Here is a 72,089-nt window from a genome sequence, read left to right on the forward strand (position 1 = left end):
ACTTTTTAACTTTGCTCTAGAATATGCCATTAGGAAAGTTCAGGATAACAGAGAGGGTTTGGAATTGAACGGGTTACATCAGCTGCTTGTCTATGCGGATGACGTAAATATGTTAGGAAAAACTCCACAAACGATTAGGGAAAACACGGAAATTTTACTTGAAGCAAATAAAGAGATAGGTTTGGTAGTAAATCCCGAAAAGACAAAGTATATGATTATGTCTCGTGACCAGAATATTGTACGAAATGGAAATATAATCTGTTATATATATGGAAATATATATGTAGATGGAAATATGTTAATTCTTATTCAATAGATAGGACTGAGTTTTACGAAATGCGAAGATTAAGGGATGGAAAATGGGAAGCAGTAATGATCAAAATAATTATACCGATTTATTTTTTTTTAACCAGCAGACGTGCAGCCTTTAAATTTAAAACAAAGATTCACTCATAAAATTGGGTTAGACTATTCATCTCATCTCTCAGAATTGTTTCTAAAATGTATAAGGAAAGTAAAAAAAATTGAATTTCATGTAGGCTACTCCCTTGAAATAAGTTCAGTTTTTTTACTTCCGAGCAGAGAGGAGAGAGAAAGAAGTCGACGATTTTAAAAATTCACTAAACTATATTTAACTAGAGACGTCAAATTTAAAATAAAGGTTACTCTCTACAACATTGGTTAAACATTCTTAGATTTTTTAAATACCATATCCAAAGGTACGGTACTAATGAAAAGGCAGAAGGGAGTGAGAAATCTCATGTCATCCGATCTCGATGAAAGTCGATATCTGGGGATCTTTGCAATCACAGAATACGAATAAGGTATTATTTAGTCCGACTTTGTCCCTAAAGTGGTGGAGTGGGACAAAAATGGGTGAAAAATTAAATTAGATATCTTAGGGGTTTTCGAGACGAAAATTACGAATAATACAATTTGTGCGAATTCAATATGGCAGTTTCAGTACTATGAATTATATTTAAAAAAATTAAACATCGGATATCGCACAGGTAACACATGTACAGTATTTAAGGGGGTATGTAACACCTTTTGATGGTAGGCCTATACATTTAGTAAAATCCAAAGTGTAATTTCTACATATTCTGAAATTATGTTGTGCTGGAATTGAGTATAGTCATCAGCCAATACTTCTGGATTAATAAATAACTTTTTAGAATCCATAAAATACAGTATTTATTGTGAATGGTAATTATATTTTTGAATTGGTGCAATTTGTGCAGGGAAAATTGGTTTCTCCGATATTTCGTACGATTTCGAATATTTTAAAATGCTTTCTTCTCTGTTCTATTCACAATGTGCGTGTGAAGAAATTATTGCCCTTGTAATATCCATTACAATCCTATTTATTATACTCTTATATAAATCTAACTTCCGCAGCATGCAATTTTACCCAATTAACCAAATTATATTTTGATTATTAAGAAGAATCGTAATTTTATTAACTTGAATTGTCGTACCACCAGTAGAAGATCACTAGATTATTACTGGACAAATCTTGTATATTGATCTGGTAAGGGTAGGATTATATAGGGGAGAGTCGGGTAGTATCGGACATCGGGTAGTATCGGACAGAGCGTTTCTTTCATCTACCACCATATGGTAGTACCTGAATGACATGGTTACGTTTCTCTATGCGACATCACAGAAACGTAACCATGTCAATCAGGTACTATCATCGTGTGGTAGATGAAAGAAACTCACTGTCCGATATTACCCGATGTCCGATACTACCCGTCTCTCCCCTATATATATGCGCAATGCAGTGCTTTTTCCTTTTAATTAAGAATTATTTTAATTTAGAAAATGTAGGAGACGTATTGTAAAATCATTGCGAACGGAAGTCATTTACATTTATTAAAGGTATTCTTTGAGTAGGACTGTACCGTGGTGTGTTTCATAATAAGGATAATTGATATGAGCTGCTGTTATGAAAATATGAACGACTCAGAATGTTATCGCATCACATTCTCGCAGCTTACACAAACAATATTGGCTCGCCTACTGGAAATGTCATGGAGGTCATCTGCCAAAATCGGTGCCTCCGACTATAACAGCCGTTCTTGCAGCGGTGAGGACTCGCTCTCCAGATCACATTAAGAAAATCCATCTGCCAAAATCCCTGGCGCGACCTATAACGCACAATAATTTTTTTTGCGTTGGTATTGCGCCTGGGACAAGCGAGATGCAAGTGTTCGCTGATAGTACCTGAGTCGAGCGTCAAATATGATGTCACGCCAATATAGTTTATGAACAACTATCCTTATACCCGGACGCCCTGAGACAGAATACGGTCCCTACTGATGACTATACACTTCAGCAAACGTCACAGAATATGGTGCATCGGGTACAATTCTTTTTGGATGATGATATAAGACTCCCTCAGTATTTGCTATGACATGGAGATAGAGAAATCTGATTTCCACCCAAATATTGAATGGTGAGAATTGAATTCACTGATATTGTTTTCTTATTCAAGACTCGTAATGTCCATTTTTCTGCCCGGTACAATTCCACGCTCCAAACAAAGCACTTCACTAGTCTTTTCCTTAATTCTTTTGCCAGAGGTCCGCAGATGCTCCGTTTTATATTCAAATCTTCCTTTTCCATTGCTATCTTCCTCTTGAATTCCTGGCAGCAACTCATGTTACTGCTTATACTGGGTGTTCATTTCAAAGTGTGTCATGACGTCACTGTTGTTGGGTCACCGATTTGAAGCGAGTTTCAGCTTATATGTTAGAGAAGTTGCCTATTATTTAAGGCGTTCTTCAATCTGAACTTGAGAACATGTACGGTATAACTTGAACGTCGTAGCAACAGATGGCGGTCTGTACGGTCTGTGTGCTACCATAACCTCTTTCGAACTGTGTTTTGCGCCGGCAAGTCGTACGCAGGATATTTGTTATCATCGGTTGCGTACGGCAACATTCCACAACACAAATCAAATGCCCCGTGTCCATGTTGACCGTCGAAATTAATGTCAACAAATACGTAAGTAACCGTCTTAACCCTCTCCCCATATCCCGACAGTACGTATTTCCAAACAGTTCACATTCCTGCCACTACCGGCGTTACCGTACGTATCGGTACGTACTCTTCAGAATGAACGCCGTACTTGCTAGGCAACTTCTCTGCCTCTTAGGTTATACACCTCTGCAGAAATGTAGGAAGATTGAATTCTCTAGGCTCATCGGCTAGCCACATGACGGAATACAACGAGCCATGACACATTTTGAACTGAACACCCAGTAGTACACCCGAAGTAGGCTATTTGAAACTGTCCACTTGTAGATTAGCTTACTGTTAAGAAATGTTTGTTATTTAATTTAAAGACGACAGTTATTGCTGATTTACAATCACTCTTTTCCCCTACTCGGTCGATATTTTTTTCACATTTCCCAGTAAGATATTTTGATTCATTCGCTCACGGTAACAAGAATGGGGCGTAACCTCCCGATACCGGGGAATCCCTTCCCTCAATTTGCATGTGTAACAGTAGCGTTATCTGAAAGTGTGTATTTTTGATAGCGTGGTTATATATGTATGATTTCGGTGACTTATACCTAGTAGTGCATTTAATGGCTCTTTTGTAGTGATCATATCCTGCTATAACATGTTGAATTATTTCTGATGTTCCTTTGCATCGCCTACATCAATCACTGTGGGTGTTTTCATCCTACATTATGAACCCCAAATAATTTATGTGCACAATCTGATTTTGTACTGCCACCATGCAGCTATCAGTTTCGGCCAATAAATCTGTATGAGAGCACCATTTGTTGGATTCTGTTGTATAGATATGTCATTGATTCAGATCATGCGGTTGGATGCCGTGAAATGTTACTTTCATTATGGTTTCTTTTATGATTATTTAACATCAATTTCTATACAGCGTGAACCGACAATCTATCGACAAAATCCTAGTGATTATGGAGTACTCGTACACAATATGTGGTATGCAACTAATGTTCAGTTACCAAAATTGTTCGCGAGGTAACAGGTTTTATTATTCTAATTTGAAAGCTATTTGTACTATACAGAGTGTTTCATAATTGTAAGAGTGACTAGAGAACAATGAAACGAGATAAAAAGTCCTAATGAACATAGGTCCGGAAACGAACCGGTTCCGAGATATGGTGTCATCGCTGAATACAGTCCCGTATATTTGCAACCGTTACAACTTTCGAACCTCGTGTCTTACATGGCAGACTTAATGGTAGTGCATACCTACATTTTTTGTAACAATACCTACGTGGCCTTCTGAATGATGTGTCTGCAACTGCTGTGGTACTTGCATGACGGGCATTGTCTCGCTTTCATTTCAAGTTCGTGAGTTCCACAATAAGTGTCTGGATTGTGGCTTACCAACATCATGGCCTCCTAGGTCCCCCGACTTCAATTCTCTGGATTTGACTTTTTGTTTGGGGATATTTGAAAATAATATTTTCTCCATTCCAGCTCTTTTGATATTGTAAACGAAGTCCGGGAACGCATTGTCAACGCTTTAGAAGGCATTACACACATTCTATGAATATTCAAACATGTAACATTTTCGGTGAGGAAACGTCCTGATGCCTGCCTTATCATGAACGGTGGTCATATTAAGCACATGTTATAACACTCTCTTCTTTCAGTGCATATCGAATGTTGTGTTGCCCCTGAGCAACTGTACTGAGGAGACATAATGAAACCCCGTATATGTCGAAAACGACTGGTTTTCGAATCTACGTTTATTAGGACTTTTGCCTTGCTTTAATGTTCTCTACTCATTCTCCAGTTTGCAACTATAATAATTATGAAATATCCTTTATCTCTTCAGGGTACCTTAAGGATTTAACATAAGCACAATTATTCACAAGAATCGAACTTGGATCCCGTGAATATATGATTATTCGTTGGCACCAAGGCAGTGGAGAGCCCACGATGACTGGTGTTCAGTTTTTAATGAAATTAGTGGAATAATATACAGGGCTACTACCAGTAGCGGCTGGTGGTCAAAATAATGAGTGTGCTACAATTTCTATATTTTCCTACTGTATACACTTATATGTATTTATCTTAACTTGAGACTCGCCTAGTGACGAAAAATGAAATCCATACGACGTTCCTTCCTACTGCAGAACCTGTCAATTACCCTGGTGTTAAACCCTTCAACTTGGATATCATACTCTTTTCTATTGACAGTGTTACTTCACAGAATGGATCCTGTGAATTGTTGGAGGTTATGTATCGTAACAATTGAACAGCTCTATCTATATTCCGGAAGGCAGGTGTTCCGTATAGAACTCAAAGTTGTGTCTTTAACACTCTTTTGTTCAGTACAGTATAGCTGTTGACAGCAACTTCAAGTTCGCGTTCAGGAAAATTAGGCTATCCAAAAATTGCCAGAAAATTTGCTGTTTAACAATTTTGTTGCATCTAGATAGCTTAAAGACTGGAAACGGTGAGTAGTTTTCCGAATTATACGGTCACATACTTCCTTGGCTTCAGTTTTCTGGGATTCCATTCTCCGTCGCTTGCTGACTGATTCAGGAGGAACCTTAAAAAGCGGGTAGACGGCAGCAGCAGTCGGACACTTGAATTACCAAATAGGCCTACATTGTAAATAGTTCCGAGTTCTTCCACAAACAAGCATTCTCTCGTTACGCTTTACTTTTGCAATCTCCAAGCTGTGTTGTGCTGAAGCTGACTACAGCACTTCCCCGCGTAAAAATAGCCAATCAGAGCAGTGATTTCAGCTTCGCACATGCGCATTAATTGTCTACATTCTCATTTAGAGTTTTGAGTAGCACATTGTACCCCCTGAGGCACCAAAGAGCTAAGAGCGAAGACTAAACACTCTATAACGCGTCATGAACATAACCACGGAAAATTGTCAAATGGCAGATCAGATACTATGGTGGTATTGTAAATACATTATTTGAGCAAAAATTATCATTGTTCTGTAGCACTGCAGCACATAAGGACGGGCCGCCCCTGGCTACTACAAAGGCTTTACCCGATTCCATAGCCTTGTATTATGAAAAGTATGAGACATACATTATTGAAAGTTATACCAATAAAAAGAAAAACTCATCAAGTTTTTGGTCCATCAACTGCTACAAGTGCTCGATGTGACCTCCTCGACAAACATCCACTCGGTAGTCTAACTCCTGCCACACCCGCTGGAGCATATCACGATCAACTCTAGCCACTGCCGCACGGCTCCGGTTATTAAGTTCTTTAAGATTAACTGGCAAAAGAGGTACATACACTTGATCTTTGACAAACCCCCATAGAAAAAATCACAGGGAGTCAGATCTGGCGACCGAGGAGGCCAACGGAGAACACACCGATCGTTGTTAGAAGCCCGTTGATGTGGTTGATGCCTCAGTTACATTAAGATAAACCAGGGTTTTTATTTCAACAAGATGGGGCTCCACCACATTTCCATCTGGAAGTGCGTGAGTATCTTAATGAGTATCTATCACAACGTTGATGTGGACGGGCTTCTAACAACGATCGGTGTGTTCTCCGTTGGCCTCCTCGGTCGCCACATCTGGCTCCCTGTGATTTTTTTTCTATGGGGGTTTGTCAAAGATCAAGTGTATGTACCTCCTTTGCCAGTTAATCTTGAAGAACTTAATAACCGGATCCGTGTGGCAGTGGCTAGAGTTGATCGTGATATGCTCCAGCGGGTGTGGCAGGAGTTAGACTACCGAGTGGATGTTTGTCGAGGAGGTCACATCGAGCACTTGTAGCAGTTGATGGACCAAAAATTTGATGAGTTTCTCTTCCTATTGGTATAACTTTCAATAATGTATGTCTCATACTTTTCATAATACAAGGCTATGGAATCGGGTAAAGCTTTTGTAGTAGCCCTGCACATTTAATGATTAAATGGAATAAAAAGTGAAATGTTTAAAGTAAAAAATATAAATTATTCAAAACGTTAGCTACTTTATATAGCCTACAGTACACTTTCAATAGGCAATCATTGTTCATCACTAGACTTCGTTGAATTGCCACACGCAACATGCAATCAGGTTGCCGATGTACGGTAGTATAGAGGAGGTGAGCGACCGCCTGGTCTCGTATTATAAGCAGTTCATGTTAAGAGTTGTGACCGGTCGAAATAGATAGAGCAGCTACAGCTAATGTATGCCTAAGTAAGCACTTGTTTTTGCATTACTGTGCTTGGAATAGTCAAAGCTTAACATTTGCTCAGTGCAGACAAGAATTCAATCAAACATACTACAATGAGAGTGTTGCTGTTCCAAACAATTGCCCCTGGAACACCCTTACCCCCGCAGCCAGTCTTGATCCATTGGGGAACGTGGTTGGATGCTGTTAATTATTATGCAGAACATTACGGCAAAATAATGGAGGTAATTGATCCATTGGATAGCATAGACAGTTTCGCTGTTGCAGCTATAAAATCATTGCCTTCTGAACAGCTATTGGAAGATATTCTGTTCATTGATTCTAATTTTAAATCGTGTCCAAAAGTATCATCTTGTTAGAATCGTCTAAACTACAACTCTCAGAAGCCCTTAATATAGTGGATGAAGTATCACAAACCATTATCCGAAATAACAATTTACTAATTTCAGGAAAAGTGAAATGTAAGTTGAGAAACATTATTTCTAAAAATTCTGCCTATTCACAATTTCGTATTATAATGATGTACTATCAGGTCACGACAAGACATCTGAAGTTGGTGTACTAAAAAGTAGTGACTTTCCGTTCTTCAAATATGCACGTATTACATCGTGTGATGTTGAACGTACATTTTTCCATTTCGGAGGAGGTTACTTTGCAGTCGCTCAAAATGTACGTAACTCTTCACTGTAATGTACATATTCAAGAATGATGTTAATATATCTCACTATAAAATAATTGTGTATTTACATGTTTAGACATATCCTACTTCAATGATCATTCATTACATTTCTTGAATGCAGGATACAGGTTTTATTGTAACCGCAGTATACTGCTCAGTGTTTACATCAGAGGCATACTTCATCCTTCGCACGCCCCTTTCTCATACAATCTATACTGCGTGCACAGTAAACCTTGTGCATCTCGTGGCAATTCCACGAAGTCTAGTCATCACTCTCTAGGACGAAATCTTATTCACATGCAGAGTCAGAGTCACAATCCTCATTCTTCGTCCACTCAAGCACTGTCTCGTCAAAGTTTCCATCGCTAACACTATTTTTTGCAAAGGACGTTTTGCACAGGGACATCATTTTATTTTTACTTCAATTTTTATTGTACCTGAGTTTTTGAATGTACTTCACTCCCACCCCTTCTACTAATGAAGTTCAACCGTCTTCCACACAGATCCAAGTCATAGTAGCCTTACCGTCACAGTACGTTCCAAAAATATGTTCGCGTTTTCCAATGACGAAAGAGCTTTCAATATTGAATCATTTTCGCACAGGTACTGTCGTCCATTTGACTACGTCGCATTCCGGTTTTCCCCACCAGTTTCTATTCGCCTCTCGGTAAAGGCTAGTGGCTGGGCTGTCTTAGCTCTTTTCAGAGAACATTAATTTCTGTTAGGAATTGGACATATACGTAATATTATACCCATACAACTGTTTAAAATAACTTAAATAAAAGGGCCTCGTTAAGTAATTAACTGTCACGTGATTTCCCTCCTTTCTACGATCCTGCGACATAATCACTTGGACAGTAGATAGAATGTCTGAGTAATTTTATCTTTTCGGATCGAGCAGAAGTGAAGATTGAATTTACAGTGCGTAAGGTACTCTTTTATAGAGTAGGTACAGAATTATTTCAACATGAGTTAGGCCTACTAGTACGAAGGACGAAACTGGTAATTGGAATTAGATACATTAATCGAAATGAACCGCCACCATTTTGAAAAATGTGTTTAAATATCCATATTATGATTATTTTTCAATTTAACTTCATTCTCTATAGTGTACGCTAATGTGCTATAGACACTCTAATATACACTGCATAATGAATACGTCCGTATGGACAGCTCACTTCGTGAGTAAAAACACTCATTGTTAATACAGTATTTTGATTAAACAAAAACCCAACGAAAATTATCAAACTCAAAAGCTTGATATTTCATAGTTTACGTAAATGGATGAATTACTTTTCTTCCCTCCTATACCTAGTAAAGTGATTTGTTTGTATATTACGCCATCGAACTCCAGTCATGGAAGGGGTTAGCAACCGTTGATTCAAAGGTATAGGCAGGTTAATATCAGAAATGTTAGTAAAAATAAAATGATGTCCCTGTAGAATCCATGTGAGAAAGAAGAAAAACAGTCCAGTTACACAGACGTGAGGTCTACGATACCGCTAGCTGTATACTACGTGTAATATCTCCAAAACTACACGAAATAATTTAATACCATTAAGCGAACTGCACCACCGGCTTCCCGCCAGAAAGTACACAAACGTCAAGTGCCGGGAACCGGTTCATTTCCACATTAAAAATTTTGAAATGATCTCAGAGACCGCACCTCTGTGTTTGAGGGTTAATAATGGAATTATACTCCAAACTTCGAGTATTTTCATAAAATCAGGTTTTCCTCTCTTGGTAGCCATGCCAAGTCAAAATAGCGAGAAGCTCTTGTTAAATCTTGTGTATTTCCGTTATGAGTCACGTTTCATACTTACAATGAGACTGATGTAGTGCGCCATATAACCAATGTAACACAAAACAACCTATTTGTTGAACAAACAAGAGCTTTATGTTTCGCACCTGGTGGAATGATTTACTAATTCTGTGAACGCTTGTGTGTACATAAGAGACAATCTCGAACTGTAACAAATACGCTGCACACTTGTATGGCTGCACACGTTATTCTAGTAGACATTGAGGCGATGAAGTTTCCAACAGTTTCTTAATGTTTACATTTTACTCCTTTCGTAACGTGTAAAAGGTATAGTGATCACAAATATCGATATTTTTACTATTTTCCTAATTCAGTGCAGATATTGAAGGATGATGAAATACATTCAAAATGAACTGTACATGGGAAAACAACTTCTTTAAACATTTCGTTACTAGTGAAATCAGTATGAACAAATTGCATCTGAAATTAATATTTTAAACATTTTATTATTCATTATTTATGACTCGGTTAAGAGAGAAGTTTTATATGATATTCTTATTGAATTTGATACTCCCAAGAAACTAGTTCGATTAATTAAAATGTGTCTCAGTGAAACGTGCAGCAGAGTTCGTATAGGTCAGTTTCTGTCAGATGCGTTTCCAATTCACTGTGGGCTAAAGCAAGGAGATGCACTATCACCTTTACTTTTTAACTTTGCTCAAGAATATGCCATTAGGAAAGTCCAGGATAACAGGGAGGGTTTGGAATTGAACGGGTTACATCAGCTGCTTGTCTATGAGGATGACGTGAATATGTTAGGAGAAAATCCACAAACGATTAGGGAAAAAACGGGAATTTTACTGGAAGCAAGTAAAGAGATAGGTTTGGAAGTAAATCCCGAAAAGACAAAGTATATGATTATGTCTCGTGACCAGAATATTGTACGAAATGGAAATATAAAAATTGGAAATTTATCTTTTGAAGAGGTGGAGAAGTTCAAATATCTTGGAGCAACAGTAACAAATATAAATGATACTCGGGAGGAAATTAAACACAGAATAAATATGGGAAATGCCTGTTATTATTCGGTTGAGAAGCTTTTATCATCCAGTCTGCTGTCAAAAAAATCTGAAAGTTAGAATTTATAAAACAGTTATATTACCGGTTGTCCTTTATGGTTGTGAAACTTGGACTCTCAATTTGAGAGAGGAACATAGGTTAAGGGTGTTTGAGAATAAGGTGCTTAGGAAAATATTTGGGGCTAAGAGGGATGAAGTTGCAGGAGAATGGAGAAAGTTGCACAACACAGAACTGCACGCATTGTATTCTTCACCTGACATAATTAGGAACAATAAATCCAGACGTTTGAGATGGGCAGGGCATGTAGCACGTATGGGCGAATCCAGGAATGCATATAGAGTGTTAGTTGGGAGGCCGGAGGGAAATAGACCTTTAGGGAGGCCGAGACGTAGATGGGAAGATAATATTAATATGGATTTGAGGGAGGTGGGATATGATGATAGAGAATGGATTAATCTTGCTCAGGATAGGGACCAATGGCGGGCTTATGTGAGGGCGGCAATGAACTTCCGGGTTCCTTAAAAGCCAGTAAGTAAGTAAATAAGTTATTCATTATTGGCAGTGGAGGATCTTAAAATGTTGCAGCCCTAAGCCAGTCATGCTTGGAGACATCTCTTTTTCACCTGAAAAATCGCCCATCAACATCAGACTTCATGCCCCCTTCATTATAATTATTAATGTGTTTCATCAAACATTTAAAAGCACTGAATGAAAAATTAATATATTACTATCTCTTAAATAAAACAACTATTACATTAATAATGAGCATGAGAAAAATATTTACTTTTTGGACGATTGTAGCCCAACTCTTTTCTCGTACTTACAATACTGTTTACATTCCTCTAGGTTGGCAATACCTCACGTTGCCTGTTGCTATACAAACAAACGAAAAATCAATGCTGTAATGATTACTTGCCGCACTGGGGCAGGTCACTGAAATGATCACAAAAGGAACTTCATTTAGAAAAATTAAACTTGATAGTACAATATTATTATTCAACGTTACTGGAACAGAATTATCCGCCTTTTTTTAACTCCGTGGTATAATTCATTTCTTCAGAAGTAGATGCTACAGCTATCCAAGTTTGGCTCTCTGAATAAACATTTAATTAACTATTTACACAGAAACACGAGAAGCTATATAGTGTCCTACCAACGACATGCAAATTATTAAAAATTATAATAAACATTTGTACCCAAGAAACTTTTATTGTAAAAGATTTCCTATGTTTTCTTATCATTTATCTTAATGTTTATTTTCTTTCAAATTGTCACATAATTATTTTTAATCTTTGTTCACTATGAATTGATTATTAGGCCGATCTATTGAACCCTTATTTAGGGCGGCTTTTGTCAATACAAATATATATAGCGGTAATTTTAACTTACGAAAGAGATTGCTCTACAACTTTTAAATTAATTTTAATACTTATTTACACATGGCTTTTAGAACCCGGAGGTTAATTGCCGCCCTTACATAAGACAACCATCGGTCCATATCCTGAGCAAGATTAAGCCAGTCACTACCATCATATCACACCTCTCTCAAATCCATTTTAATATTATCGTCCCATCTACGTATCGGCCTCCCCAAAGGTCTTTTTCCCTCCGGCCTCCCAACTAACATTCTATATGCATTTCTGAATTCGCCCATACGTGCTACATGCCCTGCCCATCTCAAACGTATGGATTTAATGTTCCTAATTATGTCAGGTGAAGAATACAATGTGTGCAGCTCTGCGTTGTGTAACTTTCTCCATTCTCCTTTAACTTAATCCCTCTTAGCCCCAGATATTTTCCTAAGCATCTTATTCTCGAACACCCTTAACCTGTGTTCCTCTCTCAAAGTGAGAGTCCAAGTTTCACAACCATACAGAACAACCGATAATATAACTGTTTTATAAATTCTACTTTCAGGTTTTTTGAGAGCACACCGAATGACAAAAGCTTCTCAACCGAATAATAATACGCATTTCCCATATTTATTCTGCGTTTCATTTCCTCTCTAGTGTCATTTATATTTGTTATTGTTGCCCCAAGATATTTGAATTTCTCCACTTCTTCAAAGGATGAATTTTCAGTTCTTATATTTCCATTTCGTACTATGTTGTGGTCACGAGACACAGTCACATACTTTTTTTTCGGGATTTAGTTTCAAACCTATCTTCTTACTTCAAGTTTATTCGGCGTGATTTCGCGGCAGAAAAGTATTTTCCACCTCCGAAGTCATGCTTGTTTACTAATATAATATTTGCTAATATAATTATTGACAAGCGGGCGTCTTTAAAACAATACCGAATTTAAATTGGTTTATTTTACGACGATTTATCAACTGCGTTGGATCTGAGTGAATTGAAGATGATATTTGTCAGCGAAGTGGGTCCAGGGTCCAGCGCCGAAATTTTCCCAACATTTGCTCTTAAATGGATTGAGGTAAAGCCCCGGAAAAAACCTATCAGGTAATTTATCCAAGCCCGCTTGTTTCACGGTCAGATATGCTAACCGTTGGACCTACTCCACAGCGGTTCCGGACGATTGGCCACAGAAAATTGGTAATTGGGACAATTGGCCACAGAAAATAGGTAATACGGACAATTCGCCACAGATAGACAATTTGCCACACCGTCCAGTATCCAAAAATGGGACTGTAACTGTTTATTTAAATGTGAATTAGTGACAAATATGATAACTTTCACGTTGTCCTCCGGTTCAAAATACAACAACCACCTTTCTCCTTGTACGGTCTTAGTGTATCTGTCGGCTATAACATTCAGTTCGTCAATATTCCTTGGTTCAGATGGTAGGAGCAGCTTCCTGGCACGGCGCACAGTTTTTTTAATACTGTAGATGGTTTCTTCGGTAGATTCACATTGGCTTAGCTTGCAATAAGCTGTAACTCATTTTGAATAATGACAGACGTTGGTTCTCGGGAAGTCCCCGCCCTTGCCTTCATGTTCTCTACACATTCCTTTGCCTTAATCCTTCCCCAGCCTGCAGAATGATTCTTGTGTTCAGACGGTTCTTTGACGACACTGCTTCCATCTGCTGATAACGTGACTGCTGCATTACACCGCCACGCATGTCACGGCGCCCAACAACTCCATTCTTATTTTCTCTAAGTCTCGTGTACATGTAGCCAAGATATATTAATTTGTCAGAGCCTTTTTCTGATTTGTGAAGCGAATTTCTACCGCCATAGTTCCGAATTAGTTTACAGCTTCTGGATTTTTCTTGTGTTACCATAGAAATATTTTATAAATTGTTGCGAATTTGAGTATTGCCTTGAATTTTAATGTGTGGCTAATTGTCTTTGATACGAATTTCAATTATGTGGCGAGTTGCCTCTGTGGCCAATTTTCTGTGGCCAGTTGTCCCCAACCCTCGCCACAGCAGTGGGCTAGTGTACTTTCAGATGAACTTATTTTGTAAGAAATGCATTGTTAGTTCATTTTGTTCAAGTACCGTACTTTATTTGCAATAATGGGCTAGTATTTAATTTGATTTAGTTACTGTATATTGTTTTAAAGTGTTCAAAGACAATATGAATAACCCTACATACAGGGGCGGACGCAGGATTTTTTTTCGGGGAGGGATTTGAGGAGATAGTAAAAATGGAGTAATGAGAAGTAAGTTTATATACTCACAATTTGTTTCCGAGTCACAAACATTTACAAGTTGGCCTGAGTAGCGTAGTCGATATAGCCACAGTCTACTATATACAGTCGCGAAGCTTGAGGTGTTTTTTGCAAATCTCGTGATAAAGCGCTCCAAGCGGTTAGCAACTAGAAACAATAGACTGTCCGTGGTCGACTTTGGACTGTGTCGTATTTCTATCGAGTCCTAGCTCGTTACGTATTTCACATTGATGCTTGTGAAATGTTCGTTATTGGTTGAAATGAAAATGTTAATGGCTAAAATATAATAATTTGAATAATAATATGGGACAAGGAGGAGACGTTTGTAGTGCTCTAAATTGTAGCAACAGTAAGAGAAAGAGACCAGAGTTATCCTTTTTCCGATTTCCGAAAGATTCAGAAAGGTTCCTGGGTTTCCACAAGAATGCTGTGCAGAAACAAAACTCTTAATTTTGAAGTTCTTTGCGACTATTAGAATACATTATATCCTTAAATTTAACAATGAAATGTTTCAGTCTAACCGAAAGGACATTAGATACCGGTTAAAGTTCTGTCACTTGGGCTGCTAAATTTCCAGAGAAATAAAGGTTAGGTCTACTTTTTTTTTCAGAGGATATATTTTTAATTGTAGCTATTAATTTTGTTATTATTTTTATGTGTTATTTTACTAAAGACGTAGAAAAATTAAGTTTGTTTTAATGAAATTTATTGATCACTTTTTATTTTCAATTCTGGTGGGATTATTATTGCTTAGGCCTACTTTTTTTTTTCAAAGGACATGTTTTTAATTATAGCTGTTAATTTTGTTGTTATTTTTATTTGTTGCTTTACTAGAGACGTAGAAAAAGTCTGTTACAATAAAATTTATTGATCACGTTTTATTTCCAATTCTGGTGTGATTATTATTGCTTAACCTCATCCCACTTTGTTAACTACGTAAGCCTACACTACAAGTACCGGTACACGTAAGTTACTCCATTAATTCATATTTCCATTATTATTGTTGTAAAGGGAAATGCAAATTAATATTTATTAGTTTCATAGTTAATTATCGCTATAATCTTGAATGAGTGAAGCGATTATAGTAAATTTCAGTTCGTTTTGCACAAACAAAAATTATATTAACTTATTTCTTGCAGGTATCTTCGAGTTTATGGTGGAATTTAATATACTTCATTAAACTAATAAATTAACTTTATGCATTTAATATTTCAATAATGGAAGGAAGGTGTTAATTTTTCCAAAAGAACACGACAACGAAAGTGTAACATATTTTGTCGTCTACTAGGAGAGAGATCTGCGATGATGAGGCGATAGTAGCGATCCTAGTGGTGGGCAACTACCCATGTTTGCATTTTTACTACATATTGAGCTTCGCGACTGTATATAATAGACTGTGATATAGCCTTCTGTGCTCGAAGTTGCGGGTTTATCCCAGCCCAGCTCGATGGCATTTAAGTGTGTTTAAATGCGACAGGCCTCATATCAGTCGATTTACTGGAATGTAAAAGAAGTCCAGAGGGAAAAAATTCCGGTACACCGGCAACGCTGATATAACCTCGGCAATTGCGAGCGTTGTTAAATAAACCATAATTTTTTAATTTTAACATTTACAATGACTGCAATACAAAAACAATGACAAAATTACATTTACAGAAGAAGGCGACGAGGCTTCTTAGACATTTCATCCAGTACTTCATGAGCTTTTACTTCTACACTTTTATGTATATACATCAAGGCCAGTCCATCGTGCTCCTCAAGTAAGTCTTCAAATACTGCAAAGTTGAGAACGACCGTTCTGGTGTTGCTGTAGTTACAGGCAACGTGCAGAAAATTTTCAGCAGGGAAAAATAATTTCATTGCACCTGTTCAAAGATGATATAAAATCAGTAGGTATTAGGTGAAGATTTTTCTAATCAAGGAAATTTCTTCTCCACATCTTCAATTCATTGAAGAAAGACTCTGGTGATGCATCAACATCATTGGGCCACTGATTTACTATAGCCTCAACAGCAGTTTCTAAATCTTCATCTGATGCTCGCACTATGTTTTCAGGCAGCAAAGTTTGTACGGACTTTAGGATTCCTTTATGATTTAAAAATCTGTCCTTGAGCTGAGTAATGAAATAGTCTAAGAAGAGAAGGAAAATTAAAAGTCTAAAATACTCTTCATGACTCTCTGTCTTGAAGTAAGAACGCTGTGTTTGTCTTCCTGCAGTTCTTGGAATTTAACATTTTAGCAAAGAGAATTTACGTGGAAAACTCTCTAATTCCTATGTACATTCACGAATTAAAATTAATATTATTTTTGTTTCTTGATTCGTATTTTTCTCAAAATTTCGGGAGGGGATATATCCCCTTAATCCCCCCCCTTGCATCCGCCCCTACCTACATATTGCTCCATACTCTCTTTACTACACTGCAGTCGTGCATCTTTTTCTTTTATAACGTGTTACCATCTGAAAAAACGGCGTGTAGTTATTAATTAAATAGTAGTGTGCCATTGCTCTCCAAACACCGTCCTATCAAGGAAAGATTCTGTCACCTAATAAGAACGCACAATAAATATACATTCTCCAATGGAATCACTGATGAATTCAGGGGGTGGCCCAGGTGGGAATTCCCCCCGCCGGATTCGAGGATGTCCCCCCTCTCGGAGATTTCATACTTTTTAAGTAAAAAATATGATTTAGGCCTACATAATATTATATTTCAATTTGATTTGATGCCTTACTGACAAAATTAAGTATTGTTATGAAAATTTTTAGGAAAAGTTGAAGGTTCGTTTTTTAGGAGATTTTAGGAAAGGCTAGTTCGCGACTGAATTCGTAAAGCTGAGTCTGTTGGACGATCTCGATTGGTTGAAATTTAAACCGTCTGAATTGTTACTGTTAAAGAAGTCAAGTTTGCCGTGTTTTTATTGCCATTGTTTTCAGTGTTTTGTTTAGCAAATATCATAATTATTTTTTTACTAAAATATGTTATACTCGAATAATTCACTGTACAATGGTAAGACAACAGACGTTGTTTACTTTCCTTAAAAAGAAACGAAATATTGAAGAGTCGATGGAAAGTACATCCATTGCATTTAATGAAGAAAATCTTCAATTGACTTTAAGCGAAAGTGAAATCTGTGAACCGGTAATCTTATCTGTGTTACCTTTATCCAATGCTGTTAGTGAGTCAATGAATAAAACGGTAAGAGTAGAAATCAAATAAAAACGGTGGGAAACTAAATATGATTTGTTGTATTTCGATCGTATTCGGTGTCTTTTTTTTTTTTTTCTTTTGTAAACTGTGTGAAATGAATTTAAAAATGACCTCGAAGCTTGAAAAAAATACAGGTAAAGTATTCACACCAGTGCATTTTAAAAGCTTTAGAAACATTTCTGAAAAACGCATTTATCTAATTTATCGGCGAGTAATTACTACTTGCACTAAATTCAGGCGGTTTGTGTAAAAAGGAAGTCACCCCTGCACTTTGTTACTATTTTACACAAAAATATAATTCATATTCACCAATTCACCTTATTTTACATAACAATATTAATATTTTTAAGTTCATGTTTATATGTGGCATTAAAACAAATAAAAACGAATGGAAGCTTCTTTTATTTATATCATTTTTCTATGTTCCCTTTTTAAACTGTCTCTGTTGAGAGCTGATTTTTCTTTTATCGATCCTATTACGGTCCTACCACAGTCTATCTTATCTAGTATATACAGTCACGAAGTCTGAGTTTATGAGGGTACTAGGAACAATAGACTGTGCAGGTACTATTTCGCATTGTCTGTAATGAGGCGATAGTAGCGATCCTAGTGGTTAGCAACTACCTATGGATACATATTTCTATGTATTGAGCTTCGTGACTGTATATACTGGACTGTGGTCCTACCTGCTCCCCCCCCCCCAGGGGTAAAAGGTCTCAATTCAACACTGAATGGAATACGTCATCTTCATTATCTTTGATTTTTTTTTCAATAAGTATGCGGAGTCATATTGTCATCTGTTGAGTTTGTAATATATTCGGGTGTGTTTGATTTTATAAATAAAATATAAATTGTTTGAAACGAATCCGTGTTACACTTTCCATTTTGCAATTACAGTAATTTATCAGGTTCGTTTTATGAGAATCACTTTGTATAAAGAAAGCGGACTGCACTGCAGTCTTTCTCGCTTAAAGACAAACTATGTGGAAATATCAAAGTTATTGCCGACCAATGTAAAGTTATTACTAGGAAGAGGAATTGAATTCCCGGCATTGAGTTGCGACATGCGGTGACGCAACTAGCTATTCATGGTTACCACCACAGGCAGTGTACAAGAATGCTCTTAGAGTTTGAGACGAAAATTGTGTGTGCAAACTGTTTGGAGAGTTATGCGAAAAGTATTACACATTGTATTATAAAATAAAAACAAATCAATAATTACAAAATGATTTGAAGATGATTTACTTTATCTTTATGCATGCTTGTGCGCATTCATATTATAATTATGTGTTGGCAATCCTGGGACTATCAATCAGTGCTGTAAATGAATATGAACGATGAAGAAAGCAATAGTGCGAATTTAATGGATAATATGTGCGTTACGTCAAACACACGTCTGAAGTGCTTTATATTGAGTCGATAATAAAATGAGATAAAACGTTAAGCAGAATGACGTTTATGTTTGTGGCTGTGTAATAATCACCTCGCCGCGATGTGGAGATGATTATTTGTAGTGTTACAGAACGTCGCCGCAAAAGTGGGCGTTCAAGAATTATTACAATTTGCAAGTAAATTAGTAACTAATTACCATGATTGAAAATATAAACTGGTCGGAATTATTTCCGACGAAACTTAGTGCTATTATTTTTGTATCTTATATGGTTCTTTTCATAAATCAAGGTTAGTATACAAGCATAACTTAACTTTTGGAATTGTATGTTGTGATAAATCGATAATGTCAAGGTAGAAAGTACATGCAATGTTTGTTGAAGCTAAAAATATTACTAACGAAAAACTGTCTTCTTTAAAATATGTATGCAAAAGAATAGTTAATACAAGTGACAAGAACTTCAGAATACCGCTTTAGTAGGCCTACTTACTGTATTATGTACAAAAACTGCAAATTAAAAATAGGCCTAATTAAAACATGTTTTTTATTGATGACACAAGGGTATATAGGCCTAAATAAATAAGACATAAAAAAAAAGATATTTTCCATGTACCAAAAATAAATTCAATAATGCAGTAACGACATATTATGTAGCCCATTGCTAATATGTGATTGCAGAAGTCTGCTCTGTTAGAGATAGCCTATGGTTAAAGTTATCGACGTTGTAAACCGAATAGTCTAGTTATAATAATTGGGCTTATAATTTCTGTTTCTGTGTAAAGTTGCCTAAAATCAGTATTGTTTGGCAAAAGGATAGCAGGGAGATTAATTTCTGTGGTGAAACTAGTACTGAGATAGTTCTGGTGATTTTAGAAGTGAAAATCGCTTAATTTATAAGGAATTTTTTGTGGAGATGCAGTTGATCGTATATGCAAGGCATAACAAAAACCTAAACTAACCAAACCGAACCATTCACAGATTCGTATAATACTACGTGTATAAGCGAAGTACGAAGGGAACTACCTCAGTGCTAGTTTAGCATTTTTATTTCTATGTGAAGTTGCCCAAAATTAGCATTGTTCGATAAAAGGAAAAACAGAGGAAATGTTCACCCTGTTTCACATTGTTTCATGACTTTCGGAAGTAATAGGCTAACAGGGTATGAAAAGAGAAATTTTCCAGGACACAAGCTGATGTTTTTTTTTTTCTATGGCCTATTACTTAGCTCCTAAATGATAAGATGGGTGGCCTACGCCATTGTACATCAGTAATTATTATTGGGATGAAGATAACTTTAGAAATCATATTTGTTAACTATTAACTTACTATGATTCAGTGATTGCAACCTGTGTTATCTTGATTAAAGCTACATGTGGCCTAGGGTACCGGATAAACCTAGAAAAATAAAGTAGTCCTAACTTACCTAAATGCATATATTCGCCGCGTTTAGCCTATAAAACTTACAGACTCGATGTTCTTGTAAATAGCCTATTATCGACATGTGAAAATATCTCCCTTATGAAATAACCTTTTTCATCCTTTCTTTTGTATGATGAACAAAAATTATATTAAACGAGATTCTCGCACAATATTTTGTTTCAGATTTGTTGTTGTTGTTTTCTAATGCCAGGCGTTTAACAATAAAGTCATTTGACCTCTTGCACTCCAATATTTTTCAAAGATTTTATCATGGTCAGCCACTGAAGCACAGATTTTGAGGTGTTCCGAATCCATTTCTTGGTTTGAGTTGCACAATGGGCAGTTAGAGGACTGATATATTCCAATTCTATGCAGATGTTTGGCCAAACAATTATGGCCTGTTGCCAATCTAAATGCAGTTACAGACGATATTCGAAAATGGCAAGTTGTAGCCGATTTAAGTGACCACCATATTTTAACGTTTTGGTGGCTACTTCATTCACACACAACCCCCAGAATGTCTGGAGGACCACACCTGCTGTTGGTCGACGGGTCCATTGGACCTAGCAGGGAGATCTTGTTGATCACCAGCTTTCCCTCCTTAAGCCACTGGAGGACGATTTTAGTGCCATAGCAGGTCAGCACTAGGAACAGAAAAGTAGAAAGAGGAGGATTGTTAATAGGCCTATACACTTCTTCATTGTTTATAAGATTTTGCGCTGAATACGCCTAAAATTTAATGCTGTTGTAAGGGCATATTTTAAAGACTGCTAATAAAAATAATTATATGTGATCTATAGCAGAGGTAATTCATTGTAGGTTAATAATCTCTTGCTTATAGCTGTAGCCTACGTATAGAAGACAAGAAATAACAAAAAAGGAAAGAAATATTGGTACAGACGAGGGACAATCAAGACGACTGGATCAATCAAATTTTCTTACATTCAGCTTAATAAGCCACAGAACTGTTCACGATGATGATGATGTCGACGACAGGAGTGGTGGTGGTGATATGATGATGATGATGATGATGACGACGACGACAGGAGTGGTGGTGGTGATATGATGATGATGATGATGATGATGATGATGATGATGATGATGATGATGAAAAGAAAGAAACTGCTATTGAAAGTTTCCAGGATTTTTTTTCGATTCCTTTAAGAATAGACTTAAAATTATATGGTACATTCTGAATACAGTAATCCACATTTTTTCTTTTAAGAAAAAGCCTAGGCCTACTTATCTTTCCACTCCTCGAAAATAAAAACTGACTTAAAAGGTCTAGGACGTTAAGAGATTTCAAGTTCTTCTTTAGAATACTGTACCTAAGTAATTCTTGATGGCTACTAGGATAAGTTATAGGTAGCTAAAACTATTTTTTACCTAATGCTCGATTGCGTCATGCACCCAAGCATTTTCATCTGTAAATGTCATACAAACTTGGGTGAAATGAGCGTTGAGTGACTTCTGCCGATTTTGGAATAGACACTGATCCACTTGAACTGCCAACTTAGAAAATAAAAAATCACACTCAATCGCTTTCACCTTCATCTTGACGGGATAATAAAAGCCTAAACTAACCTAACCTAAGTGCGTCAGTGTCTATTCCAAAATCGACGGAAGTCGCTCAACGCTCGTTTAACCCAAACTTGTAGTTCATTTTGCTAACATAGGCTAACATTGCACCATGGGAGGCGAACTACATAGCACCATACGATGGTGAATGGAACAATGATAGAATGCTATTAAGGGAATTGGGAATGCCCCACAAAAACCTATTACTAAGCACCACCTTTGTCCATCATAAATACCGCTTGGAGCTGATGGAATTTGAACCAGGGTCACCAGTGTGGAAACCCATGCTCTAACCCAACTATTTTCATATGGTGTGCTGCAATACATCAGTGTGCTGCGAATGATCCACTGGTGTGTCTCGAGAAAATGAAAAAAAAAATAGAGGTTTTCATAGAAAAAAAATTGGAAAAACAAGTGAAAATAGTAAAAAAAAAAGTGATTCCACAAGAGTCAACATTCATCGAATGTGGCACAAGTCAATCAAGTCAATAGGCTACCAATTCAGTAAACATAATCCTTCCTAAAACCCTCACAATTCCCCCCTTATTGGGAACCACTGGTCTAGATTATATGAGCGTGCCATAGGATTTTAAATTACACCTTTAGTGTGCCACTTGTTGAAGAAGGGTGAAAAATGCTGCTCTAGCCATTTGACAAACTGTGTGCCTAAAAACTTAGTTTCAGCTTTCATTTTGGTTGCAGTACTTAAATAATTTCTATAGTAAAAGCATACGGGTGCTATTCATAGACATTTTGCAGCACACGCTATGAGCATACTAAGCTAGCCCCGGCTATCCACTGGTTACTAGTACAGAATTCAAATCATATCCTATCGCTAACACTGGTTTATGAATATGAAGTCCACACCTGTGGAGTAACGGTCAGCACGTCTGGCTGCGAAAGCAGGTGGCCTGGGTTCGATTCCTTGTCGGGGCAAGTTACCTGGTTGAGGTTTTTTCCGGGGTTTTCCCTCAACCCAATATGAGCAAATGCTGGGTAACTTTCGGTGTTGGACCCCAGACTCATTTCACCGGCATTATCACCTTCATCTCATTCAGATGCTAAATAACCTTAGATGTCGATAAAGCGTCGTAAAATAACCTACTGAAATAAATAAATAAATATGAAAAACGCTGATCATCCACCAGAAGCCCGCGCTAAAAATGTCTATGAATACGGCACTACATGTTTAAAACACATGCAAGTTGGAGTTTTTCCATTGCTGGTACTGGTAATAAAAAAAAGGCTATTACAACATTTTCAAGATTATCATCATCTCAGGTGATCAGAAATGAAGTGATCCTTGTTGGGGTCATTATGAACGGCTAAATCTGTTGACTAACCCTCTGCTATCCTGTCCCCCAATAGCAGGGTTCTTAATCTCTGCTGTTTGCAACGACCTCAGTGACAGAATCCCTTTTCAGTCCATTTTAAATTTTTATATCCAGAAAACGAAGATACAGCCAATCTTCGAAGAGTTTCCTTTTCTCATTATCAACAATGGAAATAATCCCATCTACACCTCTTCTAAATAATTTACCATTGCTTTCTTTCTCATTGAAATCAAAAACTTCTGTGGAAACTAAATTGCAATAAACATAAGTTTGAAGAGTCATTTTCATTGAATTTTTAAACTCAAAAACTCCATATGAAGTGCGTAAATATCATTAATTCGATAAGTGAAATTATTTACAATGCCTCAATCTTGAATACGTTTTGTTTCATACAGATACCAGTTCCGGTATACCAGTTTGTTATTTGAATATTGTTTTACCTGTAACTGAGTTCATTGTACACAGTATAGCCTACTTCAGATTAAAAATTTTATGTTTTATTTATCTCTAAACCTAATTAAATTTCTGCTTGTAATTTATAAGCTGTTATTTTTATTGTGGGCCTAAGTAAGGTATTAAAAGGATGATGAACAGACATGCTATTAGTATTGCTTAAGACACTTAACAGAAGAAATACTGAAATCAGAAGTAAACACTGAAATAATGAAACAATTGTCTTTAGAGACAATTAATATTAGGTACCCTCCACAAAACTGGCTTCATTTATACACCGATGGATCCTTGATCTCCAGAGAACAAGGTGCTGGTGCAGGTGTTACGTGCTGTCTCTGCTGACTTTATAGATCTCTTGGATATAGAACAACAAGTTTTGATGGAGAAATCATTGCAATAAGTGAAAGTCTCAGGAATCTTCTATGCCACATCAATAAATTTAAGAATGCAGTTATATTGTCAGACTCCAAAGCAGCTATTCTATCAATAGTCTCTAAACACACACCTTCATCTCAAACAGCAGAAATAAGTACTAAAATGCTCTCTCAATTAATATTCAATAAAAGAATTGTATTCCAATGGATACCATCCCACTGTGGAATCCTGGGAAACGAGAATGCTAATGCTTTAGCAAAGAAGGGCAGCACTGCTATTTACAGACCTGTTACTAAATCTACATATTACTCTGTGAAAAGATTAAATCTACATACTTAAGACTTCAACGAACAAAATTTGATAACACAATCCCAAGGGAAAAAATGGAACTCTCTGCATCATAATCCACAGTTAATTCCCGATTTACCACGAAAATCGTCTGTAGCTGCATTTAGATTGGCAACAGGTCATGATTGTTTGGCCAAACACCTGCATAGAATTGGAATATATCAGTCCCATAACTGCCCATTGTGCAACTCAAACCAAGAAATGGATTCGGAACACCTCAAAATCTGTGCTTCAGTGGCCGATCATGAAAATATCTTTGAAAAATATTGGGAGTGCAAGAGGTCAAATGACTTTATTGTCAAACACCTGGCATTAGAAAACAACAACAACAATCCTTTCCCTGCCATCATTTCTACTTTAATTCACCTATTACTCATATTTATCATTTTAAACTTAAGAGAAGTTACAATGAAATGGAATACATAATGTTATTTATTTTAATGAATTTTGCTGTCATTAAACAATAGGAAGCACTTTGCCTTCTCCTCTACTCTTCTTCTACTCTTTTTCCTTTTATTCATTTCCATTATTTTCGACATCATGTTTTGACACTAACATAGAAATTCTCCTGTTACTTCTTAAATGCGTGCCATAGGCCATAGGCTTCATCTTATTGAATAATTTCATATTGCATTCTACACCAGCAATAGGACGATTATGAAGTAGAGGTCTGCACAGGCCGAAATTCTTAGGCCCAACCCAAATCCGACCTGAAACTCGAAATTAGCTCATAATTATCACCTGAGCGCAGCCCGAAACACGAAGACTAGCAGATAAAGCAGAGGCCATAGGGGTCGGGAACAGCTGCAAGAGATATCACTCCAGTAGAAGCATCAGAAAGAGTAATCTCCTAGGTAAAACAAACAATAATCAGTGCTCTGTGTCTATGACAGAGTAGACATGAGACAAATGTCGTTACGAAATACAAAGTCGAACTAAACAGTAACTTACAATACCTGTAGTCTACTGTTCTGGATGGGTGTCGGGTGGGCATCTAATTGTACATGCATTAAAATCTTCATATTATTTTTAACTAGTATATATGTTGCGAAACAAAATGATTTATGTTTCTTTAAGGCCCGAGTCGGCCCAAATCCAACAAGCATAATAACTTACTTTCATTCTAAGTCCGGCTGTAAATGAACACATACCACCTGTAAGTTTTGTCAGGACATTGAGTATTGTGTATATATACTTACTTACTGGCTTTTAAGGAACCCAGAGGTTCATTGCCGCCCTCACATAAGCCCGCCGTTGGTCCCTATCCTGAGCAAGATTAATCCATTCTCTATCATCATATCCCACCTCCCTCAAATCCATTTTAATATTATCTTACCATCTACGTCTCGGCCTCCCTAAAGGTCTTTTTCCCTCCGGCCTCCCAACTAACACTCTATATGCATTTTTGGATTCGCCCATACGTGCTACATGCCCTGCCCATCTCAAACATCTGGATTTAATGTTCCTAATTATGTCAGGGGAAGAATACAATGCGTGCAGCTCTGTGTTGTGTAACTTTCTCCATTCTCCTGTAACTTCATCCCTCGTAGCCCCAAATATTTTCCTAAGCACCTTATTTTCAAATACCCGTAACCTATGTTCCTCTCTCAAATTGAGAGTCCAAGTTTCACAACCATAAAGAACAACCGTAATATAACTGTTTTATAAATTCTAACTTTAAGATTTTCTGACAGCAGACTGGATGATAAATGCTTCTCAACCGAATAATAACAGGCATTTCCCATATTTATTCTGTGTTTAATTTCCTCCCGAGTTTCATTTATATTTGTTACTGTTGCTCCAAGATATTTGAACTTCTCCACCTCTTCAAAAGATAAATTTCCAATTTTTATATTTCCATTTCGCACAATATTCTGGTCACGAGACATAATCATATACTTTGTCTTTTTGGGATTTACTTCCAAACCTATCTCTTTACTTGCTTCCAGTAAAATTCCCGTGTTTTTCCTAATCGTTCGTGGATTTTCTCCTAACATATTCACGTCATCCGCATAGACAAGCAGCTGATGTAACCTGTTCAATTCCAAACCCTCTCTGTTATCCTGGACTTTCCTAATGGCATACTCTAGGGCAAAGTTAAAAAGTAAAGGTGATAGTGCATCTCCTTGCTTTAGCCCACAGTGAATTGGAAACGTATCTGACAGGAACTGACCTATACGAACTCTGCTGTATGTTTCACTGAGACACATTTTAATTAATCGAACTAGTTTCTTGGGAATACCAAATTCAATAAGAATATCATATAAAACTTCTCTCTTAACCGAGTCATATGCCTTTGTGTATATATATATATATATATATATATATATATATATATATATTTTTTTTTTTCTCATTTATTTTCGTAGGTAGTTAGAACAATAAAGATACTTATTACATTAGCCTATATTGTCCCTCATCAGGAAGAGAAAGAACTTTCACAAGTTCTTCGTGCACCGAAACCTCTCTTCATTGCATAACTGTGGTGCCATAAACTGGTGATACCAAAATTGATGGAAAGTGTGCAGCAAGCAGTTTTGCAGAACCAGCACTTCACAATTTCGGAACTCTTTGGTCAATTCCCCCAGATGTCCCGCTCACCGCTGCACGAAATCGTCTCCCGGTGGCTTGGTTTTTGGAAAGTGTGTGCAAGATGGGTGCCAAAGCAGCTGACAGATGAACACAGAATGAAACGTCTGGCTGCAGCATTGACATTCCTCGAGCGGTACGCACAGAAAGGCGACGAGTTTCTCGGCAATGTTGTCCCTGGGGATGAAACATGGGTGTCGCATGCCACACCAGAAACATAACAATCCATGCATTGGTGGCATAATGGGCTTACAAAGTGTTGATGGAATGATAGAAGGAAGTGGAAATACCCTGAGAAAAACCCTCTGCAGCAACTGCTTCGTCCACCACAAATTCCATTCATCACCTGACCAGGAATTAAAAAGCCAGGCCACTTGAATGGAAGACCAACATGTTAGCACTTGACTGTTGGTAAGACTTGCCTTCAAGTAGCATTACAGGCTAAACCTTCATTCCAAGAAAAAAATTAGAACCCTATCCGTACTACTATTCCCAGCTCGGTTACACAGAGGGTAATGAGGATCCATAGATGGAATCTGCAATAAACTACATATATCTGAAAACATCTTCTGTCAGCATTTCGATGTATGTTGATTGTCATTGCCTAATTAACAGAGAAAAATTTCGGAACATTTCCTATTATACATCTTGATTACACAACTTTTAACACTGTATCACTTCGGAATTTGTATGATAAGAACTTTCTTGTGTTAAATTTTGACGTACCTTGTTAACATGTTTCTTAAATTTTGACTTACCTTGTTAACATGTTTCGACCTATTTTGGGTCATCTTCAGAACTGGTCGTTGTTGGTCTTGGCGTCTCATGTTTCCTGTGTGGGTGCGTTCGTAGTGTAGAATCAAAGAGTGTATGTGTTTTGAAATTGAGTTGTGTGTTGAGAATATCGTTGGGGCATGTTTTCGTGTGTCTGTATATTTCATATTGTTCTAGTGTGTTGAGTTTCTGGCTTTTTGGTTGGATGTGCAGTATTTCCATGTCTGTGTTGATGTCTCTCCTATTAATTTAAATTCTATATACTATATTTTTGTAGGGACAGCTTTACTTCATAGTCTTTAACTACGAGCTGCAACTGGATTAAGTAATACTCTGAAAACGAAAATGCTCTAGGATACTTACCCTAACATCATTTTTACTACTAACCTCAAATTCTTTTTAGATATGCTAGGATTTTAACTGAATACTCTGGAATTGAACATTCTAGCTTTTGGCACAACCTTTGGGGAGGCTGAGGCGTAGATGGGAGGATAATATTAAAATGGATTTGAGGGAGGTGGGATATGATGATAGAGACTGGATTAATCTTAGACAGGATAGGGACCGATGGCGGGCTTTTATGAGGACAGCAATGAACCTGCGGGTTCCTTAAAAGCCATTTGTAAGTAAGTAAGCAAGCTTTTGGCACAATAATTTGTGCCAACTTGATAGTTAGGAGCGAATATATGGGTGAAATTAAACTTGAGGTAACTTATTTGTCTTCAAACTGTAATTGCTGGAGGAAAGAACTTTCAGAGCATAGTTCTGAAGGAGAAAACAGAAAAAGTAATACAATCCTCCATTAATTATTATAATATTATTATTATTATACATTTTTCATACATCCATATTTTTGCATAAAAACTGAAAATAGTTTGTATTTCTTCATTGATACAGTGAATGTTGCTTTTTCAAAGACTGGTTAACCATTTTTTGTCGCTGAAGCATCAGTTTCAAAATATAAGTGAAGGATTTACAGGTTGTTGTCTCTGTTGCAGGTATATTTGTAACAGCATCTCAGAGCTCGAACAGTGCCTACAGTTACAATACTGTAACTGTTGTTCTCCTGACGGAAGTAGTGAAGCTGCTTGTATCCATAGCACTGTATTGTAAAGAGTAAGTTGAAATAATTTATCTATATGTAAATAATTCTACAAGCGACATTTTAAGTTAAGAAATTTTGTACCATAATTGTTGCATCATATTGGTTTCATTCATAGAGTGCAAGTAATTGCTTACCGATAATACATTTTATTTATTTTGGCTAATTGTTATTTATTATAGAAGTGCCAACTCATGTAGGGCTATTTCTCACTATCATCACTATCCTTATCAGTAGGGACCGGATTTTTATGTACAGTAGCGTGCAAATTAATCCTAACACGACATATTTTTACATTTTCTGTCATTGTTTGCCTCACAGCTGCTCATACCGCTTTAATTGACATCTGTAGTACGTATAATTCCATTGTTGAAGGTCTGCCTGTCGTTTTGTACTTATAAGCATTTCAGTTGTGTTGAAGACTTAATACTGCAATCCTGTGTACATTCTGTCGTCTTCACAAATGGATACAACTCCACGAAAACGGTTTAAAATTATAACATTAGCAGAGCATTCTTCTATGACACAGAGGCAAATTGCTGCAGAATGTCACATCAGTTTGGCTACTGTTAATTCGATCATAAAACGATACAGGGAGACTGGATCCATCACACCCCAGAAAAAAGGAAACTGTGGCCGGAAAAGGAAGACTTCACCTGCAGATGATCGTTTAATTGTCAGGAAAAGTAAATTAAATCCTAGACTAACTGCTGTCGACTTAACCTGCGAGTTAATGGCTACCACTGGAGTGAATATCCACGTCACAACAGTGTGGCGCGGCGTAGGCTTTTGGAAGCTGGACGAAGGGCTCGTAAGCCTATTAAGAAGCAACTGCTAACCCCTGTTATGTGCAAAAAACGCTTAATGTGGGCAAAATTACATCAACACTGGACAGTGAATGACTGGAAGAATGTATTTTTTTCCGATGAGTCTCATTTCGAGGTCCACGGCCACCGTATTTCTTACATACGGAAAGGATCCGAAAAAGTAACAGCAGCTCATCTCCAACAAGCACCTAAATACCCCCCTAAAGTAATGTTTTGGGGTTGTTTTACACATGAAGGGCCTGGAGCATTAATACCTATCAAGGGAATGATGAATTCTGACAAATATATTCACTTATTGGAAACCAGAATCGTACCCCAGCTGCAAAAATCATTTCCGGATGGCAGAGGTGTGTTCCAACAAGACCTGGCACCATGCCATACGTCTCGAAAAACTACAGAATTCTTCAACAAGAAGAATATTCAGGTACTCCCCTGGCCAGGCAACTCACCCGACATCAATCCCATTGAGAACTTGTGGTCAATTTGCAAAAGAAGAATGCAAAAAATGGATTGTTCTACAAAGGAGAAGATGATTTCTGCCCTCATTGGTGTATGGTTTCGCGATGAAGAAATGAAGAATATTTGTGGGAAATTAGTGGAATCCATGCCAAATCGTCTCAGATCTGTTATTAGGAATAAGGGAGGCCACATAGATTACTGAGGTATGTCTTAGATCCTTTTTTTATCCCGTTTGAGTGTTTTTGCATAAGTAATTACGTTGTTCGGATTAATTTGCACGCTACTGTAATATCAAGGTGTGATATATGTACATATTTATGTAAGAAAAATAAGCTGAATATGTACCAAAATATATAAAATCATGAAAATATTTATTATCAATATCTTGCAGGTATAGGATAGGTAAGACTCTCCAGTTGTGATTTCATAGAGACCCGACTATTTTACCGCGCACTTGACACATTACTATTTTTCCATCTGTAGTGAAAGCTTCGTCCATTGCAATCCATGGTTTTATTTTAATCATTAGGGTTGAAGATACAGGGGCCATTTTGGTTAGTTAAAAGCAGTAGATAAACTTACTTGACCTTTATAGGTATTGTAAGTACTAAAACTAGAAAACTGAGTGAAATGAATGACACAACAGTACTGCAAGCACTGTTTCGCTTTATTGGATTAAGAGAAAATAAGAGGAGATGTGGGACACACGCATTTTAGCTGCTCTCTGTAAGAAATAACTACCTACTAAAATCTCAAACTATAGGTATTTACAAACTGTTGTTTGAAAAGTGACATTCCTGTCTTATTCAGAAGGGTATATTATTCCAGCCGAGAACCATACTTTCTAATTGCTCGGAAAATCCCATTTCCTTATAGGTCTACTAAATTTAAAATAAAGAGGTGAAGCAATAACCTGAAAGTCTCATGTCAGACTTGACACGGGTTTTCCCTGGAATAATTAGGAAGAGGGTGGGTAAGGTTGTAAATTGCATGGGAACGGCTTGTTAAGACATAGTTCGAGACAAAAAATGTCGTCTTCATTCCATCCACCACATGAAGGCAACGCTACTTTCTGAGTGATTTTTACAATATAAGGTAGTTGTATGAGAAAGGTTGCCTTTTGTTTACTCATATTTACAGTGGGTGGTATGGGGTGAGTGCCTTTATTACTTCCTGGAACTAAGGACGTTATGTCTCGTCCCGAAATATATCCTTTCTTGGGTAGGTAAAAAGGCTTTTTAAATCTGTGTATTTCAAATTGTAAAGTTTCCCAGCAGAAGTTTTTTTCCCTCCTTTTAGAGAAGTAAAAATGAATAAAACCGCTAAATATGTAGATTTATGTAATACCAAGCCATAATATGTAATGTGGGGTAAATATGTAAAAATATGTAGTATCAAATTTTAAAATATTAATAGTAATTACAAGATTCGCAAAGATTTGTTATTTATGTACGGGTCCACACCTGTGGAGTAATGGTCAGCGCGTCGGGCCATGAAACCAGGTGGCCTGGGTTCAATTCCCAGTCGGGGCAGGTTACTTGTTTGAGGTTTTTTCCGGGGTTTTCCCTCAACCCAATACGAGCAAATGCTGGGTAATTTTCGGTGCTGGACCCCGGACTCATTTCACTGGCATTATCACCTTCATTTCATTCAGACGCTAAATAACCTAGATGTTGATACAGCGTTGTAAAGTAACCCAATAAAAAAAATGTATGTATGGTTAGGTTGAAAGGAATATAATATGTAATTACATAAAAATCCGGTCCCTAGTTATCGATTATAAGGTCCAGTGGTCTGTTACAGTCTTAGTGATGAATATTCAGTTCACTTCTTCGTTGGACAGCCAAGGGTCTTCTCCCAAGGATTTGTTCTCGAATAGCTTAAGAGCATACTGAAAATTGAGCTTTAAAGGATATTGGCGTAAATACTTACAATTTCTGACTTTACTGAGTTTGAATCATAAAGTGTTCTGTATCTTTATTAAATTATTACACCTGCAAACCACCCATTTAATTAGTGCTCCTAACATAACACTGAACAGTGAAATATTCTGACAGGTTTTCAAGAGTAGAACCACCTCATATAAATCTCGAAGAAGTGGTGTCTACTGCGAGAGTGAATTGCTATTCGTGCAATATAGTTCAGTTTGCTCAATTAAAAGGCTCATCTATACTAATAATAAATCTGTAGCCGAAATTTTTCTGGTATTTTTCGATTTTCCAAAAATAATTGGTCCTAACATATATAATTAACCATCCTGAAATCGAAAATCGCATTTTTGAAAATCTTGTTTGTATGTCTGTCTGTATGTTTGTTACCTTTTCACGAGATAATGGCTGAACCGATTTATATGAAAATTGGAATATAAATTAAGTTCGTTGTAACTTAGATTTTAGGCTATATGGCATTCAAAATACTTTATTTAAAAGGGGGGTTATAAGGGGGCCTGAATTAAATAAATCGAAATATCTCGCTTATTATTGATTTTTTTTTTTAATATTACATAACAAACGTTTCTTTAAAAATTATTTCGATAAGTTTTATTCTTTGCAAAATTTTGATAGGACTGATATTTAATGAGATAAATGAGTTTTAAAATTAAAATAACGCCATCTGAGACAGTGCAATGAATTAAGAACAAATGACTTCGTCTATAAGGGGCCTTGGACAACAACAATCGAAACAGGGGCCTTGGACATCAACAATCGAAAGCTATTAAACACAGCCTACAGAGAATGTTTCTGTGTTTGTATGAAGAAATATCAGAAGCTAAATTAACCGATTTGTATAATTAATTATTATTTCGCCATTGGAAAGTGTAGTTTCTCTAGATGCTATAATGTTATTACAGTAACGTCTGAGTAAATCGAGGACAGGTAAGATTAAAATAGCTTCTTATGCACAGAAAATTTGATAGGCTATTTTCTACATTCGTTTTCTGTATTTCTTAAAATAATATTTATGTACACTCATTTTAATCTCAGAGAATTAACGAACGAGAGTGTATTGATTTAGTATGCAGTAATAGTACGTTAGCTTAGCAATCCATTATTTTATAATACAAATTTTAACTATGCTCAATTGAATCGTGTTAAAATACATAAAATATATATGCAATAAATGCAATGCAAAAAAAATTGGGTAATGAGCGAAGCAGATTATCTTGCGCTGTTGTAAAAGTTGTTCCCTGGATCAAACGTCCTATTTTAATTTATGTAATTACTTTATATTTATTTCTAACAGGTGCAGCGGAGCGCACGGGTGCGGCTAGTGCTTAATAAACAAAAAACCCTTTAATTAAGGAAACTGAATTACATTATACGTATAACAGTGTTGAAGTCTGTATCACTAGTTCACTATTGAATGATAATGGCTCAAACTTCTTACACCTTAGGTGGAGAGGCAATGGTTATTCTTTGCCCATGTCATGGTCACATGGTGCGCCACATCTGACTCTGATGTGCAACTTTTCTTTTAAAATTTGTTCAATATTTATGAAGACTGTCGTTCTCTGTATATATTGTCACTTCATTGTAGAGCTTTCCTTTCAATGAACATCACCTAGTGGGTGTACCCCTCATGTATTACGACACTACGTTGGGTATGGTTGATTGATTGACATGGACATGTATCTGATAGTTTAACGATCTAAGACATCAGTATGAAGACCTTCATTTTCATAGCACAGCTGAATTTTGCGCCATGTCCTGGCAGATGTTTTGCGGAGATAATCAAGAGTCACTTTCCCGAAGGATATTACCATCCAGGAGTATATATTTGAAGGTGTATCCCAATTCAGATAGGTACCTTGGAGTTATTATTAATAATAACTGTGATGTGAGTGGTTGTGTCAATGACAGAATACAAGCTGGAAATCGGGCTTATTATGCAATCTTCCACTGTTTAAAAACCAGTTGTTATAAAGGATGACAAAGATTAAAGTTTATAAAACATTAGTTCGTCCTGTAGTTTTTTATTTTTTATTTTATTGGGTTATTTTACGACACTGTATCAACATCTCAGGTTATTTAGCATCTGAATGATATGACGGTGATAATGCCGGTGAAATTAGTCCAGAGTCCAGCACCGATAGTTACCCAGCATTTGCTCATATTGGGTTGAGGGAAAACCCCGGAAAAACCTCAACCAGGTAACTTGCCCCGACCGGGATTCGAACCCGGGCCACCTGGTTTCGCGGCCAGACGCGCTAACCATTACTCCACAGGTGTGGACGTCCTGTAGTTACCTTCGGTTCAGAGACATGGACATTTACAAAGAAAGACGAGAACTCCTTAAGAAGTTTTGAGCGGAAGATTCTGCGTAGAATCTTTGGCCCAGTCATTGATCATCAACGATGGAGGATACGCTCCAACAATGAACTTCTTAACTTGATATGAGGTCAAGATGTAAAATTTATGAAAGCTCAAAGACTGAGATGGCTGGGACATGTAAACAGGATGCCTGAAACACGCACTCCTATTAAAATGTTAAAGGATATACTATATAATGGGAGGAGAAAGGTTAGACCAAAGTTAAGGTGGATGGACAGGGTATCCAAAGATCTTGAAATTATGGGCGTGAGAGGATGGACTAACATGGTGAAGGACAGAGTAAGATGGAAGGCTGTTGTTAAGGAGGCCAAAACCCACCCCGGGTTGTAGCACTAACTGATGATGATGGTGATGAATCAAGAGTCACTTTGTTGAAGGCATCTGCCATAGCTGCTCGTAATTGTACCGTTGTGTTATAGCGGTGATTTCGCACTTTATCCTTGATGAACCCCCATAGAGTATTATCAGGTGTAGTGAGGTCAGGACTTCATGTAGCCCAGGCAAAAGGAGCTTTATCATCTACAGAGCATTCGCCTACGGGTGGGGCCAGGAAAGCGGCATGTATTGATACGCCCCTTTGTGCGCGCACTTGTTGAGACACGCTCGACAATCAAGGACATCAAGGTCGACAAGTTATCAGTTGCGAGCCAGATGTTGCAGTATTTAATACTGATAGACGATTCCTGCAAGCGACACCGCAGGCAGGCTGCTTTCCTGGCCCCACTGGTAGGTGAACGCTCTTTATCTGCAGACCCTCTTCCAATCCTCTTCTTCCAAGGTTCTTCCAGTCTACCAGGACGTGCTTAGTGAATGGTTGGTGCCACAACTGCAACAAGCTGGTATGGAAGACACTGTGTTCCTGCAACAGGATGGAGCGCCAGCACATTTAGCATTGCAAGTGTGCCGATACCTAAATACGGTCTTTTCCATCCGATGGATTGAAAGAGGATCTGCAGATGATGAAGCTCCTTTTGCCTGGCCTCCACGATGTCCCAACCTCACAACACCTGATAATACTCTCTGAGGGTTCATAAAGGACAAAGTGCGAAATCACCGCTATAACACAACGGCACAATTACAAGCAGCTGTGGAAGATGTCTTCAACGAAGTGACTCTTGATTATCTCCACAAAACATCTGCCAGGACATGACGCAGAATTCAGCTGTGCTATGAAAATGAAGGCCTTCATACCGATGTCTTGGATTGTTAAAAACTATCAGATACATGTCCATGTCAATCAATCAACCACACCCATCGTAGTGTTGTAATACATGGGAGATACGCCCACTTTGTGACCTTACTGTACAATAAGGTATTTACTCAACAATGAACGGCAATGTTATTTCAGTGAGCTTCACAGTTACTTTAAAATAAATAAAAAACGCACGCACGCGCCCACACACACACACACACACACACCTCTCCCCTCCCCTCCCCTCCCTCTCTGTAGGGTAAATACCACGAATTAGAGGTCTTTTTAAGTTGTGACTATCAAAATAGGCAATTTTACGTCATAATCTACAAGTTTAATCTTTTTAGGACCTATAATATTTAAATATGTTATTTGTGGGTACATAAAATGAAAAAGAAAAGTGATGTTTCAAGAGTAACGAGATAGCAACAGAATAGGTTCGAACCTAAGAATCCCGGACTTGGTAATGAACATTGTATGCAGATTTTCTGGGACAATTGTAGTTTGGTAGTGACGACAGTGACGAGTTTCAGCATACGTTGAGTGAAAATATGTTGTACTCTTTGTAATCATGAAGTGGAAGAAAGGTAGTTTCCTCTCATCTTTGTTTACATGAGGAACAATCTGATGTCAGATATTTTATAGAATCGTATTGCATTCAGTGTTCAAGGTACAGCTGTCTATTGTATCCTGTAAGAATGATGTGTTATCTTTTTTTATCAGACATAACTGTCTTGTTGGTACGGAAGTATTATCTATATATACACTAGCATCGTTTGACATCACCAATCTATACATTCTCTCTCTCACTCACTAACATACGTGAAACAATAAAAATACTAGAACATATGTTAAAATACAATAACACACCACAAACAAATAGATGAAAACTCAGCAAATTATTGCATTTCAGAAGATGAGCTTTCATTCTTTGCTACTGAACCTTGCATTTCTAAACCACATATTTTACAGACTGAAACAGTGAGGGAAGTGAGATTGTATGTGCTGGTATGGAATACCCCCACCGGTTTCTATGGCCAGAAAACATACCATTAGTGAAAAATGACATACCGTCACTGAAAAATTGTGATCCGTAAAAATTTGTTTATAGCCTACATTTCTTCACAGCAACGAGTACCATATGTTGGATTCGTAAAACTAAACCACAGCCTTCTGGAACTGTATTCAACGTGTATCTAGACACGTTTATTTGATAAGTCAACCCCTGGAATGCTTACAACGGTAGTATTTCAAGTATATAAGACTGTGATCTATAGCTTGTGGTGGCCATTGTTGCCAATTTAGTGACTGTGTCATTTTTGTGTAGGTATAGATTGGGTTATTTTACGAGGCTGTATCAACATCTAGGTTATTTAGCGTCTGAATGATATGAAGGTGATGATGCCGGTGAAATGAGTCCGGGGTCCAGCACCGAAAGTTACCCAGCATTTGCTCGTATTGGGTTGAGGAAAAACCCCGGAAAAAACCTCAACCAGGTGACTTGCCCCGACCGGGATTCGAACCCGGGCCACCTAGTTTCGCGGCCAGACGCGCTGACCGTTACTCCACAGGTGTGGACGTCATTTTTGTTGTTGTTGCACTTTTTATTAATAATTAGGCTTAAGTAAGGCACTTTGAAGCTTTAACATTATTTTAAATGATAAGTCTCAATGGACATTGCAAAATAATCTAGTAAATAACTGAAGTAACTTGAAATTATTTTATTAAGAAACTAGCCGTACCCGCTGCACCCGTTAGAAATAAATATAAAGTAATTACATAATTAAAATAGGACATTTGATCCAGGGAACATTCGTGTTTGATAGAAGGATAAATCGTTTAATATGTTACTTAATTAAATTATATTTAAATAATTAAAATGAAATCATTTTGGTCCAGAGAGCACTCATTTGGTGCAATGACAATTCCTTTAACATGTTTCTTAATTTTTATTACATGCATCCATAGTTCAATGAACATTGACATCATTTACATTTAATGTGTATACTTTATTTTACTTGTTATATATTTCCATTGAATTATGGTAATAACTTAATTTTAACTCTTGTTTTCTATGTATTCAGTAAATGGCGCTTGGCCCACTATTGTTCTGAACCCTTCAAATAACTTAAATTATATTATATTATATTATATTATATAAAAAGTGTGTTGATAACGGATGTACCGCAATAAGTAAGTTTTCAATTTGTTATGGGGGCTCTTGAATCTCAGGAGGAACAAATTTTATTTTACAACAGGGCAACATAATCTGCTTGGTTCATTACCCAAAATTTTTGCATTGCATTTAATGCATATGTATTTAATGTATTTTAACTCGATTCAATTGAGCATAGTTAAAATTTGGATTATAAAATAATGAAATGCTAAGCTAACATATTATTACTGCATACTAAATCAATACACTCTCGTTCGTTAATTCTCTGAGATAAACATTATTTTAAGAAATACGGGAAACGAATACACAGAATAGCCTATCAAGTTTTCTGTGCATAAGAAGCTATTTTAATCTTACCTGTCCTCAATTCACTCAGACGTAACTGTAATAACATTATAGCATTATGTCCATCTAGAGAAACTACACTTTCCAATGGTGAAATAATAATTAATTATACAAATCGGTTAATTTAGCTTCCGATATTGCTTCATAAAAACACAGAAACATTTTCTGTAGGCTATGATTCATAGCTTTCGATTGTTGTTGACCAAGGCCCCTTATAGACGAAGTCATTTGTTTATTTCATTACACGGCCTTAGATGGCAGTTATTTTAATTTTAAAACTCATTTATCTCATTAAATATCAGTCCTATCAAAATTTTTCAAAGAATAAAACTTATCGGAAATGATTTTTAAAGAAATTTTTGTTATGTAACTTTTTCATAAAAATCAATAATAAGCGAGATATTTCGATTTATTTAATTCAGGCCCCCTTATAACCCCCCTTTTAAATAATGTATTTTGAATGCCATATAGCCTATAATCTAAGTTACAACAGACTTAATTTATATTCCAATTTTCATCGAAATCCGTTCAGCCATTATCGCGTGAAAAGGTAACAAACATACAGATAGACAGACAGACAGACATACAAACAAAAATTTCAAAAAAGCGATTTTCGGTTTCAGGGTGGTTAATTATATATGTTAGGACCAATTATTTTTGGAAAATCGAAAATTACCAGAAAAATTTCGGCTACAGATTTATTATTAGAATAAATTTAATGTGTTGCGTAAGCTTCAAAGATTCGCATTACTGACTGCACAAAACAATTTATTGTATACATCATGTGTATGTTGTTAGAGAGGGAGTATGCCTTTTTTAAATCGAGGTATGCCAGGGGAAAATCTTGGGGTGGCATACTGCCTCTGGTGTTTTCCCACTTCCCTCACTGTACAGAAGTATTAGTTTATGTTAAGTCTGCATTTTCTGTTTACAGTAGGTACCCGAGATATATTGCAGACTGGATTTTTTATACTTTACTTTTTCAGTATGGTAATTTGTTCTCCAACCTCTTGTGTAAATGCAGTATCTCTGCATTCTTGTCTTTGAGAGCAATTACCAGTATTCTTTGTCATTTTTTGTGTATCTTCTATAGTATATGTGTCCATTAAGTAATAATTTCTTTCCTCCTACTGGTAAAATGATAATCTGTACCATATACTGGAATTTTGTACTGAACTACACCTAAATAGCATTACCATGGATACTCACTACAATACGTAATTGGAAAAAATAGATTGAGAGAAATGGCCATTGGGATCATTTAACAGTGGGAATATTACATTGGGAAAAGTGTGCTTGGTACAAATGTTTTGAGAGAAATGGTCATTGGATCATTTAACAGTGGGAATATTAGATTGGGAAAATTGTCCTTGTTACAAATGTTTTGAGAGAAATGGTCATTGGGATCATTTAACAGTGGAAATATGGGAAAATTGTCCTTGGTACAAATGTTTTGAGAGAAATGGTCATTGGATCATTTAACAGTGGAAATATGGGAAAGTTGTCCTTGGTACAAATGTTTTGAGAGAAATGGTCATTGGGATCATTTAACAGTGGGAATATTAGATTGGGAATATTGTCCTTGGTACAAATGTTTTGAGAGAAATGGTCATTGGGATCATTTAACAGTGGGAATATTAGATTGGGAAAAGTGTCCTTGGTACAAATGTTTTGAGAGAAATGGTCATTGGGATCATTTAACAGTGGGAATATTAGATTGGGAAAAGTGTCCTTGGTACAAATGTTTTGAGAGAAATGGTCATTGGGATCATTTAGCAGTGGGAATATAAGATTGGGAAAATTGTCCTTGGTACAAATGTTTGAGAGAAATGGTCATTGGGATCATTTAACAGTGGGAATATTAGATTGGGAAAAGTGTCCTTGGTACAAATGTTTTGAGAGAAATGGTCATTGGGATCATTTAACAGTGGGAATATTAGATTGGGAAAAGTGTCCTTGGTACAAATGTTTTGAGAGAAATGGTCATTGGGATCATTTAACAGTGGGAATATTAGATTGGGGAAATTGTCCTTGGTACAAATGTTTTGAGAGAAATGGTTATTGGGATAATTTAACAGTGGGAATATTAGATTGGGAAAAGTGTCCTTGGTACAAATGTTTTGAGAGAAATGGTCATTGGGATCATTTAACAGTGGGAATATTAGATTGGGAAAATTGTCCTTGGTACAAATGTTTTGAGAGAAATGGTCATTGGGATCATTTAGCAGTGGGAATATAAGATTGGGAAAATTGTCCTTGGTACAAATGTTTTGAGAGAAATGGTCATTGGATCATTTAACAGTGGGAATATTAGATTGGGAAAATTGTCCTTGTTACAAATGTTTTGAGAGAAATGGTCATTGGGATCATTTAACAGTGGAAATATGGGAAAATTGTCCTTGGTACAAATGTTTTGAGAGAAATGGTCATTGGGATCATTTAACAGTGGGAATATTAGATTGGGAAAATTGTCCTTGGTACAAATGTTTTGAGAGAAATGGCCATTGGGATCATTTAACAGTGGGAATATTAGATTGGGAAAATTGTCCTTGGTACAAATGTTTTGAGAGAAATGGCCATTGGGATCATTTAACAGTGGGAATATTAGATTGGGAAAATTGTCCTTGGTACAAATGTTTTGGGAGAAATGGTCATTGGGATAATGCATAACTGGAACTATCAGATTGGTAAAAATGGTTTGGTAAAGCTGTCCAGGAACAGATTTTCATTAATAGCAACACAATTTTTCCAAGTGAATGATATTATAACCAAGTTCTACTATAATAATACTGATACATATGTTTTCTTTCATATTTGCGTACTATTTATCTTGTTTATAATTATTTCTTTTGTTTACAGTTATCCTGCTTCATCTTTAATAAAAGAGATACAGACACATACTCGTGGTAAGCACTATTTTGGTTTTCCTAATTTTTAGAATATCTGGTTTAAGATTGAAAACTGTAAGTAGATGTTCATGAAACGAACATAAAGAAGCCAAACCCATAACAAAAAAGTCAGCATTCATTGTGTTTATGAATGCATTATAGTCTTTTTTGTGGGTTTAGACCTGTTGATCTGTTTTCAGCTTCAGGAGAATTCGTTTTCTCGTCTAGCCAAAGGATATCTGATACCTCCGTACCTCAGTGAACTCTCTCTCTGTATTAAATGTATGCATATCATTCTTGGTCCTATGTTTCTATTCTTTATGTTGAATAGATTCAGTTATACTCATGTCAGCTTCCTTTTTTTTTTTTTTATCTAAAGCTGTGACCTATGACCAAATCTACAAACCTACTAACCAGTGGCATATGTGTCTGCTGTCTTAGTGTAGGCTCTCCTTTTAGAGATAACTTAATGTCACTACTACAAGGCTATATTTTATAATCCAGCTTCAGAAGCTTATTATGCCATTCTAGCAGATTTTGACAATGAGCACGAAACTAATACAGACATTACACAAAATTTTTAAGAAATCATATCATCGGCTTAGAGTGTAAACCTGCTAACCGTAAAAAAAAAAAATTTACAAGGGAAGCAAAAAATGAGTTTTAAATTAACTCTGAAACTTTAGGACCAAATCTAAAATAAAGGTACAAATGCCACCTGTACTTCGGATTTGATCCTAAAGTTTCAGAGTTAATTTAAACTTAGTTTTTTGCTTCCCTTGTAAAATTTTCTGTTTGGCGGTTAGCAAGTTTACACTCTAAGCCGACAATATCTTGTTTACTTGAAGAAAAACTCCATTCTCTCCTTTTGCTTCGTAAACTCATTGATAACGTCAGTTTAAAATGTTGGAGAATTTTTAAGTTCCTGTAACTTCTTCTCTATTGACATAAGGCTAGCTGTTCAATCTTTCTTACCCTTGAGTCGATTGTTCAAGTGATTTCATTCGTTTAAGAACAGAAGTGATTTTTTGACCAATGCTAATGTGCTAGGTGTCAACTCATACAGTTTAGAGAATGCTGTGTGAAGCTGTTTACATTTGAGTTGTGTAGCTAGTTCATGAGGGTATTTACCACAAATAATTTTTTATGCTCGACCATGCCGAAATGTAGTAATTATACACCTGGTAGCAGTCCTTTAATGGACCTCATTAAAGTACACCTACTCATTAAAGTACAGGTGTTCAGCCAATGACAACTCAGCTTACAGGTGTTCAGCCAATAACAAGTCAGCTTTGTACCGTTATAAAACCGCAAGTATTGATTATTCTCGGATATGCAATGGAAAGAGAATTAGCGAAAAGTCACGGAGGCTGGAAATCCAATACTGTCGCAGAAGGTTATGTTCTGTTACTATAATAATTAGCGTTAATTGTAAATAATATTCAAATAAATTCAATTTGTCATCTCGTTTTTCAATGTCGAATTCAATAATCAAGGTTATACCAAGTTTAACGGGATTACACAAGGTCAATGACATTATTGTTCCTCGGAAAAAATCAATACTTTCGCGTCTGCGCACATCTCACAATTCACGACCTAGAACAAGGTCACTTCCGATCTTGTCAGATACAAATAAAATGTATCTGAATAATGTCAAGTTAGAAATATGGTCGAGCATAAAAAGTCTTATGAAACTCGCCTATAATGGTAATTAAGAAGCTCGTATGAAAATTATGAAACTCGCGCTCGTTTCATAAACATCCATACTCGCTTCTTAATTACTATCATTATAGGCTCGTTGCATAATGTACTATTTCATATTGATTTATATTAAAATTTCGAAATTATCCCGTCCCCGTTTTCTTATGTTTGAATTTCAAGTCCGTGAGCTCTGGCATAGACTTCTCCACAGTTACAATTTTGCTTTTTTCTCTGAAAGATCAGCAATCAAACGACTTTTTCGGGATTTTTTTTACTATGCACTTATTTTAAGTAATTATATGACACTTATGCTTCACTTTACATTTTCACATCAACCGTGAAACACTATTCACTTCTATTTTTGCATACCAGTACTCTTGGAATTAGAAATCACTGCCAAAAGCGCACCTGCTTAGCACTTACTAGACCAGGCCTGCAGAACTGTAGCTCTTGAGAGCGACTGCTTTCCTCCCCTCTTTTACCCCACCCACCTTTTCTACCTGTGCGGTCACGGCGTTCTAGTTACACTTGGCTGCATCAACATTCATTCTCGGGGCGGAAGTCGATCATCCCCAATAGAAGTGGAGTGAGGCTGACGTCATAGTTCCCCTACTTTGCGAGTTCTGCAGGCCTGTACTAGACTAACATAAACCGAATGGTTGCATACAGAGAGCAAGCACACATGCACCAGAAACCAATGCAACAAGATAAAAGACAAGACAAAACTCATCGTGAGGTTGGGATGAGGTGCACAGAGAAATGGCTGGCTGTACAGCAGAGCCCGTTGCGTTGCCAGTGAGAGCGCGATGTTAGACAAGATTTGAAAGAATACATAATTTATTTAAAGAAAATAATATTATACATCTTGATTACACAACTTTTAACACTGTATCACTTCGGAATATGTATGATAAGACTTTCTTGTGTTAAATTCTAACGTACTGTGTTTACATGTTTCGACCTATTTATGGGTCATCCTCAGAACTGGTCGTTGTTGGTCTTGGCGCCTCTTGTTCTGTTTCCTGTGAGGGTGCGTTCGTGTGGTATAGTGTAGAGTCAAAGAGTGTGTGTGTTTTGAAATTGAGTTGTGTGTTGAGAATTTCGTTGGGGTGTATTTTCGTGTGTCTGTATATTTCATATTGTTCTAGTGTGTAGTAGTGTGTGTTCTAGTATGCAGAACACATCACAAATGCTAACCACACCCACAGAGACATCAACACAGACATGGAAATACTACACATCCAACCAAAAAGCCAGAAACTAAACACACTAGAACAATATGAAATATACAGACACACAAAAACACACCCCAACGAAATTTTCAACACACAACTCAATTTCAAAACACACACACTCTTTGACTCTACACTATACCACACGAACGCACCCTTACAGGAAACAGAACAAGAGGCGCCAAGACCAACAACGACCAGTTCTGAGGATGACCCATAAATAGGTCGAAACATTTAAACAAGATACATTAGAATTTAACACAAGAAAGTCTTATCATACATATTCCAAAATGATATTTATTAACTTCTGAAGCCAACTACTTCAATGTCTTCAACCCTTGCTTATGAAACAGTAGCATCAGAATTGACATTGGTGTATGCTGCTGCCATCTCCCATCTGTTGCATAAACAACATGAGTCCAGGACTGATGTTGCTTATGCAACATGAAAATGAATGTACAAGCTTACCCATTTGAAATACAAAGACTCATGTTATTTATGCATCAAGACATGCATCTACTACATACGAATACTGTACAACATTTAATTTCGATAAAAATTGGACTCGTGTTTATGCAATATTCAATTCATATGTTTTTACGTACTACTTATGCCTTATTGCATTCTCATAAAAAATTACTAATGTGAGTTGAATTTCTTAAAGTTACACAGTTAAAGGAACATAACTTTGAATATTATTAAGGTAAGTTTCTTCTTTTATTCTCGTAATCAGATGCATTAATTTTAATATATTTCAACCTCAATATCGGTTTAATGAAGTTCCGTTGTAAGTTATAATGAATGGTCGGTTATTCATTTGCATTCGTTATAGTGGAAACTACTGTAGTTTACCTGTGCTCGATATTTTTTTAGTAGGTTATTTTACGACACTTTATCAACATCTTAGGTTATTTAGCATCTGAATGAGATGATGGTGATAATGCCGGTGACATGAGTTCGGGGTCCAACACCGAAAGTTACCCAGCATTTGCTCATATTGGGTTGAGGGAAAACCCCAGGAAAAACCTCAACCAGGTAACTTGCCCCTACCGGGAATCGAACCTGGGCCACCTGGTTTCGCGGCCAGACGCGCTAACCATTACTCCACAGGCGTGGACCCTGTGCTCGAATTTAAGAGAATTCATAAAGACCTGATACTTGAAAATGGTTGACACTGTAACACATTTGAACCAGTCAAAGTATGAATGTGAAATGTTTTTCCTAATTACATAAGTAGTGCAGAACTCAGTGAAGTTGTGAATTAGGCTATTTGCATTCAGATTATGATCTCAGCATCATTTAAATATTTTAATTCCATTTGTACGCATCAGAATTTGTATCTGTTGTTTAGTATGCTAAACTGAACTAGCAACGTGAATCAGATTTTGTTATCATTTTGGTTTATGAAAAAGTTCTTATTTCTCTCTAAGAAAGATCAGATTACAAGTAAACATTCAGTACCCAACTGTGTCTCCACTTAATTGCACTTTGCTATATGCATGGTATTGTCAATATATTTCGTAGACTTTGTTGTCAATACTAACGACAAAGTTTTGCAAAGTTTTTTGACGAGTTAAGTTATGCACATCCACGTTTGAAATAATCTTCCCCAGGTTATGTATTTTGATTTTTGGCACTGTGTTAAGAATTTCACATACCAGTAATTTAACTTTATGAGCATTAGATTTTCTTATACCAAACATACTTTTCAGAAGATTTTACAGAATCTAGATACTTCGACATTTTGCTACTTGTAATCAGTTCATCAAATTCACTACAGACCTGTTACTAAATCTACATATTACTCTGTGAAAAGATTTATTGAATCTACATACTTAGACTTCAACAAACAAAATTTGATAATACAATCTCAAGGGAAAAAATGGAACTCTCTGCATCATAATCCACAGTTAATTCCCGAAAATCGTCTGTAGCTGCATTTCGATTGGCAACAGGCCATGACTGTTTGGCCAAACACCTGCATAGAATTGGAATATATCAGTCCTCTAACTGCCCATTGTGCAACTCAAACCAAGAAATGGATTCAGAACACCTCAAAATCTGTGCTTCAGTGGCTGACCATGATAATATCTTTGAAAAATATTGGAGTGCAAGAGATCAAATGACTTTGTCAAACGCCTGGCATTAGTAAACAACAACATAAAATTCACTACAACTAATGTTTGACATATTGTATTGAATATCAAGAATTTCCCTTATTGATGCCAAACTTAATCTGCTCCTTTCTTCAGTCCAGTGAGCATTCATTAACGAGAATACCCTCTCTACATTAACATTATGCCGAATACTCGTCTTTAAATTTATTTTTACATTTTGGTGGCATAGTCACAGTATTAAGTAATAGTAATGGATGACAAGAGCCACTGTTAAAACAGCTAAACAATGAGATTCTTACGATTTTTCCCTGCTACCTGCAACCTGCTGAACATTTAGCCAAGCTATTTTAATATAAAGAAGCGCATTCGATAGCTTGCCAACACTAATCGATAAATTTAAACCAAAGCGATTATAGTGAAGTTTTCAATCGATTAATAACAATCGAATTTTAATATGGAGGCTGAGGTGGAAATTTGAAATACATTTCGTAGCGGAAATAATATAATATTATTATAAAATATATATTATATTCTGTAAATCCGAGATTTTTATCAAACCGGCCAGGACACTTTTTTCCAACCCTCGAAACTGTGACAATCCCAGTTTTCTGGGATGTATAGCAACCCTACATATTGTTACCACATAAATTGCGATTGGTACTAACCAAGGAGATTGTAAAAAAAATAATACTCACGTGTCTCTTATGAAGGCAACCACTGTGAACTGTAGCCTACTTTGCTGCCAGTTTATAGAATTATTGACTTATTAAGTCCTGAAATGTACAGTGATAACAATATTGTGGTTTGTTCTATAATTAGATGAAAGTTTTGAAGCTTATGGTACTGTTTTTCTGTGTTTACAGTTATGATGCTGTATTTTGTTCCTGCTTTCTTATACTGTCTATACAACAACCTGGCATTTGTCAACTTGTCAGCATTTGACCCAACAACTTACTACCTACTCCTCCAGTTCAGGGTGGTAGTAACTGGTATTGTATTCCAAGTGAGTTGTCCATCATTATGTTTAATGAAGTTCATTTCCAGTTCTTCACCTTCTTTCTTAATTATGCACTACTTTGTCATTACACTTTTATGATCATTCGGAAATTTAACGTAAATACACGTTCATAGTACCCCTGTAATAATATCCCTGCATACTAGCAGAAATATTCTTACACCACATAGAACAGACATACATACTAAACAAAGACAACAGCAAACACGCAGACAACATCATATATTGGCACAGATACGTAGATGACATACTAATACTATATAAAGGAAACAAAAGACAGATCCAAAACCTACATCAGCACATTAACAAAATACACCCAAAGCTACACTACACATTAGAAATTGAAAACAACAAATCCATAAATTTTCTAGATATCACAATAACAAAAGTAGACAACACACACATTCAAAGTATACAGAAAACCCACAACAACACACATACACAACACATCCAACCACCCCACACAACACAAACAAGCTGCATTCCGAACAATGGTACACAGACTACTCAACATACCAATGAACCAACAGGATTACAAAGAAGAGCTAAACACAATCAAATACGTAGCACAAGAAAACAGATACAACCCTAACATAATAGACAACATAATACGAAAGACAAAACAAAACCACAAAAAACAGAAGAATACAACACAAACACAAGAACACAAAAAATACATCACACTAACATACGAAAATAAAAACACACACAAAATTGCAACCTCATTCAAGAAATTAAACTACAACATCGCATACAGAACAAATAACACTCTACAAAAACATCTCAACACACAAACAACACAAACAAACAAATACAACCACACAGGCGTATACAAACTCAAATGTAACACTTGCAACAACTTCTACATAGGACAGACAGGCAGATCATTTCAAACACGTTACAAAGAACACATCACAGCCATAGCAAAATTACAAAACACCTCCACATATGCAGAACACATCACAAATGCCAACCACACCTACAGAAACATCAACACAGACATGGAAATACTACACATCCAACCAAAAAGCCAGAAACTCAACACACTAGAACAATATGAAATATACAGACACACGAAAACACACCTCAACGATATTCTCAACACACAACTCAATTTCAAAACACATACACTCTTTGACTCTACACTACGAACGCACCCACACAGGAAACAAAAGGCGCCAAGACCAACAACGACCAGTTCCGAAGATGACCGAAAATAGGTCGAAACATGTTAATAAGGTACGTTAATAATATTTAACACAAGAAAGTTCCTATCATACATATTCCGAAGTAAAAAAAAAATGGTTTGTATGTTTGTCTGACCATCTGTGAGGTAAATTCATAATAATAGACTTGTCAATAGATTTTCTACATTCAAAGAGTATGTCTATCAAGTATCATTAAATGACGCATGTGGAATTGGAATGCAATGGAATGGAATTTATGGGAGGGGGATACTATTGCCCAGCACTGCGACCTGTTAAGGTCTATTGCTCTAACCCTCTACCTAGGTGCATTCCTAAACCCACACCGGCTGACTACACTAAGGTTTGCGGTGTACCCAGGTGTCAAGCAGGCAACCCCCATCGTCCCTAGGCCAGCCCCCTCCATGTGTCACTAGCCGACAAGAATGCTATGGAATGATGACGAAATGGAGAAATGGCGACGAAATTATGTAGAAGCCTAATATGGGGAAAAACGGGAGAACCCCGAGAAAAACCCCAACTGCGACTTTGTCCACCACACGTGTCACTATGGATTTTTCGATGAAAGATCCCAGACCTGACCGAGATTCGAAATCGGGTCGTCTGTGTGACAGACCGAAGGTCTAACCACTCAGCCACCACAGGGGTTAAAAAAATGACGCATGTATATCCCGCAAAAAAAATTGGCCAGTGAAACTTCAACAAGTGTAGAGCCAGTATTGTTAGTGAACTCTTGTTCATGCTGTCTTTCAGTTTAAGTATGCCCATGCATCACGAATTTATTGGAAATATAAGATGCACAAACTGTACACTTATCACCAGGCTTCGAGACTTCGGACCCAATAGAGCAGTTCAGTGGGAAATCTGCATAACTGCGTACTGAGTATAGTGGTAAAGCATACAGTGGGTGGGGGTACTGTAGAATGAATGCCAACAAATACGCAAAGGAAAACGCTCTGGATTTGAAGGTTCTGACGAATAATTTGGTTTTCATACAAACCTATTTTCAAACTGTGTCTGAAACTATTACACGGTTAGAAAAGTCAGAGCAACGGATGCCGGAAGCCCTCAAATTAATTTAGAAAATGATGCAGAGAATTAATGAGACATCAAGTACACCGGTTACTGAATGTGTAAAACAGAAGTGGAAATCAATTTTATGTAAAAATAACGGATATGGAACATTGTGTAACATAAACAGCAAATTAGTGGACATAGTCACCCGAGAATAAAGGACTGTCTCTTAGAGACTGCAATGATGTTAGGTTTTTTCGTTTTGCTCCTATAACGTCATGTGACGTAGAGCGCAGCTTTCTACAGTACAAACTTTGGTAAATAATTGAAAAAGATTTACGTTTGAGACACTGAGAATGTATCTTATAGTAGGTACATTGCAATTCGGTACTGTAACTGCACTTCCTAAAGACGACCAATAGGATAAGTGAAAAAATTAAAATTCTACATGTTTATTTCCACCATTAACACTGTGTATAATTAAACACAAATGCTTATAAAAGACAGGAGAATAAATGCTTTTCACATTCTTTTGACATTGTCTTTGTGTAATGTATATTTACTTTCAGAATGTACATATATGTGTGTTTCCCCATACTCCCGTACTCTATTCTAAATAGCAACGTTGTTACCTCAACACATCTCTATCTACCTGCAGCGAGTCAACAATCTATAGTGCATGCACAGTAAACTTATTGTACCGGGTCAAAAGTCTCGAAGCCTGCTTATCACATAATTATACTGCTAATCCAAACGCCATTTAACATGTTAATGGCATGTGCTACTATCTTAAGAATTGCATACCATTTCTTCAATGCACTCCTGTTTTTGAATGTACTTCGTATTACGAGGTGGACGCACCTGTATGAAGTTGGACAATTATTTGTTCATTCATGTACTGTTGATCATTTAATACCTCAAGAAATTTTCACACCAACGGGTGAATGCAAGTGGTAACAAGATGAATGTAACAGAAGCATTGGCTCTTCTTTACTCGTGTAGATAATTTCTGCCATTAAAATGAACTGAAATTTTGTACATAGTATGAAAGAGTAACGTTACTAGGCACCGCATTCAACAAAGTAGAAATAATGGAATAATACCGTTACTAGGCAACTAGAAATGTCTCGGACAATATGTCTTCCTGGAAGGTATGTGCTATGGACGAAGTTTGTTGGACGAAATATCTTATTAGACGATAAGTGTTAAGGATGAAGCTTGTTGGATAAAAGTCCTGTAAGGTTCTCCTTTAGTTAACAGAGCTATGATGTATGAGTAAAATTAAAATAAGTACTCTCTCAATCCACTATCTCTGGCTAGTCCTATGATAGCAAACTGCTATGGATAGATTATGCTCATGTCATGGGTATCTGTACAATTTTCATGACAATTGTTAATTAAAATACATCATTTTTCCGTAACTGTATAAGTAATTTACAGTTATTAACCAGACTTTTATTAATTAACTAGCCATACCCGTGCTCTCCGGTGCAATATAAAATAAATAAATATAAAGTAATTACATAATTAAAATAGGACATTTGATCCAGGGAACATTCGTGTTTGATAGAAGGATAAAACGTTTATTATGTTACGTAATTTAAATTTATTAAAAAAATTAAAATGCGATTATTTTGATCCAGAGACCACTCATTTGGTCATAAAAATTATTTTAGGAAATACAGGAAACAAATGTACAGAATAGCCTATCAAATGTTCTGTGCATAAGAAGCTATTTTAATCTTACCTGTCCTCGATTCACTCAGAAGTTACTGTAATAACATTATAGCTTTATGTCCATCTAGAGAAACTACACTTTCCAATGGTGAATTAGTAATTAATTATACAAATCGGTTAATTTAGCTTCCGATATTACTTCATACAAACACAGAAACATTCTCTGTAGGCTATCTTTCATAGCTTTCGATTGTTGTTGTCCAAGGCCCCTTATAGACGAAGTCATTTGTTTTTTAATTCATTACACCGCCTTAGATGGCGTTGTTATTGTAATTTTGAAACTCATTTATCTCATTAAATATCAGTCCTATCAAAATTTTGCATAGAATAAAACTTACCAGAAATTATTTGTAAAGAAACGTTTGTTATGTAACATTTTTCATGAAAATTAATAATAAGGGAGATATTTCGATTTATTTAATTCAGGCCCCCTTATAACCTCCCTTTTAAATAAAATATTTTGAATGCCATATAGCCAAAATTCTAAGTTACAACGAACTTAATTTATATTCCAATTTTCATATAAATCGGTTCAGCCATTATCGCGTGAAAATGTAACAAACATCCAGACAGACAGACAGACATACTAACAAAAATTTCAAAAAAACTATTTTCAGTTTCAGGGCGGTTAATTATATATGTTAGGACCAATTATTTTTGGAAAATCGAAAATTGCCAGAAAAATTTCGGCTACAGATTTATTATTAGTATAGATTCATAATGTTCTAAAACTACAAACTAATCTCTATAAAAATATCTCAGTTGAGAATGAAATAATTTAATTTGTGTGGATGAGCGACACACAGATAGGATCAAGACTTCTGCTGCTTTTCACCTACTATAGATGCACTATGCACAAACTCACATAACATTTGTCATCACAGTAACTGTTGTTAAGAAACAAGAGTTACACCATTTTGATTCAGAATCTCACTAATTCACAATTTTCTGTGTATCGTTTTCCATTACCATACATATATGGAGTTTACAAATTGAAAATTAATATAATTTAACCTGAGACCAATCTAGAAGAACCAATTACTCAGTTGCCAAATGAACAGCAATGGAAACCAATGTCCAGAGAACTAAGAAGTTTTTGTAAAAGTACTAAAGACTAGAAATTGTGAGTGTTTATAGAAGAAAAATGTAAAGTGCGAGGTAAAGTAGATTTTAATATACAGTATATACAATGTTCTTCTAATTTAATAGTATTAGACATTGTTTTGTAGAAAATATCAAGTAATTTGTATCTCTTACAGATTCTTTTTAAAAAGAAGTTAAGTTCCAAGCAGTGGTTATCTTTAATACTTCTAACTGCTGGGTGTATGATCAAACAAATAGACTTCACAACTGCAGAAACCACAAAGACTTCAGCCACAGTACCCACATTAAAAACAAATAGTGGCTTTAATCTCAGTGTGAACTTGTTATTCATATTTGTACAGGTATGTTCCTCAATACTTCATAATAATTATAATTTAGTATGTTAACAGTTTAATTTTCCATATACTTGTAGGTTAAAGCTGACTATATTTCTGTAGTGGAATGACTGTGTTGCCATTTAACACACTTTGAACCACGTGAAACTGTTGGAAAATTGCATAGAATGCAATTTTATACCTGAAGTCAGGAGATGTTTATGATGATTAATGGAGAAGTTAGTAAAATACCAGTATATATTATTTTCATGTACCGAAGTACATATGATATTTCCATGCAGATATTCTGCGTCATCATACGATGAAAGAGTAATGGAACAGAGAAAAATTCTCTCCAGCACCGGGATTTGAACCCGGGTTTTCAGCTCTACACTGGATACCCATCCCGGTGTCGGACAGAATCGTCTCAGTTTAAGTTCCAACTCTTGGGTTCCCTCTAATGGCCGCCCTCTGCACTACGTCATAGATGTCTATGAACGTAGGACTGAAGTCCACACATGTGCTGAGGTGCACTCGTTATGAGTGACTAGTTGGCCAGGATCTGACGGAATAAGCGCCGTCTTAAATCATGAAGTGATTTACGCATATAATGTATATTATTTTCATGTACCGAAGTACATATGATATTTCCATGCAGATATTCTGCGTCATCATACGATGAAAGAGTAATGGAACAGAGAAAAATTCTCTCCGGGTATCCGGTGTGGCTTAGTAGATAAAGCATCAGCACGTAGAGCTGAAAACCCGGGTTCAAATCCCAGTTCCGGAGAGAATTTTTCTCTGTTCCATTACTCTTTCATCGTATGATGACGCAGAATACCTGCATGGAAATATCATATGTACTTCGGTACATGAAAATAATATATATGATATGCGTAAATCACTTCGTGATTTAAGACGGCGCTTATTCTGTCGGATCCCGGCCAACTAGTCACTCATAACGAGTGCACCTCAGCACATGTGTGGACTATGACGTAGTGCAGAGGGCGGCCACTAGAGGGAACCCAAGAGTTGGAACTTAAACTGAAACGATTCTGTCCAACACCGGGATGGGTATCCAGTGTGGCTTAGTGGATAAAGCATCAGCACGTAGAGCTGAAAACCCGGGTTCAAATCCTGGTGCCGGAGAGAAATTTTCTCTGTTCCATTACTCTTTCATCGTAAAATACCAGTTGGAAGAGCATGTATTCCGTGAAAGCCTGCTCCAAACACCTTTATTGTCCAGCACGAATTTCACTTGGACTCACTGGGATTTCGTCTTCAGTATGAAATCTGATGTTATACAGTGTGCTCGCATCACACTTGATCCGAAGAATGCAGGCGAGAGCAAGCCTGTAGAGCGCAAGCTAGCACGCGGCATTTTATGGTTCCTGTGGAAAACCATGAGGCTCAAAGTTCATCTGAACATTTCTGTTTCCATGGTATCACGAGTGATGTGAGAGTAAACCTTGTGTGTCAGAATGTTAGTTTTTATATCATGTACGTTGAACATAGACGGTTCACATCAAAAATATTCTCAAACCTTCCATTTTGTTATTCACTAGTAGTTTCATTTTCAGTTGCAAATGACACTGCCAATTAACTCTCAACAGTGCTCTGCGATCTCTAAAAACAAACACATTGCGATAATTCCTTAGGTTATATATATCTCAGAGAGAGATGGCTGTGTGGATATTATTATTATTATTATTATTATTATTATTATTATTATTATTATTACTGCAATTATTATTATCATTATTATTATTATTATTATTGTTGTTGTTGTTGTTGCAGTGACAATTTTTTTGCATGATGTTCCCTTTGCTGCATCTTCTGTCAGTCCATGTCAATCCATACTTTGTCAGACACCATCCATTCATTTTGGAAACTATTCACAATGCAAATTAAACATAACCGTAACATAAACACTCAGAAGTTTGCGCCCAGGCTACCAAATGGGATCATTCACAATGATTCACATAAGCATTGACATAAACATTGCCATAAGATGTTAACATGAAAGTTTGCAAACTCCAAACTTTCATGCTTATGCTTACGTGATTTGCAAACAGAACATGATCGTGGAGCGCTGAAGTATACGACAGAATATGAGGAAATGGCGTCGTTGTTATGTTTCCATGGTTACCAAGTATGTTTGCTGTTATGTTGGGCTCATGTTCGGTGCCCATGGCACGATCCCACGTGAAACTTTAAATCAACTTAAACAATATAAAATTTCTGATGCAACGATTGATGCCATAGGATCTCACGTGTTAAAATCATCCTTAGCTATAATTAGTAATCATTTGTACTCAACAAAATTTTTATTGTAAATGATTTCCTACGTTTTCTTATCTTAATGTTTTTTCTTTTTCTTTCCAAGTGTCACAAAATTGTTTTGTTTACTTATTATTCTTTATGAATTGTTTAGTAGGCCGATCTATCGAACCCTTATTTAGGGTGGCTTTTGTTTCTACAAATTATTATTTCCCATCGTGAATGATAGTATGACTTCTTGATTTTACCGTAACGTTAAATTATTTCTCTCATTATGTTTAATTTTCATTGTGAATGAGCCTTAACTTGTCACTCTGCCAGGTTACCATAATTCCAGAAAAACCTTAGTTGCTCATATTTGAAGGCATTAGAAAGCACAGAAATAATAGTAGTATACAGCATGTAAGCAATATAAACTGTCAAAAAAAAATATTGGTGGTAGAACATAAATAACTGAAGAAAAAAGTAATTTTTTTTGGTAACTGTCAAGTTTTTCCAAGAAAAAAATATGTTCTGAGAGTCTTAACTCTTTTGAAAAGGAGAGTAGACTGTCATTATTTATTTTGTGGACTACTATCAATCTTGAAAACATGATATTTTACAAATTAAAAATAATACACTCAGGGACAAAAAAACTGGACACTTCTATATTTGCTTGTATTTTGTTGCCAATTATTTCAAAATGAAACAAAACCCACTTAAACAAAATAATGCTTCATTTAGCACCTTATACGACAACATTTGAAAAAAAAAAATCTCTGATGAGAAAATTTACAAAAATTACAAAGGGCATATAACTATGGCATCGTTTGGTCTAACTGTTTTTTCATTTTATGGTGCCTTAAACATTAAAAACTCTTTTTAGTAACGGGTATTACCCCCTCTGTCTTGAATAACTGCATCCATACGTCTTGGCATGCTTTCAATTTGGTTAGCTATGTCTTCTTGAGGAATAAGTTCCCATTCTTCGCCAAGTGCTCGCCCCAACTCTTGTAACGATTCTGGTCTCGGTCGTCTATTCTTAACACGCTGTCCCAGCATGTCCGACATGTGTTCAATTGGGTTCATGTCTGGACTCCTTGCTGGCCATGGAGGAACATGGATTCCCACTTCTTGGAGATAATCTCCGACCGCATGGACAATATGCGGCCGTGCATTATCATGCATTAAAACAAAATTATCGCCTACAAATTGGCCAAATGACACAACATGATCAGCCAAACATTTATTTATATACCTATCAGCTGTTAGTCTTCCATTTTCAACAAAAACCAACTCTGTACGAGCATCCGTACACACTTCTGCCCAAACCATCACTCCACCACCTCCATACGGCACATTTTCGGAAATGCAACACTGTGAAAATCGTTCTCCCCTCCTTCTCCAAATTCTTTCACGTCCATCAGGTGAGCACAGATTGAAACGGGACTCATCGGTGAACAGAACACAGCTCCACTGTCCATTTCTCCAATCCCTGTTATCATTTGCAAAACGCAGTCGTTCAACTCGATGCATCCTGAGAAGTCTGGGACCAGTTGCAGGTCTCTTTGATATCAGTCCACTTGCTTTCAACCTCCTTCTAACTGTTTTGGCCGAAATTGGGCGTCCATGCATGTTAACAAATTGCTGGGCTACACTAGTAGCTGGCAGGTTGCGCTCTCTAAGAACTCTCAACACCATATACCTGTCTTCATTTGGATTTGTAGCTCTTGGACGACTCGAACCTGGTCTTCTGGTATATTCTAGGGTCTCTCTATACCATTTTATGGCATCATGGGTTGTGCTTCTAGCCATATTCATAACATTTGCAATGTAACATACACTGCGTCCATCATCGTAAAGGGTATACAGCTCGAGCCACATCTTCAGGTCGCATCTTGTTTTAAGACAAATGTTACAACCCCACTTAAACTCAGAAAATGTAAAAATAAAGAAATAACGAATGATAATGATAATGAAGCACAAAATGGTTGAGACAAAATTGTTATAGCTGAGACTCCGAAAGCAAAATTGGAATATTTGGTTGTAATGGCTTGTTTATAAAACAAAAAAACAATCAACAATGTGTACACGTCTCCATAACAACAGATGGCTACCATAATATTGTATGAGAAGATAATGTTTTGCAAAATACCAGCAAATATTAAAGTGTCCGGTTTTTCTTTTTTGTCCCTGAGTGTATTATTGAAAATAATTAAATTTCACTAGACATTTTGTTCAGTACACCGATATGTATTGCCTTTATAATTTTGGCATTTTATTAGACATTTTGTTCATAGACCAATATGTACAGACCCAGAAACAAAATTCAGGTGGCCCAAATTCTGTTCTGGGTCTGTGCTGTCTTTATAATTTTGGCATTTTATATCATTTACACCCTGTATATCACTTTATTTCATCAGAAGCAGGGGGTGTTTGTGAGACTCTATTGCCTGCCAAACTTCGACTTCCCTTCTCTCCCCTCCGTTATTTTACCACATATCTCTACCTCCTCTATGACTGTCTCTTTCCAAGTTTGCTTAGACTTCCTCATATCTCATGAGTTTGAATTCAGTGCAAGCTTTTCAGTGGATTCATCTTTCTTCCTTCCTTCCTTCCTTCCTTCCTTCGAATGTGTCCTATCCATCACCATTTCTTCATCTTAATTCTTTTACAGCTGGTTTGAGAGAAATTTCTCATAATGTTGAATTACTTATTACTTCAGGTTACCTTATGCCAGATTTTAAATAATATGGTATGTTTTTCTTACAGACATTGTGTTCGTGTTTTGCTGGGGTGTACAATGAATACTTATTAAAAGGAGATGGGGCAGATGTTAATATATTTGTCCAGAATGTGTTCATGTATTTGGACTCCATTGTTTGCAATGCTGGCATACTACTATGTCAAGGCAATCTCTTCGGAGCTTTCACTCAAGAGGCTCTTGCATCCTTATTCCAGTTCAAGGTCATCATTATAATGTTCAACAACGCTGCTATCGGCATCATCACCAGCTTCTTCCTCAAGAATTTGAACTCTATTTTAAAAACATTTGCAAGTGCTCTTGAATTAATGTTTACTGCCATCTTGTGTTGGCTTCTATTTGGCATTCCTATTTATATTAATACAATTCTAGCTATTTCAATAGTTTCTTATGCTGTTGTGTTATATTCCCAAAATCCAGTTGTTAATCAGGCAAAACAACCAGAAAAAGAGACATTGTTAAGTGAGGAAGAAAGAGAACAAGTTTGAGTTTAGTTTTTAATTAGGAATTTTATAAATATTCACGCAACACAGTTTTTTGAAGAGTTGAAATGCAAAGAATGATATTCTCATACTGTTAATCATAATGGGATGTACAGAAAATTCATTAGGTTAAATTAAATCGTTTTATGAAAGATAAGAAAATGCTAATTCGTTCATTTTTATTGGGTTAAATTTCTGGACACATTTCATGAGTCTGTTATTGTTCTAATTGCGAGTTAAAAACAAAGATTTATGTTTTCCGTACTTTTCTTTATATAGTTCTGAACAAAAAAATTTGGTACCATCTTGAGAGCAGTAGATTCACACTAGAACTTATACTTCAGGATCAGTTCTGTCCAGTTACTTTCCTTGTTGGAATTATTTTAATTAGGCTGTGATATAGTATTTCCATTATCTAATCTGAACTGGAGTACAGTAAAATCTCGATAATCCGAATGTATTACAAAATATACAAGGTTATTCAAAAGTAAGTTACATTTTTGATGTTGCCATAACCTTTTTAAGAATTAAGATATGAGTACACATAACAAGAACACACTTATACTCATAAAGATACGGGATTTATTGGATTCAGTTTAAATGTTGAATATGTCCGCCATTTTGTTCTTCAATAACAATTGTTGCGAACAGCATTTACTAATAGATCTGGTGGAATATCTTCAATTTGTTGCGAAATTGCATATTTTAGTTTATCAGTAGTCGTAGGATTAGTTAAAAAAAAACTCGGTCTTTTAAATAACCCCACAGCAAAAAATCTCCTGGATTGATATCAGGGAAACGCGCTGGCCAGGTGTTAGATAAATTATGTTTTGTTCTGAATTTTCGTATGTCGTTTGTTAAACTTCTTTTACATTCATAACAACATTGAACAAGACTCATTCGACCTTGTAAAGTCAAAACCATTTTAAAACAGTCAGTGATAGTGATTTAAAAATTCAATAGAAGTAAATTTACTTTTAACACATTATAAACAAAACCTGTTACCATGTTAACCAAAACAAATGAGTGTGATAAATGAGCAAATCCCGTTGTTCGATTATGTGTTACCATTTTGTGTATACGTAATTTTTTTAAAAGTTATATCTGTTTCAAAATGTAACTTACTTTTGAATAATTCTATACCACATACAATACCAGTAAGCACAGGAAATGAAAAGGCTGTTTGTATTGTTTAATTAAATACAGTATTGTCGTTTTTCTTTGTGTTCTTCTGTATGTTTTAACTGCTTTTTCAAATATTGAACTTCATACATTGATTTCCGGCATTGTAGCTATAGGTATCCTACAAGGAAAACTCAGTTCGGACTCCTCGCGGCGCTCATGCTATACCCCTCTTACCCTCCCCCCCCTGCAGTAGGTGTGAGAGCATGCTGGGAACAGGAGCATACGTCATCTGCATGAGACAGTCATGCCCGCTGGTTTCTAAGCACTGAGTTTTCCTTGTTGGATACCTATATATGTGTGCACTTTCCATCCAACGGTTTGAGGTTCGATTCTTGGTATGGGCAATGGAAAAAATATATCTTCCGTCCACGAGATTGGGTGTTTGTTCTCTGTGTTGTGATTTCTCGTGATGTCTCAGCAGTGGTCTTGTGTCATGCCTATCCCATGGCCAGAGACCCGCATTTATGAGATATTTAATGTAGTATCCAATGAATCTCTCTCCCTTATCCACATAGTGTGTAAGTCAGATGAAGCAGGAGATTAAGCAGAAAAAGAATCAAACAAACAAAGACATTGACTTCGACCAACATTTTATTTATTTTTTACTCCTGTGTAGGCCTAATCTTTTTTTTCCAAGTTCAAGTAGAGTTGAACTATCCCAGGTCCCAATCAGTTCGAATAATCGTGGTTTTACTGTACTTACTTTTGACTGAAGTTTCTTTAAAATAAAAATGTGTGAATTTTAATTTAAAAAATCAACGAAATATTAGAAATTTGATTTTAAAATATGGACACTTGTTAATTTACAGTATATTAATATATAAGATTATTCAAAAGTAAATTCCCATTTTGAAATGGTAATAAGTTTGTCAGGTTTTTAGATTCCACAAAAATAAAAACACCAATTTGTTCGTAAAGAAATGGGATTTTATTAAAGCACGAAAAAATTAAATATGACCACCACCGTGTTGTTCAATAAGAAATAGTCTTTCTTCTATGCTATAAACGGCATTAGTAAGTACATTCCTAGGGATGTTTTCAATGACATCCGATATTGACTGTTTCAATTCCACACGTGTAGTAGGTCTACTAAGAAATACCTTTTCTTTTAGATAACCCAATAACCAGTAGCCAGCTGGATTTATGTCTGGTGACCTAGAAGGCCAACTGTTCGGAAAATGCCTGCTAATTACACGATCACCAAATGTGTTGCGCAATAGTGTTTTCAACTTCATGATTCAATAACACTGGTATTGCAAAGTCTTGCAAATTTGAAAATATCGCTACCCGGTTACCGTCACTGTTTTTGTTTGTCCATTTCCAATTTCTTCATAGAAGTACGGTCTTATTATGAAATGTGACGTAAAACCATACCAGACAGTAACTTTGATATCATGTAATCTTTGCTATATAATTGTGTTCGGATTATCTTCTGCCCATATCCTGCAATTATGAGTGTTAACACATCCGTTCAATTCGAAATGTGCCTCATCTGTCCGTTTCTCAATCAATGTAACGTTCGATATCTTCTCAAAGCATATGCATATTGTCTATTGCATTCGTAATAGCACTAAAGGAGGCCAATTCGAACTCGTAAAAGTAAAACCATTGTAAAAATTCTGAAAGTTACTCTTCTACAACTACCGTCTGTATTCTGAACAACAATTATTGTTTATACAAGCGTAACACAGTTACCATAGCAACAAAACACGCATCGATAAAAAACTTCAAACCTTCTAAACAGTAATGGTACCTAATGCCTTACTATAATAATACCGGACAGCTGTATACTAACAGGATTGGCGTGAGTGCGAAATATCGCGGACCTGACATATAGCGGAGCGGGATGGAATTACGTCCACATATACAAATATTAACATAGTGGGATTCGGACTATTGTTTAAAACGTGAGTTACTAATGTGGAATTATATATGAAACACTTAAGAAATGTTGAATAGTATTTAATAACATTATTCTCTTATATCAAAGCTGCATATTATGAGAAATATTGCATACTTCATATTACTTTCCATAATTAATTGTTACATATTTTTTCTTTGGTTTAGTGAGACGAAATCAATTCTGACATTAAGAATGAATTTACAATAATGCTTTATATACGCATTGCTGACAACTGTAAAGATTAAAATTGATAGTAATCTGATGCTTGTAATAATCGGTAAAACCATGTGGACAACAATAAAACTTAATTTGATAAAACCTTAAAATTTCCAATACATGTTAATTTCTATTAATTTATTAGGTCTAAATAAAAAAGCTAATTTGTATTTTTCTATCAACACAAAGACGAAGGAATTAAGCCTACTAAAGAATGTTGTTGACTCACATTTTATGATCCCTCGGAAATCGAAAGTACGATTTGGAGGAATTTGTAATGCTGTAATTGTAACAATAAATACACCCTGCCATTTTAACACTAGTACTAATTCATAAAACTATTAACTAGCCCAGTAACAATATACATTGCAGTTGATCACAGCTTGTTTCGCAAGTATCACCACACCGGCCGCCTAGGTAGCAGCATCAGTGTCGTTCATACCTAAAACTGCTAGCTGTCCGGTATTATTATAGTAAGGTATTTGATGGTACATTTATGAAACTAAACTGCTGATATGTATAGAAGATAAGCTGGTTCAAAATGGGAACTTACTTTTGAATAACCTTATACTGAGTGTTCATTTCAAAGTGTGTCATGACATCACTGTTGTGAGTCAGCGATTTGAAGAGAGTTTCAGCTTTTATGTCAGAGAAGTTGCCTATTAAGGCGTTCAATCTGAACTTGAGAATGTGTACGGTATAACTTGAACGTCGTAGCAACAGATGGCGGTCTGTACGGTCTGTGTGCTACCATAACCTCTTTCGAACTGTGTTTTGCGTGGGCAAGTCCTACACAGGGTATTTGTTATCATCGGTTGCGTATGGCAACATTCCACAACACAAATCAAATGCTCTGTGTCTATGTTGACCGTCGAAGTTAATGTCAACAAATACATAAGTAATCGTCTTGACCCTCTCCTCATATCCCGACAGTAAGAAAAAAACTCACCTCAGTACGTGTTTCCAAACAGTTCACATTCCTGCCACCACAGACGGTACCGTACGTATCGGTAAGTACTCTTCAGAATGAACGCCATACTTGCTAGGCAACTTCCCTGGCACATAGGTAATACGCCTCTGCGGAAGTGTAGGAAGATTTAATTCTCTAGGCTCATCGGCTAGCCTCATGACGACATACAGCGAGCCATGACACACTTTGAATTGAACACCCAGTAGATCTTAATCAAAAGATAAAGCTCTATGACCAACATTAACCAATAAAAATTACATTACATATCTTGTCTTTGAATGCCAAACTTCTTGTTCTGAAGAGTTTACTTACATCCTTCGAGGACTCCGACCTAAATTAATGCCTTGAACCTTTAGAGATCCGAAGCATATGTAAAAAAGACAAATGGTAGGACTCCCAAGCTATTGGGTGGACCTCCTACTGTTTCAACACAGAACATAACTGGCAATGAACAAATATCACGTCCAATTAGAGATTCTAAGTTGTTATTATGACTTCACGCAATATTAAAGCTGTGTGTCCTTCATAGATATAGATAAAATATAACCGACCAAGTTTTAAGGCTCATAAAATTACTGATGAATTTTCATTGCATTTCGTTATGTAGTAAATACATCAGGGTAATGAAGTGTGTATTGGTAATAATAACTCTATGTTATAGTTTGAACTTGTATTATTTATAATTATTTATGAAAGAAGAAAGGCACAATTTTACATGTTTGGCACAAGCCCCTGAATAGCTCTCTCAGACATGTAAAATTGACTTGTGTTGTTACAGGGTACATCTTGAGTAACCATCAACAATTTAAATCAAGAATTCAGTACAGTTTGAGTAATACTAGATGCACTTTATTTTATACCATGCTACAAATATATCTCACGAATTGAATTTGTCACATAGTCTAACATAGTTCATTTAAGACTTTTGTGTGAAATTTGCATAAGAGAGTTGATTTTATTTGTGTGCGGCATAGTTAGTTGTAATATTTTTTTCTCTATAAAATGTAACAGTTTGCAGTTCTTTAGGTAAGTTTCAAATTTTGTGTTAAAGTTTCTATATAACTTTTGTTAAAGAATAAGTATCTTAAATTATATAAAGTGAAAGAAGGAAAGTGAGTCAAACTTTAAGACACGATTTCACACATAAAAGAAATTAATGTAGATCTGTGTGATGATTTACTCTAAACTTTTGCTGAGATTACTTACGTTTACCAGTTAAAACCCTGCTTTCATCTGATAGACTGCACCCAACTCAATACAAGAATATTGCTTGCCAGCTTCATATTCATTGTTTCCTTTTGAATTTTCAGTTATGTTACTTGCAGGATGGGGGATGAACATTATAAAAACGTCATCATCATTCTGATAATCACGCCATTTATCAATCACTTGTAGGGTTGTTCAAAAGTTAGGAATCACATCAACAACAAACTTAAATTGGCCTACTCAAGACTCGCTAAATTATATCCGCTCCTCAACAAGAAATCATCTCTAAAGCTACAAAATTGCATGCTACTTTACACATCTCTATTACGACCTCTACTGCTTTATGCCTGCCCTGTCTGGGGAGGAGCTGCAATAAGTGAAATTAAACACATCCAGTCATTTCAAAATAAAGTCCTACGAATTTCACTCAATTCTCCTTGGTTTGTCCGTAACAGCCAACTACACAGAGAAACTGGTATTGACACAATCAAACTGTTTATTCATTCACAAGCTAAGAAGTTCTATAACAACCTAGAAAATGTACCAGGCGCCATCCATTACTCTCTCGGAAGGAAGTCCACATTTCCCACCAGAATCAAGAGCCGACTTCCAATGGACCTCATATTATAATCAAAATTTATCATCACACCAACCTATGTAAATAATTATTTATTAACAATTATTTTTGTTCATTGAGGAGTCCAATCTAGGCTGCCCTCAATTCAGTGTCATATATTGTATTTATATTTTTTAGAAATGATCTGTATAGCGCTAAATGCGCTGATCGATCAATAAATTGTTTAAAAAAAAAAGTTAGGAGATGACAAAATTGCTGAAACTTTGTTAGAAATGTTTATCTAGAATTCATTTCTGTCATGTTGGCAACATTTCAAAATATAATAAACCAAAACCATTTGAGCTGTTTCTTTGTGTTCATTGTGTTTTCTTTTCGCAACTTTATTCTTATTCTTTGTCTCTGCAGACGGAATTGGTCTTACTTAGTGTTATGCATGCAACAGAGAATTTATCAGTGCCCCAAAAAGATTTATAAGTCTAAATGGTTAAGAATTGGACCTTATAACCAGTGCTGTCATGGTAATTTTTTTCTTGGCCATATGCCCCACCCCTTGTTTTCTCCCTTGAAATATATTTTACTCGCCTCTTTCTATCTCTTCGACTGTCATTTAATGATTTTTTTCAGTAGTAAAGAAGAAGTAAAGAAATTGATTTGCTTTACATTTTAATTGTACAACAAGTCTGATTTAAAGAATACACCATGTAGCCACACTGTAGGTGCACATTTGTCTCGATGAATCTTGGAGTGTCTATTTGCAGCACTTCTTGTTTTTCAACCATTATTTTATATAATTCTGGATTCCAGTGTTGCAGAGGTGGACAATTTTTGTTTATGAACATCAAACAAAATACATTAGGAACAGCAAGAGATGATCTAAGATCTGTACAGATTTCCACGTCCAAACTCAGGCACCCATAAGCCATATGGTTCCAGTGAGACAAAATTTTCTTTTCCCCATACGATTAATTAAAAAAAAATTGTAGGTTCCCATATGATGTATGACCCCAAATGGCCTCCATGACAGCACTGCTTGTAACCTGTCTTCATTTGGAAAGCATTTACATTCATTCACAGTTTTCTACCCAAGGGCAGGTCTTTCATTGCAAACCCAGATTTATTTTAGTTCCTTTTCACAAAATAAGTCCAATTATTTTATGAATTACTGTAAATATGAGACTTGAATGTAATATAAAGTTCCTGTGGATAGGTTACAAGCCTGTCGCACAGTAGTCCATTGGTAGGGCTGCTACCTTAATAGCCTTCTGGACAGGCGTTTATATGGCATTTCCTTCATATGTGTTCGAACAGTTAAATACATTTGGAGGCAAAGTCATCATGCTGGAATTCAAATTAATCGAAACACAGTTCTCAATACACTAATGTTTGCCGACGATCAGGTTATTATCGCTAAAACAGAGGAAGCTTTACAAAGAGCCATTTATAATTTGCAAATAATCGTCTCAGATTTCAATATGGAAATCTCAAAAGAGAAAACAAAAGTCATGGCATTTTCGGGAGAGAACCCAATTCCAAGTAAGATCATGATAAATAATACTTTAATCATTTAACTATTTAGGTTATAACCTCTCTTACATCACTGATGAAGATATGTCAAACAAAATATCTAAATTTATAAAAATCACAGGCCGTCTTCAAATCCTCCCATGTTCAGAAACATACAAGGCTAAAGGTATATAAAACACTAGCTCGACCAGTCCTCACCTACGGTAGCGAGGCATGGACAATCAGAAAAGCTGATGAGCAAAGGCTGACGACAGTGGAAATGAGGTTCATGAGACGAACAGCGGGATGCTCTTTGCTGGAACACCGTAAAAATGTGAACATATTGCAGGAACTAAAAATGGATCCTATAGTTAATTTTGTTCAACAATATCGATTTCAGTGGAAAAAACATGTCGAAAGGATGGATCACACTAAATGGCCTAAACTTACTTATGTACCAAGAGGAAAGAGGAAATTGGGAAGACCACGAAAGTGCTGGCATGAGACCGTAACAGATCCTGTAGGGTCTAATACATGAAGGATATGATGATGATGATGATTACTGTAAATCCAGTTTTATTTTCATGTAAATCTTGTTTCTTTTACACAGAGTTTGAGCTGTTTTAAAAGTGCTCTTTTTGACTTAAGTAATTCGTTATATTAAGGGTCGTAAATACAAAACACTCAAGAAGTCTGACAAATGTTTACATGAACCCTATTTCTTTGTTAAATTTGTGAAAACCATGAAACCATATACAGTAGAACCCCTTTTTAACGAAACTATGAGGGATTTACTTTTTTTTCCCCCTTAAAACGGGATTTACATAAAATGGGAAGGAAAGGTTAAAATAACTAGTAATGACATGTGTATTATATACCAAATATTATAATAAATTATGTAATTAGGCTTACAATTATTATGATTTGCAATACATTTCATTATAATATTTTCTAACTCTTCAAATGGTGAGGCATCAATGTTTTTCCATTTGGTTGAACCTAAACCACACTGAAACTCTACATTGAAAAATTTCTTCTTTCATCCTCATAATGAAGTAGTTGACAAACCATGCCTTTTTGCCATATGCGATAGGGTTATTTGAGGATTAACCGCGACATCCCTTATTTTTTTCACTTTCTGTCTGATAGTTGATTCCTTCCATTTAGTCACCATTGTAACAATGCATAAACAAAGAGAAAAAAATCTTTGGAACAGGATCCACACAACTTGCGAGAACAAAGCTAGCAAAGCAAACTGCTCTGAAAGTAACACGAAGCAAGACCATAAAGAACGATAAAGAATAATGCTGTCGCATTACTATCGATTGAGATGTGCTATCGAATATGCTGGTACTATTGATTACTGAAAGCCGATGCGATATTTCAGACTTTATCATCACAAAATCCACTTGAAAAGTATTCCTTAAAAGTGGGATTTTCCTTACACTGTTTCTCTTAAAAGCAGGAATTGATTACATTATTCTTATGATAATTTGGCTGGGACTTAACAGGTTATTCCTTAAAAACGGGAATGTTAAAACAGGGTTTTATTGTACCAAAGTTCGGCTCACATTTTCTTCTTTCGCATTATATAACTGTTATTGCAGTGGAACTTCATTACAAGAATTTCTGTGGTAAATACGAAAGAAACTACGAAAAATCCAGGTTTATCTTTACTTAGTATAGTTTATTCGTGTTTTTTTGCTTCATCTGTTACATTCTGTTTAATGGCATATGTAAATCTGAGTAACATTACTGAATGTGCAAATCGAGCTTTCAGGTATAACGCCCTGTAAAGTTGATTTGAATAATTTTGAGGGAAAAATTGTTCTGGGGCCGGGTATCGAACCCGGGACCTTTGGTTAAACGTACCAATGCTCTACCAACTGAGCTACCCGGGAACTGTACCCGACACCAATCCAACTTTTCCCTCTATATCCACAGACCTCAAAGTGGGCTGACAACCGTCAAGCAACCAACATTGAGTGCACACAAACTCCATGTGACTTACATTGTGGTTTTCTGTTAACGAACAGTGACGTGTATTATGCAAATCGAGCTTTCAGGTATATCTCCCTCAAAATTATTCAAATCAACTACAACTTTACAGGGAGTTATACCTGAAAGCTCGAGTTGCATAATACACGTCACTGTTCGTTAACAGAAAACCACAATTTAAGTCACACGGAGTTAGTGTGCACTCAGTGTTGGTTGCTTGATGGTTGTCAGCCCATTTTGAGGTCTGTGGATATAGAGGGAAAAGTTGGATCGGTGTCAGGTACAGTTCCCGGGTAGCTCAGTTGGTAGAGCATTGGTACGTTTAACCAAAGGTCTCGGGTTCGATACTCGGTCCCGGAACAATTTTTCTCTCAAAATTATTCATTACTGATTGTATTGTACACTTTAGTTATGTGCAGTAAGTTTAAGAAGTACCGTTATTTTGGATTGAGAAAGTCTGCCCGCATTCCATTGTAGAATTTTGATGTCACTAACTTGCATTTGCAGCACCACTAAGGCACGTTCGCAGTGCCACTTACATGCCACTAGTGACGCTGCTAAGTGATCCCATCTGATGGGGCCCTTAATATCAGAACTGTTATGTGAAGGCTGATCATGCCACAAAATAACTGCCATTCGTTTTATTGTATTTGTATCATCATTTGTGTCAGTCTTAAAACATTTGGTGGAAGTTCACAGGTCCTTTAGAACAATCTTTATGGCAATCGTTCAATATGTTGACTATGACCACGATTCTTCAGTTTTGAGGAAATAAATCACAGGAGACATGGTTGTAAGGATGCTGAAGAATACATTTGACTGTTAGTGGAATTAAACATTTGGAGTCCTGGAACTTAGCACGGTGGATTATCCAAAAGCCTAATTTCAATCACAATCACCATGAAAGCCTGAAAACTCATATATTTGACTGTTATTTGGACAAGACGTTAAAAATGTCGAAACAGCATTGTTTCTCTTGTGCAAACGCCAATGAATTGTCTTAATTGATTCACCATCTCCAGGATATCCAGGATGATTATAGCATTTCGATATAATATGGAGTCTCTGTATGGAGTGCACCTCCTAGCTTCTTAAAGTGCAGTAGAATCTCGATGTAAATCTTCCAATCAAAGGCACTACAGTTCTTGACAATAATCACATATCATCCTAATCTCCTCCGTTAAGAAATTTGGAGTGTGTGATTGTGTTGTCCTCTATGAAATGGCACTTCTCATTTCTCTTTTTATACTGGAAAACATAATTTTGTTATGAACATATCTTTCGGAATTCACAATCTTCACTGAAATTTTGCCTCGATTATTCTACTCTTACTGAATCATACAAAACTCAAATTTGACTTAGTTACAGGAGTAATTTGCTATTTATTTGTAAATTAATCGGCCAGAACTAAATATGAATGTTGTCATACTTACTCTATGGTTTATATTTTAAGCCCTGCTTGTTCCAGATAAACATAAACTATATTAGTTTTGGATGAAATTACCAGTGCACAGAAGTTGCATTTTAATGTGAAAATTGTGTTAATAAAAAAAAATTCTTACAACCCTCGTATCTTGTTACAAATAATCACATACTTCATAAATTCTGTATATCCTTTTTGGTCATTTATTTTTTTTATATATTTACTAGAATTGGTTAAAGTATATTTTGTCTTTAAGGGCCATATTCATAGACATTCTTAGCGTGGGCTTTTGGTGGATGATCAGTGAACTAACGTTTCTCTTATTCATAAACCAGTATTAGCGATATGATATGAATCCTGTACAAGTAATCAGTTGATAGCCGGGGCTAGTTTAGCACGCTCGTAGCGCAAGCTAGCGAAATGTCTATGCATAGCACCCTAATTGTGTACACATTGTTCCGATAAAGAATAAGTAAATTACCGGTATTACGGTACTCTGTTCTTTTAACATATTCCTTACAAAATATGTGTTATGTTTGCATTGTAATTAATATTTACCAATTGTTTAAATTTTCACAAAAATTTTTGGACAATTTTATGCAGAACATCAGATACACATATTGGATTGCTCTAGTTATATTTTAACACATAGTATGAGTTTTCTTCATGAAATAAACTAAGTTTCGTACACATGTTTTATGTCTTCTCTTACAGAAATAAAAGGCTTAGAAAAGTACTTCCATCACTCACTATTTCAGGCAAGACTGTTCGTTTTTACAATGATTTTTTCAGAATTTTTTTCTTTTACATAAAAATAAATTAAATATCGGTACCTAAATATAATTCAATGTGATTGTTTACATTTAATGTTCAGATTAATATTTAATTCAAAGAACATTACTAGATATATGAAATTTATACTTACAAAAGAATAGATTATGCATACATACAGATGTCTATATGTGTTATTTTCAGAACCTACCAACGAACTGCACTATGGAGTTTTTGGGAGAAGTATCGGAATATTTTGAGAGAAGGAACTTATTGGCATAAAGTCTTTCCTCTTCATAATCGAAAAAAAGAAACCCTTTTGCATTTTATAAAAATAAACAAGACTAAATAATTTACAATTAATGTTTGAGGAGAAAAACTCGCTCCGGCACTGGGGATCGAACTCAGGTCCTTGGTTCTACGTACCAAGCGCTCTGACCACTGAGCTACGCCGAATTCAATCCACAGCACCAGATCGAATTCTCCTCCTTCAGTATTTCCCTTTTTTGGCATCTGTAATTCAATAATAAAATTATAATAGATAACCTGCCAAATTCGCAGTCATAAATACAGTTTACATGCTGTTTCTTGAAGAGCATCTTGTCGCAGTTTATTTCAAAATAATAATAATAATAATAATAATAATAATAATAATAATAATCTTTTTCAGGATGTGCTCTGGTACTTTTATTTACGACTACACCCTGGTTATAGGGCTGTATGACATGACATTGCAAGTATCTACGAAAAACTGTTTTAATAAAAATGTGGCAATTTAACTTACCTCAATAAGATTAATAGAATACTAAAGGGAGTAGGTAGTGAATCAATTTAATATATGTATAGTAAGACAATTGCAAAAGCTAAGTCATGTATACCAGATTAATATTAAGTAGTTAGAAGGAGAAAGAGAGAAGTAGAGGGAAATATGCAAGGAAGGGAGTGTAGTGGAGTGGTGTAGGGTGAGACAAAGAAAAGTGGTGGTGTCGGGAGAGGGGGAAATTAATATTTTTAAATATTCACGTCATATTGCGTCATCGATCTCCTATTGGTCTGGAAAAGCAACAACTAATTCTTGGATTTTACCTATTATTATTATTATTAGTATTATTATTAATGTCCAAATTTTCTTCTATTTTGCGGTAGGTGAAATCCTTTAGAAAGGACTATATTTCTGAAGGTAATTCGAAGATAGGGAGGTACAACTTCTTAACAGCTCTATATATATATATATATATATATATATATATATATATATATATATATATATATATATATACACACATATATTTGGTTATTTAACGATGCTGTATCAACTACGAGATTATTTAACGTCGATGGAATTGGTGATAGCGAGATGAGGCTGAAGATTCGACATAGATTACCCGACATTTGCCTAACAGTTAAGGAAAACCTCTGACAAAACCCATCCAGGTAATCAACCCAAGCAGGAATCCAATCCGTGCCCGAGCGCTGCCCTTGTTCGACAGGCAAGCGCCTTAGCTTACTGAGCTAAGTTGGTGGCCTAACAGCTATATTAGGAAAGGAGTAAAGTACCTTTTTATCCCACCCTAACTGATAGCAGGCAGCGTGGATTCTGCATCTGTTGTGGAAGTTATTTTAATGAGAAGAAATTCCTACTTCAATATTGAATTGAATATATTTCCTTTTGCCATACAATTAAGTATTAAGTAGGCCTACCAGTATTGTGCTATTCTCTTCTAATTTCGAAAGTCGTACCATGCATACGAAAAGCAAGTTTCATGACATCTTACCAATGCATAAGTGACAAGTATGTAGTTTCTAGATTTCAAAGATTGCATTTTAGATAGAGTCCTGTGAGAAATGTTGTTTTCTTTCTTGTCCATTTGTCTGTATAACCTTAAAATTTCTGTTTTTAAGCCTGTTGTTTATACATGTAGTATATTTTTTACTTAATAGTAAATATCAATGAAGTTCCACTGAGAAATGTTGCCTTTAATAAATAATTAGGAAACATTTAATAGTACAAACTTTTCTACTATTAATTTAGTCCAGTCTGTATGCTAGCTTTATTCTCAAAGTCTGAAATATATAAGGCTGCTAATTTACTTGACTATAAAAGAAAATAGAATAGCATATTTAGTGTGCGTTTTAGTAGCCTAAGTGATTCAAACTTTATAAGAATACTACATTTTTTGTCTTCAGATCACTTTTGAGAGAATTGTGAAATTGCACATTATTCATTTAACCAAAAAGTTCTTCTACTTTGATCTCTTGTTCTTTAGTCATTGCCTCCATTTTATTC

General features: G+C 36.1%; 1 protein-coding gene across 1 annotated transcript; it reads left to right on the plus strand.

The window, feature by feature from the left end:
• Positions 1-18,845: 18,845 nt before the first annotated feature.
• Positions 18,846-58,315, plus strand: senju (UDP-galactose transporter senju). Its single transcript, XM_069826821.1, has 6 exons — positions 18,846-19,206; positions 28,785-28,902; positions 41,078-41,124; positions 47,020-47,159; positions 52,387-52,572; positions 57,577-58,315. Exons 1-6 carry the CDS (start codon positions 19,116-19,118, stop codon positions 58,054-58,056), a joined length of 1,062 nt encoding a protein of 353 aa, XP_069682922.1. The 5' UTR covers positions 18,846-19,115; the 3' UTR covers positions 58,057-58,315.
• The last annotated feature ends 13,774 nt before the right edge of the window (positions 58,316-72,089 follow it).

This window comes from Periplaneta americana, chromosome 5, assembly GCF_040183065.1.
Source record: "Periplaneta americana isolate PAMFEO1 chromosome 5, P.americana_PAMFEO1_priV1, whole genome shotgun sequence".
In the NCBI taxonomy this organism is placed as follows: Eukaryota; Metazoa; Arthropoda; class Insecta; order Blattodea; family Blattidae; genus Periplaneta; species Periplaneta americana.

Coding starts and splice junctions, on each gene's coding strand:
- senju (XM_069826821.1), top strand. CDS start 19,116: ATGATTGAAAATATAAACTGGTCGGAATTATTTCCGACGAAACTTAGT. Junction 28,903..41,077: donor ATAGCACTGTATTGTAAAGA/GTAAGTTGAAAT, acceptor TTTTGTTTACAG/TTATCCTGCTTCATCTTTAA. Junction 41,125..47,019: donor GATACAGACACATACTCGTG/GTAAGCACTATT, acceptor CTGTGTTTACAG/TTATGATGCTGTATTTTGTT.